This window comes from Leptonychotes weddellii, chromosome 2, assembly GCF_054177405.1.
Source record: "Leptonychotes weddellii isolate Sample4059 chromosome 2, ASM5417740v2, whole genome shotgun sequence".
Taxonomy (NCBI): Eukaryota; Metazoa; Chordata; class Mammalia; order Carnivora; family Phocidae; genus Leptonychotes; species Leptonychotes weddellii.
In genome coordinates, this window is record NC_138370.1 from 36326946 (window position 1) to 36392169 (window position 65224).

The 65224-nt window shown below is 58.4% G+C and overlaps 8 protein-coding genes across 11 annotated transcripts in view; 3 read left to right on the forward strand and 5 right to left on the reverse strand.

Annotated features, from left to right (window-relative positions):
- FHIP2B (FHF complex subunit HOOK interacting protein 2B) overlaps window positions 1-5751 on the forward strand; it is a 7315-nt gene extending 1564 nt beyond the window's left edge. The window contains exons 4-15 of the mRNA XM_031040612.2: window positions 1-138; window positions 246-442; window positions 691-799; window positions 1019-1095; window positions 1460-1649; window positions 2127-2272; window positions 2372-2500; window positions 2671-2761; window positions 2967-3110; window positions 3447-3587; window positions 3779-3879; window positions 4110-5751. The exon at window positions 1-138 is cut by the window's left edge and continues 93 nt beyond it. Of these exons, the coding sequence (XP_030896472.1) occupies window positions 1-138; window positions 246-442; window positions 691-799; window positions 1019-1095; window positions 1460-1649; window positions 2127-2272; window positions 2372-2500; window positions 2671-2761; window positions 2967-3110; window positions 3447-3587; window positions 3779-3879; window positions 4110-4248 (1602 nt within the window). The 3' untranslated portion in view covers window positions 4249-5751. The remainder of the gene's footprint in view (window positions 139-245; window positions 443-690; window positions 800-1018; window positions 1096-1459; window positions 1650-2126; window positions 2273-2371; window positions 2501-2670; window positions 2762-2966; window positions 3111-3446; window positions 3588-3778; window positions 3880-4109) is intronic.
- Window positions 5752-7221: 1470 nt separating this feature from the next.
- On the reverse strand, window positions 7222-9936 carry NUDT18 (nudix hydrolase 18). Its single transcript, XM_006744686.3, has 3 exons — window positions 9650-9936; window positions 8544-8757; window positions 7222-8263 (listed from the first exon to the last, which is right to left on the reverse strand). Exons 1-3 carry the CDS (start codon window positions 9809-9811, stop codon window positions 7668-7670), a joined length of 972 nt encoding a protein of 323 aa, XP_006744749.1. The 5' UTR covers window positions 9812-9936; the 3' UTR covers window positions 7222-7667.
- Window positions 9937-14536: 4600 nt separating this feature from the next.
- On the reverse strand, window positions 14537-30018 carry HR (HR lysine demethylase and nuclear receptor corepressor). The gene is made up of 19 exons (XM_031040609.2): window positions 29901-30018; window positions 27970-28620; window positions 26446-27226; window positions 24868-25018; window positions 24601-24788; window positions 23001-23165; window positions 22147-22236; window positions 21872-21987; window positions 20991-21072; window positions 20432-20595; window positions 20077-20313; window positions 19695-19860; window positions 19432-19501; window positions 19142-19272; window positions 18899-19018; window positions 18680-18795; window positions 16555-16719; window positions 16002-16130; window positions 14537-15847 (listed from the first exon to the last, which is right to left on the reverse strand). The coding sequence occupies exons 2-19, from the start codon at window positions 28579-28581 to the stop codon at window positions 15785-15787; spliced, it is 3546 nt and encodes a 1181-aa protein (XP_030896469.1). The 5' UTR covers window positions 28582-28620; window positions 29901-30018; the 3' UTR covers window positions 14537-15784.
- A 48-nt stretch (window positions 30019-30066) lies between these two features.
- Window positions 30067-32933, reverse strand: HRURF (HR upstream open reading frame). The gene is made up of 2 exons (XM_081809969.1): window positions 32766-32933; window positions 30067-30528 (listed from the first exon to the last, which is right to left on the reverse strand). Exon 2 carries the CDS (start codon window positions 30177-30179, stop codon window positions 30075-30077), a length of 105 nt encoding a protein of 34 aa, XP_081666095.1. The 5' UTR covers window positions 30180-30528; window positions 32766-32933; the 3' UTR covers window positions 30067-30074.
- Window positions 32934-37293: 4360 nt separating this feature from the next.
- On the reverse strand, window positions 37294-41342 carry REEP4 (receptor accessory protein 4). Of its 2 annotated transcripts, none has more exons than XM_081810004.1 (8): window positions 40806-41342; window positions 39924-39996; window positions 39467-39543; window positions 39261-39381; window positions 38740-38858; window positions 38219-38378; window positions 37904-38058; window positions 37294-37815 (listed from the first exon to the last, which is right to left on the reverse strand). In XM_081810004.1, exons 1-8 carry the CDS (start codon window positions 40835-40837, stop codon window positions 37794-37796), a joined length of 759 nt encoding a protein of 252 aa, XP_081666130.1. In that variant the 5' UTR covers window positions 40838-41342; the 3' UTR covers window positions 37294-37793. The 2 variants fall into 2 exon arrangements, with proteins under 2 accessions (XP_081666130.1, XP_006744747.1); XM_006744684.3 differs by having other exon boundaries at window positions 38219-38354; window positions 38745-38858; window positions 40806-41339.
- A 2571-nt stretch (window positions 41343-43913) lies between these two features.
- On the reverse strand, window positions 43914-52745 carry LGI3 (leucine rich repeat LGI family member 3). The gene is made up of 8 exons (XM_006744682.3): window positions 52422-52745; window positions 51472-51543; window positions 50570-50641; window positions 50160-50231; window positions 49962-50033; window positions 49190-49359; window positions 48880-49044; window positions 43914-46783 (listed from the first exon to the last, which is right to left on the reverse strand). Exons 1-8 carry the CDS (start codon window positions 52625-52627, stop codon window positions 45966-45968), a joined length of 1647 nt encoding a protein of 548 aa, XP_006744745.1. The 5' UTR covers window positions 52628-52745; the 3' UTR covers window positions 43914-45965.
- Window positions 52746-58566: 5821 nt separating this feature from the next.
- On the forward strand, window positions 58567-61198 carry SFTPC (surfactant protein C). Its single transcript, XM_006744681.3, has 6 exons — window positions 58567-58667; window positions 59371-59532; window positions 59786-59908; window positions 60164-60274; window positions 60643-60790; window positions 60989-61198. Exons 1-5 carry the CDS (start codon window positions 58599-58601, stop codon window positions 60778-60780), a joined length of 603 nt encoding a protein of 200 aa, XP_006744744.1. The 5' UTR covers window positions 58567-58598; the 3' UTR covers window positions 60781-60790; window positions 60989-61198.
- A 794-nt stretch (window positions 61199-61992) lies between these two features.
- Window positions 61993-65224, forward strand: part of BMP1 (bone morphogenetic protein 1) — a 43295-nt gene continuing 40063 nt past the window's right edge. For 2 of the 3 annotated variants that reach the window (XM_081810021.1, XM_081810023.1), the window contains exon 1: window positions 61995-62370. In XM_081810021.1, coding sequence (XP_081666147.1) covers window positions 62217-62370 — 154 coding nt within the window. In that variant the 5' untranslated portion in view covers window positions 61995-62216. Of the gene's footprint in view, window positions 62371-65224 lie in introns of all 3 variants that reach the window. The other variant, XM_081810017.1, reaches the window with a different exon arrangement.

Genomic DNA, 65224 nt, shown 5'->3' on the forward strand with positions numbered 1-65224 from the left:
AGCAAGGCTCCTGACATGAGTCCCTGCGGGGCCCGGGCCTTGAGCGCGCAGCCGCCTGCCGAGGCAGAGGAGGAGCCGGATGGAGCGGCTGGAGAGAGCAACCTCATCACCTCCCTGGTCGGGTTGTGCAAGAGCAAGGTGCTAGCTGCCGAGACAGAGTGGGCGGGGACGAGGAGGGCGAATTTGCTGGGAGGGGATCTGGGCATTCAGGTGTATGGCCCTGAAGTCGTACCCCTATCCCCTAGAAAGGCCGGGTGGCTCTGAAGGCCCAGGAGAACCTGCTGCTCCTGGTCAGCGTGGCTTCGCCGGCAGCCGCCACCTACCTGGTGCAGAGCAGTCCTTGTTGCGCCGCCGTGGTCGAGCACCTCTGCCAGCTCTACCAGTCGGTGCCCCCCTTCCTGGACCCGGCGGACATTGCCGCGCTAGAGGGCGTCAGCTGGAGGTAGGCGCTGGGCCCGGAGAAGCTGGCCTACGGCTTCAGTGGCAAGAAGCCCTCCCTGTCCTCTGGTTTTCTAGGAGGGATGGGGACCCCTGCTGGCCACCCTCTTGCTGAGGGCACAGCCTGTCCTCAAGGGCTTTCCCTCTCGCTCCCCTGCCCTGCACCAGCAACAGAGGTTGCAGGGAGAAGGGGCCCAGATTCTGGAACGTCCCTGAGGCGGGCCTCACAGCTCCTCCCTTGCTCCCCCTCAGGTTGCCCAGTGCCCCATCTGATGAAGCTTCCTTCCCTGGCAAGGACGCCTTGGCTGCCTTTTTGGGCTGGTTTGATTACTGTGACCACCTCATCACAGAGGCACACATGGTGAGCCGGGGCCCCAACAGGTCCCTCTGTGGGGGTGCCCCGTGGTTGACCCCACTCCCTTCCCTGTGTCCACCTTGAGGACCAAGTGGGTCTCTCAGGAGCTAGGCAGGGCCCCCGGGCTGCCTATTGTGTTAAACGCTGTGCAAGGACACGGTTGTTTCTCAATGGAAAACTGTCATGGAGGTAAAACGTGCTTAAGACATGTTCTTTGGCACCTAGGTGGTTGCAGACGCCTTGGCAAAGGCTGTGGCTGAGAAGTTATTCGTGGAGATTCTGCAGCCCCACCTCCTGCATGTGTAAGTCTATGTCGTGTTCCCTTGGGCATGGCCGTGGTTGGGCCCAGTTGCTCACCCCACCAGGTCCCTTCCTGTCCCTAAGGCCAGGGATCTCCTCGGCCAGAGTCACATGGGTCTGCGGGCTCCATGGTTAATGTTTGCCGGGCCTGGCCCCCTGACAGCCATGTGGCTCAGAGCCACACGGGCTGACTCCAGGACCTCAGGAGGACTAGGGAGCAAGCAGAGAAATACCAGGGAAGGCATAAGGAAACCAGGAAAGGGTTCTGTCACCCCCACATGCGTTCACTCCTGGCTCCCTCTCTGCTCTCCCCTCTCCCGCCTGGCTCTCAGCCCCCAGGCCTGGCTCAGTGCTCTCTCCCTGTAGTTCTGAGCAGAGCGTCCTGACCTCCACCGCCTTGCTCACGGCCATGCTGCGTCAGCTCCGCTCTCCTGCCCTGCTGCGAGAGGCTGTGGCTTTCCTCCTGGGCACAGACCCACAGCCTGCAGCCCCCGACGATGGCCCCCGTACTCTGTGCGCTCACCTCATCGGGCACTGCGACCACCTCTCTGACGAGGTAAGGGGGAGGGCGTCGTCCGACCCCTGCCCAAGGGACCCCCCGAGTGCTTCTCCCTGCTTGCATTAGCTTACCAGCTGGCGCTTCCTTTGAGGCATTGAAACGTATGCCCCCCAAAAACAGTGACTGCTTTTGTCACACGGTGATGTTCTGTGATCAGATGCTTGCCTTGTGACTTTATGTTTTCCAAACCTATTTCATATTCACTTGGCTTGTTTGAGGCTTACAGCTACTCTGAGCTAGGTGAGGCCGCTATTCCGTTTCTCAGCCATGGAAACTGAGACACAGAAGAGCCAGTTGGCTCGCTTGATAACATAGATCAAATCGGTAACAGAACCAGAACCGGGCAGACTTTCGGCTCCCAGACCAGCACCCACCCACTCCCCCCAAAACCTGCCACCTGCTCTTTTCTTATCTGAGTGAGCAATTCCCAGGGACCCCTAGAAGCCGGGGTCCTGCTGACCCTTTCTTACCCAGATCAGCATCACCACCCTGCGGCTATTCGAGGAGCTGCTCCAGAAGCCACACGAGCAGGTCATCCGCAGCCTGGTCCTGTGCAACCTGGAGGGCCGCCATTATGTGGCCAGGGGCTCACCCGAGCCCGAGAGCTACGAGGACACCCTGTAAGTGAAACCCTGCGCCTCTGGGAGGCCTCAGGCTGCTAGGACCCACCACGGCCCCCCGTACCCCCGCACTTGCTCATTCATTCATTGGTGCCACAGAGATCTGGAGGAAGACCCTTACTTCACAGACGGCTTCCTCAACTCCAGCTTTCAACCCTCAGCAAAGCCTCCCCCAGCCCCTGCCACCAACTCAGATGGCAAAACAGCAGTGACTGAGATCGTCAACAGGTAGGGAGCCGTCTGGAAATCTAAGCCACTTGAGGTTTGTTCCGTCTTTGGCCATAGCCCTGAGAGAGGCACAGCCCAGGAGGGAGTGTTCCCTCGGGGCTGGAGATGGAGTGGGGAGGAACAGGGCAGCCCGGACCGTGCCCCTCCACACCTAGGGTCTTGTCTCTCAGTTTCCTCTGCCTGGTTCCTGAGGAAGCCAAGACCTCGGCTTTCCTAGAGGAGACGGGATATGACACGTACGTCCACGATGCTTACGGACTGGTGAGTGTTGAGGCCTCTGCCAATGCCCACTTGTCCCTCAAAGCCAGGGCGTTGCTAAACTCCACCTTCTCCCTCTGTGATCTGCCCAAGGTGCTCCCTGCTCCAGCCAAGAGCCTCGAGTCCGTCCTTCCTCTGTGGTTCCCGCGGTCTGCGGGGTGCCTCCTGACCACTGGGCCCACCTCCTCAACTCTCACTCCTGTTTCAGTTCCAGGAGTGCAGCTCCCGAGTTGCCCCTTGGGGCTGGCCCCTGGGCCCCACACCCCTGGACCCCCATGAGCCCGAACAGCCTTTCTTTGAGGGTCACTTCCTCCGAATGCTGTTTGACCGCATGTCCCGGATTTTGGAACAGGTAGCCAACAGGACTGGGCCCTGGCTACGGGGTGAGGGCCCATGGGAGAACTCCAGGCAGGTGCCCTGGGGGGGTTTGAGTCCTCTTTGGTTCTTCAGCTCCATATCCCCCTCCCCCACCCCTCCCACTTCTCCAGGCGGGAAGCCCCATCTTGCCTCTGCTCCACACGCCCTAACATGTTCTGGCCCTCAGCCCCAGGGAATCCGTGACACACACACATCACGTGAGACTCCCACCCCCACACATGTTCACACTGGCCAGGCTCCTTGCTGGGGGAGTGCAAAACTGCTCACCGCCCCCTGCCAACCCTCGGCTTGTCCACTGTGCTCCCTGCAGCCATACAGCCTGAACCTGCAAGTGACCTCAGTCCTGTCCCGGCTTGCCCTCTTCCCCCACCCCCTTATCCACGAGTACCTCCTGGATCCCTACATCAACCTGGCCCCTGGCTGCAGGAGTCTGTTCTCTGTGCTCGTCAGGGTAAGGATGCCGGAGCCCAGGGGTGTGTGCCCGTGGGGTGGCAGGAAGAGAGGGGATCAGGAGGGGGGTGGGGGCCGCAGGAGTGGGCACTCTGGACAGCTCCACCCCTCCTCCACTGCTACAGCAGAGCTAGGGGACCCTGCATGAGTGTCACCGGCCCCCACCTCAGCCGTGTCTCATTCCCGCTCTAGGTGATCGGGGACTTGATGCAGAGAATTCAGAGGGTACCCCAGTTCCCGGGAAAACTGCTCCTGGTGCGCAAGCAGCTGATGGGTCAGGTCCCTGGGGAGCAGTAAGTAACCGAGGGAAATGGGTGCCCAAGCACGGACCCTAGGGTGGGAAGGCAGACTGCCCAAGGATAGTGGGAGGGGCATAGGCTGGGGAGGAAGAGGGCCTGTTGCTGAGCTCGGTCTTCACTCAGAGGTGTCTGCCACTGGAATGTACCTCATGGACACTGGGATGTCATCCTGGGCACACTCCCGCCGCCTCCCAGCCATGACCACCCCATGCTGTCTCCCTCAGGCTGGACCACCAGACTCTCCTCCAGGGAGTGGTGGTTCTTGAGGAATTCTGCAAGGAGCTGGCTGCCATCGCTTTCGTCAAGTTCCCCCCACATGGTCCTCACCTGCACCTCTCCCCTCCCCGAGAAGGGCACGTCTGAGCCAGGAGCAGGACAGGAGGGGAGACTTCTGTCCACTCCTCTGCCCAAGAGCTGCCTCGTACCTGGCACTGCCTCCACCTCCTGCCTCCCAGGTTGGGGGCTTGGTTCCATCTCTTCCTCCCAGGCACCTCTGCCTCTGAGGACGCCTGGGCTTCCACTCCCAGGTTAACTCAAGAAGATCCTGGCCTGTCAGCCACACGAGACTGGGTTCAGGGAGTGGGTCTCCAAGGAGCAAAAGAGATGGCCTCCCAGACAGCATGGTGTCCTCGGGGCCTTCTCGGGGGAGCTGGGTAATTGCCAGGTGATCACCCAGACCCAAACCCTCACGTGTCCTGTGCCTATCACCTGAGTCGACGGGCCATTCGTGGCCAGGGCCAAGACCTGTGGCTCAGTTCCAGGGGCACAGAGGGGAGTGAGTGATGGTTCTGAGGCTGGTCAGGACCGCAGGCCAGAGAGACGGGGGCGCAGGAGCCCCGTCTCTGTCAACGCTAGGTACCACAGACACTGCTGAGACTTGACATTTTTTCTCCTGCCTTCTTGGCTTAATCCGTGGCGAAGGGGCAGTGGATAGCCGGGGAAGCCCACTCTTCCTACCCAGCCCTCCTGGAGACTGTTGCAAAATTCCCAACCGCCTCCTGGCAAATATCCAAAGCATGCTCCGCGCCCAGGCGGGGGCAGCTGCTAATGAGAGCCTTGGTATAACTGCAGCCGGGGCGGGAGAGGCCTTGGGAAGTGGGGGGCTGGGTGCCAGGCTCCGGCTCCAGCTGCTTTCTCTCTGGCACCTCTGAACCCATCCCGGCTGGTCCTCAACACCTGGGTAGAGGGGCTCAGAGACCGGGGGGAGGCCGAGCCTGGCCCTCAGCTTTCCACCCAGCCTGCAGTGCTCTTGATGGAATACTCTTCGGGGGAGCCAGGGAGCTCGGGAGAGACGAGGCCGGGATGCCCACCTGACCCCAGGCCCCCAGGGCCCGGCGGGGAGGCGCTGGGGCGCAGGGAGCCGGTTGTAGCGTTGTTCTCCCTGCATGCCCTTCACGGCCGGGGCTGCCACCCCACCCGGCCTGAATCTGCCTCAACCTGCAGGAACACACAGGCGGCGCCAGGCATTACCTCACGGCAGGACTGCAGTGCTGGCTGCGCTCCTGGGCAAGGAGGAGCGGGCCAGAGCCCCTTTCGCTTCCTTTTCCTGCCTGTGCCGCTTCTAGAAGCCGGCCGCAGGTTGCCAGGAGGTGACATGGAAGAGGAGGAACTCAGTGACCTCTCCCTCTCCTGCGTTCCTCCAAGCCGCTGCTCTGAAGGACACCGTGCATGGGCATGCATGCGTGTGTGCGCACATGGGTGTTGGCGTGGGACCGGAGAGCTGAGCTCACAGGGCAGATTGAACTCTTCAAGTCAGAAAAACGTTTGAGCGTCCGGGAGTCACAGAGACTCCCCTCCTCCATCCCCTTCAGCATTCACACTGCGTCCCCCCAGACAACACGGCAATAAATGGTTTGGTTGCGTGGACACAGCGGCCCTGTTCGCCACTCTTCGTGTCCTCCTGCGCAGGACTCCACTGCTCATTGAGGCCCATCTTCCTCCCCAAGAAAGACACATTCCTTTTCCAGCACTGGAGTGGAGGGAGGTGGTGTCCTGGGCAGGGGGGGTGGCGACGGTGGTGGTAAGTAGAGACAGGCTCCAGCAGCGCACATCTGATGTTCCTCAGCCCCTGCCAGGAACCAGGCTCCTTCTTGGCCAAGCAACGCTTTCTGCCCAGCTTACCTACAGCTGAGAGCCAGCTAGCCTTGGGAGACGCTGGGAGAGAACGGGCCATCTGGAGCATCTGTGTGCAAGTCTCATTTTGGGGTGTTTATGTTGTGAGTTGTGTGAATGCTTTAGCGGACCTATTTTAAAAACCTGTCCCTGGATGTATGTGTGTGGGGATGCTCTCAGGAAAGTAGCTGGGCGAACTCCAAGACAGAGCAAGCTGAAAACTCGGACAGGGCTGATGAGTGGCTCTTACCTCTTACCATGTCACAATCACTGGGTTTGCTTTTTACAATACCTGTGGAATCGGTGTCTCTGGGGGTGGGCCCAGAGTTGTTTTTAAAGCTCTCCAGCTGATTCTAATGGGCAGGGTCAAAAACTACTATAGGCTAAATAAAGTGGGAGCAAAGATTACCCTTTGACGGGGATATGGACTGGTGGGTCCCTCAGATAATGAGAGAAGTGAACCAAAGTGAAAGGGTTCGATTCCATCATGTGGGAGATGTTTGTCCTCAGACGGCACAAGAGGATTCCTACCACAGCCTAAGACAGAAAGATAAGACGGCAGCCAAGAGAGGATGGGAAAGGGGGCCATCAGTGTCAGAGTGGAGTTACCTCAGAAGGGAAGCCTAGTCAAGCGTTCCCTTGCTCAGAACCAGAGAACTGTATTACATGCAGTGGGCAGCACACGATATATTTTCTTTGTTCACTTCCTGTGGTTTTCCCTTAAGTTTTAGTAAAGTTCTTTTTTTAAAAAATGATTTTTATCATGATTCTGCTGGGCTGAGGGGAAAGGAATAAAGGGTTTTGGTCTGGCTTGGGCTGGAGTTGTAGAAAGGCAGAGGCAGGAGCCTGGAGGCCAGCAGAGCGATGCCGGGAGGGAACAGGGAAGCTCAAGGAGATGAAACTCTGCCGAGAGGCAGGACCAGCTTCTACTTTACAGCTCCTTGCCCACCTGAAGCTTCCGGTGTTCTCACTGCTCAAACCCCAGAGGGGATGTGGACACATCCTGCCCTGGCAGGCAAGAGGAAGAGAGCCCCAGTGGACCACAGAGGCTCTGGTGGACGGCAGGAAGCCTGCCCACCCCAGTCACCCACAGTCTGGGACACGAGCTTGCTGTCTGGGAAGACCTGGGTGGCTGTGGTGGGACAAGGGGAGGAGCTTCTTTCTTGATACAGTCCCCCCTTCCTGCTCACTTCCTCCCCCCACAGAGACATTTAGGCAGGAAGGCAAAGCAAGTGCCACCTATTTACTCAGCAAGGGGCCCACTCCCTTGGAATGACCTCCCCCGGCAACCCAAGTCCGTATTCTAAGTGCCTGAGAATCTGGATGTAGGCCTTTACTGAGGCAAGCATGGAAAATGATGAGTAGGTGCCCTCTCAGGTTCAGAAAGTTCTCACATCCCCTTAGGGAGTAGTGCCCTCATCGTGCCCACAGGGCAATTAGATCCTTGAGCTCTGAACTCCTTGTTTGGTTAAAGGCACTGTCCTTCTGGTGCAATGCGGGGACCTGTTCCACAGAGAAGGAAATTACCCTGAGAACTAGGAGAATCACCTGCTCCTAATGCAACAAGACCCCTGACTGCCAACCTCCTGCCTCCCTCAGAGGAAGGCAGAGCCGTGGTGGGGGAGGGGAGGGCCCAGGAGCCTGGCTCCTTGCACAACGATGGCACCTTCCTATCTGTTGACTGGGACAACAGATGATTCCTGAAGTCTCTGTAAGAGCTGGCTTTGTAGGTCTTCCTCCATCACCTTCCACCAAAAAAAGTTCTCACCCCGAACCTTTGGGGGCTCACTCTGCATAGCTGGGTTCCGAAAAGCCACAGTCACCAGCACATTCAGGCAGATGCCATCTGCATGCTCTTTGCCCAGATGCTGCAATCCAAGCAACCCCTTGGTCTCCACTGCCAAGTGGGGCAGGGCCAGACACCCCTGTAGCAGCCGCAGGACGGCCATCTTGATGCCACCCCTCTGCTCCACGGGAGTGAGGCCGCAGGCGGTGATGGGTAAGTGAGGCATCCCCACCGTGCCCACCAGCACCCACACCGTCTGGACGCTGGTAAAGGTGGCCACGAGCCGCTGGCAGACCAGACTGCAGGGAAGCTCCTGGGGCAGAGTAAGAGGGTGCCTGGCTTGCTGGCGATACTGGGCGGCTAGCTCTACCAGGTGCAGAATGTCCTGGGCTCGCAGCGGAGTGGGCAGGGAGGTTCGTGGGTACCAGCCAGCCTGCAGGGACTCTGCATCCGCCTCCTTGGAAGTCTTGAGAATTCCACCTGGAGGGGATGTCGAGGATGGGGTGGGGGAAAGGGTGTCTGTTGAGAGAAGTGCTGGGTCCGGCAGATTAAACGGCCACCCAGGCATTCTAGCCCTGACCTACACCAGGGTTGGGGTTGGTAGGGGTTGGTAGGGGTTGGTAGGGGCTGGGAGTCAAATCCACAGGCTGGAGATGCCAGGCTTGTACCAGACAGACTAGGGGCTCATCTCACCAGAGGACAAGCTGGGGGAAAGGTGTCAGCTGCCCCCTGCCAAACACTGCCACCAGGTGGGCCATACCTGTGGCTCGAGCGAGGAACACAAAGCGGATCCAGGAGGGACCCCGCTCCTCCACAGACAGCAATGTCAGAGGCTCACAGTGCAGCCCGGCCTCCTCCTTCACCTCCCGCTGCAGTGCCTCCACGATGGTCTCCCCAGGCTCCATTCTCCCCGCGGGTAGGTACCAAGACCCACGGCACTCTTTCTTGGCCTCCTGGATCAGTAGCACCTCATCCTGAGGGGAGAGAGAGGAGCCTCGCTGGGAACCTTCCCTTGCCCTGGGGTTAGATCCTATCTCAAACACAGTCACCCAACACCCCCTTACTGGTGCACACCTCAAACTGATGAGCTCTCCAGGGAGCTGGCCCTTGTGTGCCTGGGGGCCGCAGCTGTCTCGTTCTGCAATTTATCCCTCTGCATTCAGACTTCCATTTCAGAAAGGGGCTGAGATTCCCGGGAGCTGTTTCAGGGGCTAGGGATTAGGCCCCACAGTGAGGTTTGCCATGTGTCCTGCACTGACTCCTGTCTATATGCCACATGTGTCTATGTGTACCTCTCACCTCCCCTGGTGATTTACAAACCGCTTGTGGCAGGGCCTCACACTGGGGCCTAGGCTTTACAACACCCCCCAGCCCCATACAACTCCTACCTATGGCCCTGGCCCCTTCTAGCTGGCGTTGCAGCAACTTGCACCAGGATCAGCACGAAAAGAGCACCACACAGTGGGACAGAAGGTCTGATATAAGCGCAAGTCGTGCCATTACTGTCCAAGGGGCTCAGAGGAGGTCTCTGAGGCACTGGGCAGATCTTTGAGCCCACTAGCGGCAGGCACTGTGCTAGATTCTGGGGAAAGGGGAATAGGACAGGCCTCTTCTCAAGACACTGAGGCCTAGCGGGAGGAAATAAGCAGGCTCCCGGGCCTCAGATTCCTCTTCAGTATAGGGGGACAATCTCAGGGCTGGGCCGCACAAGGCTCAGATGTTAAGTGTGAGTGAGAGTGCTTTGCAAAACTGGGAGGCACCACGCACCAAGAAGTGGTGGCTGCTGCCGGCAGGTCCTCTGTCCCCACCGGGGCTGGCTGCGCGCTGCGGAGGGCCGGGCGCCGGGCCCAGCCGGCGGACGCTCACCTGCTCGTTGAGGAACACGGCCAGCACCACGTAGCAGACGTTCTTCCGCAGCCGCACGGGCGCCAGGGGCTCCCCGGCCGGCTCCGAGTCGCAGCTGTGCACACTCAGCCCCTGGCCCCCCAACACCGCCGCCAGCGCCCCCGCCAGGCCCTCCGATGCCATCGGGTCCCCTGGGAGGCGGCAGACGGGCCCCCGCAGACCGACCGCGCCGGGCAGGGTGGGACACGGGTGAGACAGCGGTCCGCCGCCGTCGCCCCCTCCCCCTGCCGACTCGGGCCAGGCGCGCTCGCGAACGCGGAAGCGCCGGCGAGCCCTGTCCGCTGATAGGCTACGCGTCACCGCGGCCTGCCCGGATTGGCTGGCTCGCGTCGGTCATGGCGGGGGCGGGCGCAGTCCGTGAACTGGCTAGGAGCCGGGCCTGGGAGGTGGGCGCCGCGGACCGGCCTCTGCTTCTCTCTCAGTTATCCGAACCCCCCCCCACCCCGCTCCGGACATTTCTAGCCACCAACCTCGCTAATTCCTCCAGCAGGCACTTGTAGGCGCGGGCTCCGACGATGACGTCATCCTGCCTGTGGGCTGCGGAGCGCCACTGTGGCCAGCGACGGTGACGTCACAACAAGCCAGATGACATCACGGAGGCCCCGGGGCCGTGGCTGGGACCTACTGTTCAACTTTGGGCATACACCTACCGTGGCATTGCCCAAATCGATCACTTCCCAAATAACTTTTCTTCACTAAAAATGTGCTGCATGTCACCATGGCAGGGGGAACGTTAGCTCCTGCCTTGGAGGAGAGTCTGACCTCGAGGAGGTGGACATAGACATATAATAAAACGTCAACTGAGGGTTATAAGCCAAGTGCTAAATGAATGGCTTGGGCAAGAGGTGTGACAGGTGCTCAGAAGAGAGAGGGAGCAGGGCTGGGATGGTCAAGGTGTGGCTGGCCATGGGAGGAGGGGATTTGGGGCAGAAAGAGCCTCCATCGGTGTCCTGGCCCCTTGCCCACTGCATTTCCCAAGCAGTTTGGGGGCCCTCTCCACTGAAGACTGAGAGCCCTGCTAGGGCAGGGACCAGGTCCTGCTCCTTCATCTTTGTTCCCCCCCCACAACCAGCTCACAGGACCTGGTGGCCTGGCGCTTTGAGAGCAGGGTGTGGGTTGTTTTGGCGAGTTCCTACTTCTCTCCCAGACTGACCTTTCCTCCTCAGAGCTTCCTTTAACCTACTCTCAGGACAGGAAGGCAGAGCCAGCTGGAGTGAAACTGTGAAGCCAGCCAAGTCTGGGCTCCCCATTCCCAGTTGAGTTTCCCCTTTCCCTCCTGCCAGCTTTGTGCACCTTCCTTTTAAGAAGGTGTAGACAAGGGGCGCCTGGTTGGCTCAGTCGTTAGGCGTCTGTCTAGTCCCCTGCATAGGCCTCCCAGTTTTGCCTCCTGGGATGGAGCCCCTTGTCAGGCTCCCTGCTCAGTGGGGAGTCTTCTTCTCCCTCTCCCACTGCCACATCTACCCTCTAGGCCATCTGTAAGGTGCAGACATAAGGTGGATCCTGAAACAGAAAAGGGACATGAGTGGGAAACTGGTGAAATCCCAGGGTCGTGATCTCAGGGTCCTGGGATTGAGCCCCATATCGGGCTCCCTGTTCTGCGGGGAGCCTGCTTCTCCCTCTCCCACTCCCCCTGCTTGTGTTCCCTCTCTCGCTGTGTCTCTCTCTGTCAAATAAATAAAAATAAAAATCTTAAAAAAAAAAAAAAAAAGGTGTAGACAAAGCCCTGGACTTGGAACCAGATGCCCAGCCACAGCTCACTGGCTGGCTCTGTGCCCCTGGATGAGTTGTGGGCCTCAGTTTCCTCATCTGTAGACTAGGTTCATAATAGCCCTTCTTCCATAGAGTTGTTGGGGAGGTGAGACATCACAGGAGGAGCTCTGTCGACTGTCCAGTGCGGGTCACCGTGACCAGGCAGCCCAGCCCTGGCGGGGGGGGGGGGGCGGGGGGCGAGCCCTCCTGGCCACAGCACTTGGTGCGGCCTTGCAAAGGCCCACTGTCATGACAAATGCCTACAGGACTGCCACACAACTATACTCTCAGGAATTCCAGCCACACCAGCCTGGCCTCCTCAGGCCCCTCTCGCATCAGGAATTGACTGCAAGTTCCCTGGGGGCAGGGCCCTGTGTTACGTGGTGGGGCATCCCTGTCGGGCCCACAAGCTTTTGAGGCACTTGCTAAACACTGCTGACCCAACCCCATCCAAGACCCCTCTCCTCCCGAACGCTGGGACTCACGGGCCGAGAGTCGGGCCCCAGGGACTGCAAAGCAACTTGTCAACGTATTTGCTGTGGTGTGTGTGTGTCCGCACGTTGGTTTTCACATCTGTGAAGTGGGGACAGCGTTGGTCCCAGACTCCTTTCTGCCTCCCAGGGATGATTTGAGGGAGAATGAGGTCATGTCTGGCAGGGCTGTGAGAGCCTCAGAGGCAGCCTAAGATAAACACCAGACTGCCTGGAAGAGCAGACTGCAGCAAACCACCGCCCCACTCCCCCATTATCACTGGGAAAAGCTCTCCTCCCTTGTTAAGTGGACCTAATCACCCTTGTGGTGAGGAGCACACGAGGCAACAGGAAAGCCCCTTGTAAACTGAGAAGGGCTGCACAGGCAGAGGGCCCTCGAGACAGTGTACCCGGCCCTTCCGGGAGTGCCGAGGGAAACAAGAGAAAGTAGACTTTCTCAAGGCATTGGGTGGAAGACAGCACACACCACACTGAGACAGCAGAGCCCTAAGACCCACAGGAAAAGCTGAGGGAGGAAAGGGGGCTGAGGGAGAAGCCTCCAGAACCAGAAACAAAGAAAGTTCTCTGTTAAAGTTTGCTCTGCATCCCCCATTCCCAGAGAGGGTGGAGCACCAGCGGGTGCGGGCGGCTGCGCAGCATGGTGGACAAGAGTGGCCAAACTGGTAGACGTCCTAGTACAGTACTCCCAGCACCCACGGGAGCAAAGCCGGAGGCAGCCATTTCCGAGCACGTGGACACACATGCGCGGGAAGGCAACGTAGGCAGCCTTGGAAACAGGGCCAGGGATGGGCAGGCAGGGTGGAGCAAGGGCGTCTGTGACTCCAGAGGCCTCTACGGAATAAGGAACGCCGTCCCCTTGCAAAGCAGGGCGGTGCGGAGGGCAGTAGCCCAAGGTACAGGGAGGGGGAGGTTTGGCTGAGCCCGTGCCCTGCCACTAGCTTGCTGAATGACCTCGGGGGAGCCACATCTACCCTCTAGGCCATCTGTAAGGTGCAGACATAAGGTGGATCCTGAGACAGAAAAGGGACATGAGTGGGAAACTGGTGAAATCCCAGTAAACTCTGTTGTTTGGTTAATAGTGTATGGATAATGATTTCTTGTTTTGATTACTGTGTCATCTTTGTGTAAGATGTTAACATGAGAGGAAGTGGGAGGAAGGGTAATCAGGAACTTTACTATATTTGTGACATGACTGTAAATCTAAAATCATTTCAAAATCAAAAGTCTAAAAATGTACTTTATAAGAAAAGAGAGGGGCGCCTGGGTGGCTCAGTTGGTTAAGCATCTGCCTTCGGCTCAGGGTCCTGGGATGGAGCCCCTTGTCAGGCTCCCTGCTCAGTGGGGAGTCTGCTTCTCCCTCTCCCACTGCCCCTCCCCCACGACTGTGCGCGCGCACACTCTCTCTCTCAAATAAAAATAAAATCTTCAAAAAAAAAAAAAAAAGGAAAAAAGAAAAAGTTAGCACTGGTTGTCCACATGCTGGAGTCACTCCCAGCTCTGAGAGTTGCACTTTAGTGACATGTGGGCCAGTGAGAGGGGCGGGAACAGAAAGTGGACAGTGGGGATGCTGGGAGAAGCAGAGGCCCCAAGGGCCGCACCAGACTGGGGGTGAGCCAGCTGAGCTTCCAAGAGGAAGAGGGCCACCAGGTGCCCCCAGGCGTCTCAGGGTCAGTCCCCGCCTGGACTGGCTTCCTGCCCAGGGCCAGTCCGGGAACATTTGGTCCACCTGCTGTTTACAAGAGTCAGACCCAATATGCTCTTGAGGGTGCTGTGGCCTGTCATGAGATGGGAGGCAGGGCAGAGAGGCCTGTGGAGAAGAGAGAGGCCCGGTGACTGGGCCACCTCTGTCTTTCCACAGGAAGGACCCTGTGTTTGGGGTTCTAGGGTGACATTAGGACACAGCTATATAAGGGGAAATGTACGTAGGGAAGAGTCACTCGGTGCCACTTGGAACATGATCAGCTATAAAGTGTCCTCGTTGGAAGGAGGACAGAGAGGACAGCAAGCCCATCTGCAAAGTCCATTAAGGGCTGAGACTAATGTAAAGGAGGCTCCAGTCAGGAAGCTTGGTTCAAACCCCAATTCTGCCTCTAAACCTGCTGTGACCTTGGGTGACTCACTTCACCCCAGCCTGCCTCTCTCCTCTTCTGTAAAATATAAAAAAATATAAAAATGTCTACCTCAAAATCATGAAAAGGGGTTAAATAAGATGGGTTAAATGAAAACAGTTGCAGAATAAAGTGTAGGAGCTCCTTGATTTTCTTTTTTCTCTATCCCATGAGAATATGAAAATAACCTAGCTCTGCAAACAATGAAGAAACCGGATTTTTTTTTCTTTCAAATGAGGAATGGTTATATGAATCACAGCAAAGCCACAGAAGGGAACACAAACAGCCATTTAAAATGGAAGTTAGGTAGCAACACAGAAAATGACCACAATACAGTGTTAAAAGGAGGAAACCGAGTACAAAACACACCAACTCAGTCATGTATAAAACAGCTCCTTGGAGAAAATACGAGGAAATACACCAAAATGCTAATAGTGGTTGGGTTGGGGGTGAGTGGAGGTGAGCTTACAGGTGACTTTTTCCTATTTTCTGAAAGTATATTAGATTTATAATAAAAAAATTTTTATTTCATAAAAAAAATACTCCCCAAACCATTGCAGGAACAGTTAGGTATCCCAAGAGTCGGAGCATGCTGGCGCTACGATGTACAAGGGCAGGCGGGCAGGCAGAGCCACACAGAGGGCCCTGGGGGTGGGGAGCAGCGAGCCAGTCCCGGGGCAGTGGGCCTGGGGCCGGCCGCGGGCCCTGAGGGCAGATGGCTAGGCAAGAGCTCTTCTGGGCCGCACTCCCAGAGCTCCAGGTCGGGTCAGACAGGAGAGCTGGGGTAGCCTGCAGTTCCGGGCAGCCTGGGGCTCCCAGATCTCTGTAGCCCCAGTGTGCACAGGAAGGCTGCTGTGCCGCTGAACCCTGGGGCTCTGCCTTGTCTGCTGTCTGCTGTTGGGAGCATCTTCAGGGCCCAGCCCCTGGAAGATTCCATCTGCTCCTCAGTGGGAAGGAAGGACCCAGGCCCCAGGAAGAGGAGCAGGCCCGGGTGTTTGAGGTCCCTGTCATGGCGCCCCCCAACCCCACTCCACTTCCTTGTCTCCCCTCCCTCCCCAGTCCCTGTGGCCCTGCCACTCCAGTAGCATTCACAAAACAACAGCCTTTAATGGAAACCATGAAGGAGGGAGGTGAGAAGGGGGAGCAGGGACAGGGCATCACCCATATCATTCCCTCCAGCCAAGCCTGGGCAGTCTCCTGATGTCGCCCCCCCACCCCCACGCTTCACTGTTGTCTGGCAAAAGGGCAGGATTTCGGCGGCCCCTTGTCCAGCATGCCTGCAGCGCGAAGAGCCACCCTGGAGCCCAGTGAAGATGTGGGTGGCGTAAGCAGAGCTCGGGCAACAGGTGGGACAGTAGGGGATGAGGCAGCAGAAGAAGGTGTTGCTTAAGCCAGAACGATTCCCGAGGTCCCCCAAGGAAGGGCTGTTTGTCTCTTGGGTTCAGGGGGCAGGGGTCGGAGGGAGTCATTCACCCCCACTGTGGGCCTGGTACCGTGGAGAGGGATACAGGGACGGAGCAGGTGCCAGCCTGTGAAGGGCAGTTGTGAGCTTCGATGGCACTGTGGTTGTTGGCTTTAGGGCCCAGGTTGGGGTGGGGAACAGGGTGCCCTGCCTGTGCCCAGAGTGGAGCTTGAGGGATTGATCAAAAGTTCCCAAGTCCCCCAGCGTCATTCTCTGCTGAAGCTGTGCCGGGACTGAGCACCTGATCTACCTGCCCCCCAACCTACCCCAGACACTCAGGATCCCCCTATTTAGCCTCCTGTAACGTTCCCACAGACACCTTCACTGCTTGGAACACAGCCCAGTCCATCTAGAAGAAAGAGAAAGCACAAGGTGTTTACAATCACATTCTGGGGCTCTTCCCACCCAGAATGCCCCTCCTGGGCCCAGGCTGGCCACTTGCTCGGCACAGAGTGGATTTGCTGTGCCATCCCAGCCACCCTCCTGGCCAGCGTCACACTCACCTGGGCATAAAGCAGGCGGCGGTCAGGGGACAGGCTGGGTCCCTGGTGGCAGAGCTGAGCAGAGAGGGCAGAGGTCTCCGGGGACAGGAAGTGCTGAGTGACACTCACAGTGCTTACCAGGCCCTGCACCTGTGCCAGAGGGGAGGTGGACAGAGGGTCAGTGGAGACTCGGGCTCACGCATCCTCCCCCTGCCCCTCTTGTCCCCGAGGTCTACATCCCATAACCACCCCCACCCAGCTCTCAGAGAGCCGAGGCCCTGGATCCAGCACCAGGCACCTCAAAGGGCGTGGCCAAAACTAGGCCCACGGGAGGCCAGAGAGGGCACAGGCAGGGTGAGCATCCGAGGACACGGAGCCCAGCAGGGCTAGGTGACTTCCGGACCACTCAGCCTCTCCTCCCCTTACAGTGGGGTGGGACTTGCTGCCCTGCCCAGCGCTCAGGGCACTGGGAGGGGCGAGGCCAGGGGGGTCCGCCGGAGCACTGTGGTGTCTGCTCTGGCCGCTTCGCATGGTCTGAGCGCTCTGCAGAGCCCTTGGCCTGCTGGGGAAGCACCTGGTGGGGAGCCCCGGCAGGCACCAGCACGGCCTCTCCAGGGGCCTGCAGCAGGGTCCAGCAGTTTACGCCCCACTCCTCCCGCAGGCGCCGCCGCAGCCCTGCATCCAGGTAGCAGTAGCCCGGGGTGCCAGGCTCCAGGTTGCCTGCTCCGGCCGGGCACACCTCAAGGAAGAGAAGGGGGAATGAGCAAGGGGGGGAAACGAGGAAAGGGCTGCAGGATGGGGCACAGACTTCCCAAAGGCCAGAGGCGCAAAGGCCAAGAGCTGAAGTGGTCAAATCTTGAGGGCAGGTGGGGGCGGTCATAGGGGCGGGAGAAAGGGCTAGGTGGTGAGGGGCTGGGGCTGCTCAGGTCGGAGATTTGGCTGGAAAGATGTAGAGGACAGAATTAGGGGCTCCAAGGCTGGGGGTCTAAAGCCCCACTTTTCTTGGGGCTAGATGCCTTAAATAGCCTCTGTGTCCCTGGCCGTGGACCCCTTTCTCCAAAAACCCAGAAAGATATCCTGCATGATCCCAACTCATAAACTGTCTATACCAGGAGCTCTTAACCTGGAGTCCTGTGAATGTCCTGCATTGTGTGCTAAATTGTAGGCCACTAGATAGCTCTATGTCCCTGGGGAGACCATCTAAAGCATCAGTCAGATTAATCTAAGAACCCAGATCCAGCAAAAGCCACACAGAAGCTCTGATGCACCGTGGATGTACACGCTTGCCTGCCAGGCTGAGGTCTCCAAAGCAAGCGTGGCTATGGGGGAGGGGGGACCTTCATCAGCCCAACCAGAGTGGGGAGCTCCTTGGGCAGACAGGGATTCATGGGAGCCAGAGAAGGAGATGCCCAGGGAGTACCTGCAGAGGTGAATGCTAGCGTCATGCTCCACCTGGCCGCCAGCCAAATCCACCCCTTCAGTAGGACCTCAGCAATTGTCCCTGGGCTTAGGACTCAGGGTTCCAAGACCGGGCCATGGGGAAAGGGGAGGCTGGTGAGCCAGCCTGGACCCTAGGGTGGCCCCAGGCAGGTGCCAAGGCTCTTTTGCCCTCAGAATCCATCCTGGAGCTAGATCAGTGTTTCCCAGGCCACCCAGTGAGAATATGCCCCTCCAACCTTCTCCGTGAATCATCAGGTTTGGCCATATGAGACTGCCTAGAGCCACCACACCCAGACTAGATGAGGCCATCTGTGTATGAAGGTATGCTTCTGTCTGCTTCCTTCGGCGTGTTCCAGCATCTGTGTGTACATTTACAGATCTCTGTGTGTTTGTCAATGTGTCTGTAGATATGCATGCCTGTGGGCAGGATGGTGGTGGTGGACACCCAATACCTACATGTCTGTCTGTGTGTGTGTTGGTGTGTGTCTTTAGCAGGGGTGACACTTGGAGGATGGCTTTTTCCCAGGACAATCAGGTTTCAGCTGGACTTTAGAACCCCTGGGCCTGCCCTAACCTTAACACTGGCCTTCCACCTCCCCGGCCCCCTGGAGCTTCCTGCCTCCTACTTATCCCCTCATCTTCTCCTTCCCTGCCCCTTGTCTTGGTCCATTCTTTCCCACCTACCATGCTGCCTCCCTCAGCCCTCACTTGCTAGCACCCCAAAGAGCACCTCCTCATTAGATGTAGATCACGGGGAGGGGTAGCTGCAGGAGGGCATCTCAGATGGGCTTCCCTTTGCCCTCTGCCACCTGGAGCCCTTGCAGGGGAGTCTGTCTGCCCCCAGGAGAAAGAGGGCTATGACCTGGTCTCAGGTTTCAGCTCTACCACTCAGCCTCAGTTTACTCATCTGCAAAATGGGAAAGCAGCAGTGCCTGCCACACAGGTGGTTGTGACAATTAACCGAGATCATGTACCCAAAGCCCTTACACAATGCCTAGCCTGCAAAAGGTCCTGCTCTCATTTCATCTCTCAGTCCCTGCTCACTCCCTGCTCTTTCTGTGTTCCCCACCACGCAACTCATAAGGTCCCAATCTGCCTTCTCTGAGTGAGTCAAGGTCGTCCAGCTCACCTGGGGCGTGGGGAGAGTGAGCACATGGGGCACACACAATGGGGAGAGCTTCGGGGGGCTGGGAGCCCCTACTTCTAGGGAGCACGAGGGCAGCGCAGGGGAAGGGGAGGGCTCCCAGCTCCTTCCTCACCATCTGGAGAAAGCGGCGGATGCGCTGAGCGTCCTGTGCCCGGAACACGTGCCAGACAGTGCTGACCTGGCTGCCTGGAGACCAGAGCCCCTCCCCGTCCAGGCCTGAGAGGAAGTCTGTGGAAGAAAAACAGCTCAGGGGGGGCCCGGGGGTTGGGGGGAGAAACAGCATGTCAAAATCTACGGACTGTCCAACCCCTGCCTCTGGCCCAGGACCCACCTTTCTGTGCCCGGTGCCAGGTAGGCGGTGGGGTCTCAGCGCGTACCAGGACGCTGACCAGGTCGGTCACCTCCACACAGAGGTTCTTGGTCCCCAGGTGCCCACGGTGTGGGCTCACACCTGCACGGAAGCAGAGAAGAGACCAGCAGGTCACGGGCCCCAGGATTTCGGCACAGACACGCCTGTGCCCAGAGGTAATAGGCATGGGATCAGGGGCTGGGCAGGAGTGGAGTGGGCACTCACCATAGGCGGCCCACAGCTGGGGCTCCAGTGGACGCAGGGCGGGGCCAGGTGGGAGGTAGGAAGCCAAGTTGAGTTTCCCATGGTGGGCACAGTACTCAGGGAGGGGCAGGCTGGCAGCCAGGTTCTCCATCCTGGAGGGGGCGGGGTCATGCCCAGCAGACTCAACCCAGGCACCCGAGATCCCCTCAAAGCCCACCACTACTGGGGTCACTCCCAGAGGCAAGAGGGTCACGGGGTGGGGGGCCAGGGGCTGGTCAGAGTCTAGGCAGGTACTATGCTACTATACACACCTGCTGGTGTCCTCGTCCCCCAGAGCTCTGTGCAGCAGGAGGACGGAGCCCTCGTCTGACTTTGGGCGAACTAGGGGAGGAGACATGCCATTGGCCCGGGGGAAGAACCTCCTTGCCCAGAGGACCCGGGCCCTGTGGCAGCAAGAGGGTCTAGCTTCTGCCCTGGGCTCTGCTTCCAGCTCCCCGCCTAGGGTCACCATGGGACTTTGCTGCCACTCGGCTCAGCCTCCCAGCTCCCCCTGCCCCACATCAGGGACACTTACTTTCAGGCTGGGAGAATCCCTCCCAGAACGTTGCACTGTGGAGGCTTGTGGGCTGGGGAGGCCCAAGGGGGGCCAGTGCCTGCACCTGGCCTCCAAGTGCCCCAAGAGCTTCGGTCCCCCACAGGTTGCCTCGCAATGTCCTCTGAATCCCTGACACCAACACGGGCTGTAGTGAGGAAAGGCAGAGGGATGCAGGGAGAACGACTGGATGGGCAGCCCCCTTGGCCAGGCCGGGGCATGTTGTAGGCGACACGAGACCCACGTGGGGACCAACCCTGCTGCCCACTCCAGGTGACGGGCCAGGTCTGCCTAGGCCTCGGATGAAGGCTCTGAGGGTAAGCGAGGCCGGGAGAACTGGGAGTCAAGAGGCAAGGAGCCTCACCTGGCCCTGCCTCCAGTGCTCCTGGAAGACATGGAAGCCTCTCTGAGGCCTGGGCTCCTGCAGCCACAGCAGAGCTCCGGGAGGAGGCAGCCGGGGCCGCACTGGCGAGAGGGGCAGGCCCAGGCCTTTGCGCAGTCCTGGCCCGGCCCGCAGCCCCGGCCCCAGGGCTTTCTCCTGGATCTTCCTTTCCACCACCTGCGCGATGATGCTGTCCAGGATGTTGGTGATGCGGTCGTCCTGTGTGGGCGGAAGGCCGGAGGGGCAGGAGGACTCAGGACCTGCCTTACCCCACAGGGAGGGCCAGCCCAGCCTGTGTCCCCAGGGCCCCCAGGCCTCCCTCTGTGCCCTTGCTCACGCTGGGCAGGGCAGGAGTGACCGGGGCAAAGGCCATGTGTATCCGCTCGTGCCCCAAGCAGAGTTTGACAGCAGTGGAGGCCAGCAGTTCACAGAGAGAGGGACAAGGTAGGGGCCTTCGGCCGGCACGGTCCTCTGCCGGGGTCTCAGTGGAGTCCGGGGTCTCTGGCAGGGAGGAAAATGGTGAGGGGCTTCCCCTTTCTCTCGAGGCTCCACTGCCCACAGGCTCTGCCCTCGTGTCCTGGCCAAGTCTCTCTCCTCACTGGCCCTGCCCGGCTCAGCTCTGCTCTGGAGGCGCTCACCTCCCGCTGCCTGCCGGCAGCTTCCCAGACCTCTCTGGAGGAGGAGGAGGGGCTCACGATGGGGGTCTGACTGGAGAGGGGTGAGGGGACTTGTCCTAGATTTTATTTAGATTTATTTCCTCGGGAATGACTTGAGAAGAGTGATGGAGACTATGGGGGCACAGGATGGCTAAAGCCATTCCAGTCTGTCCTGGGGACGCCAACCCCGCGGCCCAACCTCCCTGCACAGTCTGAGCAAGGGCCAGGGGAGCTACTCACCCTCTTTGATGTGCTTGGTCCTGTTGGTGTCCCCATTGCAAGAAGACTGTGGAACTGGGGGAGTTTTCTCTGTCGACTCCTTCTGTTAAACCCACCCACCACCCCCCAACCCAACCAGAGATTTAAAAGCGGCAAACATAGCTCAATCCAATTCAACCCACAAGTATTAACAACAGACTAGAAAATTGTGTTTAGAGGGAGCAGAATGTTATGTGATATAACATTAGGTTGGAAAAAGTTGCTCATGGAATTCCATACACAGTATTGATCTAAAATGACAAAAATAGGCTGAACAAATATATAGACAAGTGACTGGAAAGACATATGTCAAAATGATAACAGTGGCATGATAGCCTATTGTTGTATTCTTCCTTATACTTGTTTGTATTTTTCATAATGGGTATGTACCAGTGTCTGGCACACAAAATGCATTCAATAAACTATTTCTTGAATGAATCATTTTTATAATAAAAGCATGAACTTTATAAAAACTTTGTAAAATGCATACTGAGTGCCTGCCATATGTTAAGAGCAGGACATAGGGAGAAGGTGGGCCCATACTCCGCCCGCAGGAGCCCGTGCCTGGGGAGTGGAGAGACAGGGCCTGCCAGCGAGCAGCTCCGGCATGATGGGGCAAGTGCTAAGCTGCAACACACACGGAGTGGCAGGAGCTCTGAGCAAACAGAAAGGGAGGTGGGGCCGATGCTAGAGCTCGATCCATGGATCCTGATCCCCAGAGGAGTGTGAGAAATAGCTTGATTTTAGCCAGCGTCCATGTCCTTCATCCCCAACAAAAGACAAGGGCCAAACCCACCCAGTAATTTCCAGACACACTGCCCAATCTTGGGGCCCTCACCGGCTAGTGCTGCCCAGCTTCTTACCTGCTGGCCCCCATCCCCAGAGGCCCACACTCGGGCATCAGCTTGGCAGGGGCAGTGCCCCCGGATGTCAAACTTGACCCAAACCTCGTGCATGGCGGTGCTCAATTCTGCCAAGGCTGTGAGTGGGGAGGGAAGATGGAGTTTGGTAGTGAGCGTGGACAGAAGGCCATCCCTGTGCTGCTTGGCCTCACCAAGCAGGAGGGCATGGGATTGGGCTGAGCCACATCCATATAGGACCCGCCCTCTGCACACCGCACCCCTCCAAGATGGCTCACCCTGGCTAGAAACGAATTGGGTGAGCATCAGGGAACTGGCAGTATGCCCGGCCTCTTGGGGACACTCCTCCGTGGACTCCTCCCGAGGGCCTGTGGGGTGGGAAGAAAGAAGCTGCAGGTCAGGAAACCAAGGTAACCACAGCTTAAGGTCAGAGAAGAAGGACAAGGGCATGATATCTAAATCAAGGGACTCGACAATCCATAAAACATGGGCTTCTGGGACGCTTGGGTTTAAGAATAACACAGGATCCTTTGCTTGCAGAACGCAGAGCCTTTAAAATGCTGACATACATTGCCAGACTCCAAGATGATCTTGTAGAATACAGTGTTCTCAAACATTTCTGACCCTGGAACTCTTTTTGGCTACCTCTACTGGAACCCTGGGAAATTTTAAGCCCTCAGGTAACTGAGAAGGGAGAAGCTGAGAACCATGAAAAGAGTAAGCCTTGGGATCACAAGGTCTGAGTCTAAATCCTGGCCCCAACACTTACTAGCTGTGTGACCTTGAACAAATCACTTAACCTCTCTGAGTTTTTCTTAACTGGAAAATGGAGGCAATATACCCACCTCACAGTGTTGTAAGGTTTTAAAAGGTGCAAGCTGACAAAGTGGGAGGCATAGAGTAGGCACTCGACTTCTTTTAAGGGTGGGCAAGGACACAGGCGTGGCCCTCTGATCTGGGGAGAGGGAAAAGTCTGCTCTAAGGGGCATTGAGCCGTGGTGGCTGAGGCTGGAGCTGGGGGCGGAGGGTTTCTGGGGGAAAGGCAGCCCAGAAATGGCCACAAACCTTAGAGCCGCCCTTTCGAGGCCCCCGTCCCTACCCTCCCGCCCTCAGCCCCCAGCTCCTTTCCTACCTGCTTTGTCCCTGGCCCTCCTAGCACCCGCCATGCGACCACAGGCCACACACAGCCGGTGGCTACAGTGGGGGCATTTCCAGTGGGTGTTGAAGAGTCCACGGTGGCAGCGGCTGCAGCAGCGTGGAACGCCTTGGTTGTCCTCTGTCCTGGCGGGTCCCTGGCCTGTTGACCACGGGAGAGAACAGGGTCAGAGGAGGCTCAAGCCACAGGTCCCTTCTGAGGACCTCCAGGCAGGGATGGAGCAGAGCAGGAGCGGTTTCTGCTGTGGGGCCACCCTGGAAGGGAGCCAGGCCCCTGACAAACAGGCTCTGTAAAGAACCTCCCCATAGCACTGTCTTCAGAACACCCTCCCTGGGACAGTGCCGGCCTCACCTCCCCAGTTCCTGCCCCAGGGATTTCCGCATCGGCCCTGAATTACCAATCCACACCATTTCCAACACAGTCCTCCACCCACCTCCCTCCATCCCGAGGTGCTGTCCCTTCAGGGGACTCTGTATACCAGAAGAGGGAACCTTAGGAGGCCACTCCTTCCCTCACCCACAGTTTCTGACCAAGCCCTCCTCGGTCAGTGGGAGGACGCCAGGGAGCATGCGTTCATTTACTCATGCTACAAACACCTTGCCCCGTGTGGGGCTGAGTGCTGGGGACGCAGAGCTGGTCAGGGCTCAGAGCTGCCCTCCCAGTGCTCACATTCCAAGAGGGGAGATGGGCCCATAAACACGGCAGTGATCATGACACCACAGGGTGGGTGCTGGAGTAGGAGAATGGGATAGAAGGACAAGGGTGGGGATAGTGGGGGCAGCAATACAAATGGGCCCCAAGTGATGAGTAAGTGTTCATTCATCGGGGAGAAAGGGAGGAGAAGGGCATTCCAGACAGAAGGAACAGAGAGTGCCAAGGCCCAAGGGGATGGACAAGCTGGGGTGAGCTGGGGAGGACGGGCCACCGGGTGATGTGGAGTGCTGGGAATCCAGGCTGAGGGAGTGGCAGGCTAGACCGGCTGAGGAGAGGGGGAGGGGGCTGGACTCTCTGGGACAAGAGGGAGCCACCAATGGGCCCCTACCCAGGTTGTAACCCTACTGCAGGGGTGTGCACACATTTTCAAATGCACACTTGGGGTTGTGGGAGGGCATAGGAGGGAGAGCCTGAAGCCAGAGGGACCCGCTGAATGCCTGGCACCCCACCAATCTTTTTGCATCGGCCCAGACCCTACTAGCCTCCTAGGGCCATGAGCCTTGAACCGCAGGGAGGGCCCCCACCTTCCAATGCCCTTAAAGACACTTGGCACCTTGTCTTGTTTCCCCAGCAAACCCAGAAACTCTTAGGCAGCTGGACTGGACCAGGTTTCACACCCTCCCAACATCCCTCACCCCGGCAAGACTTCAGAACTCGTGTCGACTAGGAGCCTAAGCTAGGAACAAGGGCAAAGCAGGCAGGAGCTCTCCTGAGTTAGTATCAGGATGGACAGTGCTAATGGGAGGGACGGCCCCGGGAGGGAGGGGCCCACACCCTGCAGACCCCATGCTCCGTGTCAAAACACAGTGACCACAGGATCCAGCCTTCCCCGGCTCCTGCCAGCGCCGTGGGTCCTGCTCACCTTCCCGCTGCGCCCAGGCCAGGGCTTCGCGCTCCCTCCGCAGCAGGCGGCACAGTCGGTCCCCCAAACCACTTAGCAGATGCTTGGCAAGGCCCTTGCTGAGCCGGGCCTCGGGGCCAGACCCTCCTCCCTCCTCCAAGCTGGCTGCTGAGTCTTCCTCCTGTGGCTGCTCCCCTCCCGGAGGCAATCTGGAGACAGGGCACAGGAAGGTAAGGAGGGAGCCCCGACTGGGAGGGCGCCGGGGGCACCCAGGGGCAACGGGCTCACCTCGGCACTTGCTGGGAGTGGCGGGCCAGCCCTCCCGCCTCTCCAGCTGCATGGGTACAGCTTTGGCATGGAGCCATGCCTGCCAGGGGAGCCGAACAAGATGTACCCTGAAGCCCTGGGTCCTGGAGGCTGGCCCTGCCATCTTGGGGTCCTGAGGAGACAATGAAGCTGGTCAGGAGTCCGGGCTTCCTGCGCTTACGTGAACCCCAGGCCCTACCTTTAGCTCCCAGCCCACGCACATGCAGAGCCTGCTAGTCCCTAGGCCCCGGTCTACGAAGCCTGATTTGGAGCTAGTGAAAGTGACCCAGACAGCCAGAGACTTCACAAAATGGGCTGGGCGGAGAGCCGGAGAGTGCCCTGACAAGGCCTGATGGCCGAGAGGAGAGGTCTGCTGTGCATGGCTGGAGCAGCTGGGACGATCATCCTGCCCCACGTGCAAGATCCAGTCAGTGTAGACGTCATTTTATCTTTTTTTTTTTTAAGTAAGCTCTATGCCCCAACATGGGGCTTGAACTCACAACCCTGAGACCAAGAGTTGCATGCTCCACTGACTGAGGCAGCCAGGCGCCCCTCAGTCAGTGCAGACTTTGGATAGTTCCACAGTGGGCTTGGTGATCCCGTTGGCCTCCTGTCTGCGTGAGGACACAATCTGGCATGGGATGGAGGGTGCCGGAAGGTGAGAAGGCCGGAGAGTTTCAACACAGGCCACAGGTGCAGTAACCCAAGAAGGGAGAGGGGCCAACAGCTTCCCAGCCCCGGCAGAGGCCTGCGAGAGCACAGACAGACTGACGCCACGTGCGGGGGTGCCTGGGTGAGGCCACTGAGAGCTTCGATCCAGGCCCAGTGGTCCAGGAGGCTAAGAAACTGAAGTGACACTGAAGAGCTGAGACTGGGGCCGGCAGTGCTGGAATCACAGCGTGACAGAGGGTCCAGGATGCACCCAAAGTCCTACTACTGGCCAAGTCCAAACTGAGTTTCCGTGACCCGGCTGGCTGAGGGAGGAGTTGTTCGTTCCTGGGGCAGGACAAGGGGTCCTTCAGGAGCGGCGGTCCCCCAGACGGGGCTATGTGGCACGATCACAAAGATGAATGTTTACTGAGTGTTTACTCAATACAGTGCCACGTATTCTTCAAAGCCCTTTCTGTGAATTATGCCATTTCATCTTGCGGCAGTCTTTACGAGGTGGATGCCATCTTTATCCCCATTTTATAGATGAAGAAACTGAGGCCCAGAGAGGTGAAGTAACTAGCCCAAGGTCACAAAGCCCCAGGCAGCAATGTCCGGACCCAGGCACTCCGACTCCAGAGCCCATGCTCTGAACCGTGTTGTGACATTGCCGCCGACACATCATGGCTTGGGACAAGGGCTGACCTTGTCAGGGGAGGCAGATGGAAGTAAGAAGCCGCTTGCTGGCAGGCTCTGGCCTGTAGATGCTAAGGAACTCCCAGAGAACCATCACACCCGGTGGGAAACCAGACCACTTGTGTGATCCCCTCCTAAAGGGCCTAACGACCCCACCTCCCCACAGAGCCCCAGTCCTGGCTGCCCCCTCCCAGGTAGGGCCCCCTGCACCCTTACCTCTGTGGTCATCATGCTGCACGGCCTCCGCCTTGTTCCCAAATGATGAGTCCAGCATCTCCTGCCGGCCTCTGGCCCGCTGTCCCGCACTGCCTGGGAAAGGGTCGGGCGGGCGCTTGGCAGCTGGGCTTCCACCCGCTCCCTGGACCTCAGGGCTGCTTGCCCTCTTGAGGGCCTGCAGCTGGGCAGAAGGGCTCTCCTCGTCCCCAGGGCAGCCACCGGGACACCCAAACTGCTCAGAGTGTCGTGTGAGCCATGTCTTCTTTAGCTTGGTGTGATGGCTGGGTGGGCAGGCCCTGGGACCAGAGGCCTTGTTCACTTCCTCGTTGGATTCACTGGGCCCGATGGTGCCCCCCTCCTGGCACTTCCCACAGGGGCCAAGACCTCCATCTCTAGCAGGTGGGTGAGATGAGCAACAGCCTCCCTGGGTGGTAGGAGGCCCAGGAGAGGGGCACCTTGATGTGGCTGATGGCCCCAGATGGTACCCAAGGCTCCCACCCCCCGGTACAGCCCAGACGTTGCCAAGAGTATGAACCAGGCCCGGGGGGCACGGGGACCAGGGGGTCCGGGGAGCAGAGTCCGGATGCCCCAGGAGGAATGGGCAAAGGTTCTGATGCCTGCCGACTCCTGCCTCTCCATCTCTCTGGTGGAATGAAGGTCGCTCCACTTCCCCAGTTCTCTGGAGATGCCCACCAGAGGCTAAGCCTAACAACCCAGGTTCTGCGGTTGCCAGTGGTTCCTTTGCCAGCCTGAGGATGCTTGGATCCTTGTGGTAAAAGCCCTAAAGAGAGGAGAAGGGGTAGAGCTCGTGCTGACTTTGATCCCCAGTGCTTCAAAGGACGAGCAGAACTGCCGACCAGCAGGTGTGCACCTGCGTGGCCTTAAGGGTCAGGAAAACACTGAAGAACTCAATCCTGGTTTGCAGACCCTGCTCCCTAAGTGCCTCCCCACTGCCCTGCTTACCCCCCTCCCCCGTCCCTCCCTGGGATTTCTCAGACCTCCGCACAAATCCAGCAACTAAAGGGTTAGTGCTTGTCACCACCAAAGGGCCTCTGAGGATCCATTTAGATTGTTTGATGAGGAGTATCATACTGGTCTTAAAATAGTTTAAATCTTATTCCTGGGCGTGGGGGTGGGGACAGGTGCCATAGACACAGGCCATGGGGACACCTGCACATCCCACTCCCAGATAGAGGGCCTTATCTGCCCCCTGAGCCCCGACCCCAGGACGAGACCAGTGTTCAGAGGCCACAGTTCCCAGGGCCTTGTTCTGGGTGGACAATGAGTGAGCCAGTCCCTGAAATGGCCCAAAGGCAGGGAAGGCTCAGTGAGATGGAGCCGCTCAGAGGAGGAATTGCTTGGGGCTGACTCTGTCTGAGCTGACAGGCTCCTCTACTAGGGTGCTGTCTTATGTTTTTGTCAGAACGGAAGAGCGGAGTGCTGTGGCCAGGCAGGGCTGCTTGGGAACACTGAGCTACCTTGCGCAGCCTAAGCCCCAGGTACCCTCTCTGCTCCAACACTCACCTTGCTGCCTAAGCCGAAGGCAGAGGGCTCTTTGGGCTGCCCCCCTGAGTACACCCAGGGGTGTGGGGCCAGGGGCCAGTCACATGGACGCTCTGGGGGCAGGCTGGACACTAGGTAGGGTGGCAAGCAGGTGGGCACCCAGAAGGGAGCTTGCTCGAGGATCTTGGTCTCCAGAAGGAAGGGGCAGTGCAAGGGCCGGAAGGCCACAGGGTCACTCTTGGGATGGCCACCATTATGCTCAGGAATCAGGGGGCCATAGCGAGGCGGGTACGCTGAGCCACAAAGTGCCAGTGGGTGGGTAAGCATTGCCTCCTTCCAGCGCAGCCCCTCCTTGCTACCCAGCCAGTTGGCCTTCCTCTCCCCATTGCGGGGGCCTTCTCCCTCCACCAGTGGGAGCGTGTCCTTGGGGCTCTGGGGAATGCCAGGGGGATACCAGGAGTCTGGGGTGCTTAGGACACCACTCCAGAAGGGAGCAGGCTCTCCCAGGCACAGTGCACCCCGGCGCAGACCATCTCGAGGCAGGGTATCCGGCTCCTGTCCCAGGATGCCCTTCTCAGGGGCTGTCTTCTCCCAGGCTGCGGTGTCCTTCAGGAAGCTGGGCGTACTCTCCATCACTCTCCTGCCCTCATGGGGCTCTCCCAGAGGGGGTCCCTGGAGCATAACCAACAAAGCATGAGCTTCTTAGGCACATGCCCCAAGCACCGTACCGCCTGGGGCAGAGCTGGGCACCGCCCTGGCAACACCAAGGCGGCTCAAACCAGTAAGGCAAGTGCCAGCCTACAGCTAGGCTCCACGCTGCCTGCCCACATGCAACTCGAAGGACCTGCCTGGGTGGGATACTCACGTGTGGGGAGGTCAGCCCTTGCCCCAAATGCCCAAGCCCACCTGGGCCAGAGCCCCTCAGCAGAGACCGCCATTTCTAGAATGATATGTCCTTGCATTTGCTGAGCCTGGATCCTGGGCACGAGCCACAGGGCAGGGCAAGGGGCGAGAACCCAAAAGATGAGGTCGGTGGAAGGTACTGCACTAGAGGACAAGAAGCCAGGGTCCTGGCTTTGACTCAGCACCTGCTATGTGACCTTGGGCAAGTCATATCACTCCTCTGGGCCTCAGTGTGCCCTTGTGTAAAATCGGGTTTGGAAACTAGCAGTCTCAGAGGCCTCTTTCCACATTGCAGTCTGTGGGACCGGGGGTGCTGCTTGCCTACCCCCATCCCTCAGCCCCACTCAAGCTTGTAGGGGTGCAGGCAGGGTGGGCTGGAGTCACTGGGGAGAGCCGCCAGGCAGGGCTGCTGGCTGGCATCTCTCCCTACACTTGGGCAGTCCCTGGTGTGTCTCTTCCCAGCTCTCTGTGGTTTCTTGGCTTCCGAAGCAGAGTCCCAGGACAACTGCTGGGGGCTGAGATCTCCACCGCAGCCCCCAAGGGAAGGAGTGAGCCAGCACAGGAGAGGGGGATTAAGAGGCCTCAGCTGGGACGGGTCAAGCTGCTCGAGTCCAGCAGGCAGTGCCAGGGCCGCCAGCGGCCGCTGGTAACTGCAGCCTGGCAGGGGGAGGGAAGGAGGCGGGGAAAGCGGGCTGGGCCCCAGAGAGAGGCAAAGGAGGGAAAATTGAACGTGCGTGCAAAGGACCAGGGTGACAGGTGGCACCGGAGCCGCAGCGCTCCCCCAGCGCGGCCCCCTCGGCGGGCTGGATGAAGCCCCAGAAGAGAAGGGAGGTAGCCCAGGGAGCCGTGACAGAGGTCGCTCGGGTTTTCTGGGGCCACGGCTCCGTAGTGGCCCAGCCCCGTCGGGCATCCTAACTTGCAGACCTGTGGCGCCGCCCGGAGAAGCACAGGGAACTCACTCGCTGCGGGCGGCCCGGGCTCGGCTCAGAAATGCCCCGCTACAAGTGTCCCCAGAAGGCCCTCCCCTGGCGCCCCCTCTCGGCGCTTACCTGGGCTTCGCGGGCCGGGCGCTGCGCGGGCGGCGGCGGTCGTCTTGGCCGGCGCCGGGCGCCCGCTCCCCATGGGCCGGCTCCGGGGCCTCCCGGCCGGCGAGCGAGTACGCGTTCTCCCGCTCTCTGCTCAGCGCGCTCGCGTTCTCTTTCCCCTGGGGCGGCGGGGGCGCTCTAGGGCCGCAGGTTGGAGGGGTCGGATTCCGGGATCTGCAGGATGCGGCACACGGCGCGGATCGGCCGCACCAGCTTCTGGGCCGAGGCCGTGGGTTGCGCCATGGGACGCCGAGACTCCGTGCTGCGCCGCGGGGAGGGCCGGGCCGGGGCTAGGGAGCGGGTGCCCCCGGAAGGAGAGTGGGAGCCGGGCCGGGGGGAACGTGCGCCCCGGGTCGGAGATGGCCGAGTAGGGGTGGGGGGAAAGGCCGAGAGGCCGGGGGAGGGGATCGTGCCTGGAAGTGGGGGCCGATCCCGGGTCCCAGGAGAGAGGCACCGGCGAGGGCGCAGCACGGCGCAGCGCGGCTAATGGAGGGAGAGCGCGGCGGACAGCGCAGCAGGACCTCTCATCGCCATCGCCAGACGCGCAACTGAGAGTGGGGAAGCTGCTCCGCCGGTTTCCTCCTCCAGCACCCTGCGGGAAACAGGAGCCCGTGATTCGGCGGCCCCGCCTGGGCCTGCCCCCTCCCGGGCCCCGGGGGCTTCCGCCAACGCCCCGGCGATGCCACCGGCTGCGCACGGGGAGAATGAGCCCTTTGTTCCCCCCTCCCCCCGCGGCACCCGGGCGCCTGCCGAGAGAGGCTCCCCCAGGGCAGCGTGCCAGCTTCCCAGCCGCCCCACCCTCCCGTGGGCCCGGCCCCGGAGCCTGGCAGGCGGGCAGCACCCCCACTATAGGTGCCAAGCCCGGGAACTGGAGCAAAGGGCGGGAGGGGCCGGACCAGGCCACGGTGGGGCGGGGTGCCCCCCGGGGTGCTAGGGCGGGGCGGCTGGGGGGGAGCAGTGCCAGAGCTGGCAGGGGCAGTCGGGTTTTCACGGGTCAGTGATGGGCGCCTGACCCACGCCAGCCGACCCTGTGGCTCCCGGAACACTTGCTCGTGGTCCTTCAGCTCTGGCACATGGCACACCCCGCTGGCCCATGTCTGCCCTGCCTCATCCTGACCTGGCCAAGCTGCTCTTCACCTTCTTGACTCAAGCCCCCTTCCAGGGCCCAACAGTAGGCACCAGGTCCTGCCTTAGCAGTTCTGGGGAGACCTAGGCTCTAGTCTGTCCCTACTCTAAGGGCCTAGGTTTCAGCAAGTGTCCAGAGAGGAGGTGGGCTCAGATGAGGCCGGACACCTGCTCCAGCCTGGCGTTCTGGGGGTCTGCCCCATCCCAATTCCTAGTGCTTCCAGGCCCAGCACTGGAGAGGAGCCCATGGGAGTGGCTCCTGGGAGGGAGCAGAGAGGAGGAGAGGAAATGGGAAAGCAGGGCACCCTCCACCCGAGGAAGCATTCCGGCTCTTCTGCGGGGGTGGTTCCAGAGCACAGACACAAACAGACAGATTCAAACACACACAGACAGATTCAGACACACATAGAAACCCACACGCCCAACGGAGCTTCCCTTCCCTGCAGGCCCCCACCTCCCACCCCACAACTCCCTTTCCCCCTTATGGAAGCCATCCTTGGCATGCTTTCACCCAGCCTGGGACAGAGGCAGTACCATCCCACCCACCACCATCCCATCGGAGGAATGAGTTCTCTGATGCCTCCAGCCTGGTCCCAAGTCATCACCCCTCTACCATCCCTGGAGAGGGGAGCCAGGAAGAGCTGGGAGGGAGCCTTCTCCCAAGAGACTGAAAGAGAGGCAGGAATCCTTTTACCAGCTGAGGAGAAGAGGAGGGGGCTCAAGAAAAGGAGGCCCAAAGGGGCGCCGGGCAGGACTTGGGTCATGTTGGCACCGACTCACTCAGCCTCTCCGCCTCCCCCCAGAGGCCGCTTCTGTGGCAGGGCAGGCTGGTAGGGGTTGTTTACATGACTGAGTTATTAACACTGCCTTCCTCCCCCAGCTCCCCTGAGGGGTGGCCTGGACCTCAGTGTGCCAGGGGAAATGATCGTGGAGGGTCTAATGTAGACTGCGATGCCAGAGTCCCAGGCCCCAGACCCCTCCCAACAAGGCTGGCACCAGGTGCAGATAGGGAGCTGGGGCGTGCCTGTGGTCCCCCGTCTGTGTCCTCTGGCAGCTGAAGCTTGTGCGAGAGTCTGGGGGGAGATTCCTTCAGCTTAAGGCCTAGAAGAGGCTGGCTAGGGCAGGTTGGGAGCCTGGGTTGTCCTGGGTGCTGAGGGCCTGTCACTGTCATCCTCAAGGAGATGGGTACTGTCCCAGGGAAGGAGGACAGACATCTCCCCACACCTCACCCCCAGTTGCCATGTCTGCTTTGTCAGGTTACAGTCTCTGGACAGGAACAGGACTGTCAGGACAGGCTCCTGAAATGCCCAGGGGGCCACGGGGGTTGGGGGAGAAGGCGCTTTCCACCCTCACCGGCTCCCCATCCTGCTCCACAGCCTATGCCACGGGCCCACAGAGCCCTTGTAGCTGGCTGTTCTGTGCCTGAGGACGCAGCAGATCGAAGGAGACGCAAGAGATACACAGAAGGAAAGCCACGCACGGGTGGACACAATGCTGGATTCATGGACAAAGGCAAGCTGACCAGCACCCCCAGAAGCACCTGGGCCCACCCTGGGCTCACACCGACCCCTCACCCGCGCGTGTGCGCGCGCGCACACACACACACACACTGATACACACACACACTGATACCCACATTCATGCTGACAAGCACGGCAGCACTCCCGAGCCGGCTGCCCTCACGCTGTCCCCAGAGCCCCTTACCTGGGCAAGCACAGTGCCCCTCGGGTGGAACAGCCCCCTGCCCAGGGGAGGGCAGCAGGCGGGGGCGGGGGAAGGAGCCCCGGAGAGTCAGGCCAAGCTGCCACTAATCCGGGCGGGGAGGGGGGGGGCACCCACGTCAGAGCGGGGACTGCCGGGTGGAGGGCATCTGAGGACATCCCCTCCCACACACGCGGCCGTCTGGGCACCTAGCCCTACTTCCCCAGCCCCTCCATCCTTCAGACAGCTGAGGCTGGCCTCCCCCCACCCCGCCCCCCACCCTTGTGGCAACGCCTGGAGGGGCGGGGGGGGGGCATGGGGGGGCGGGGGGGAGGGGGAATACCGGGGAGAATTCTCCCAGGACCTGGGGTAAGGGGGAGAGGAAGGAAAGTGTTGGAGATGCTTTTGGAGCCAGGAGGAAGCTCTGGAGCAGATGCCCCCCTCCCCTCGTGCCCACCCACCCACATCCCTGACTAATTCCTCTTCTCAGTCCGCACCTCCCCTATGCCCCTCCTCCCTTCCCCCACCTCCTCTCCCCTGCAGTCTAACCACCCCGGTAGAGAAAGCTACCTCATTCTGCCCCAGGCTTAGGACCTTCTGCCTAGCAACCCAGCTCTGGCCCCAGGATTTCCTGAGCAGCAGGCATCATCCTCCTGCTGGGGTTTCTGCCCCCTACCCAGCTCTCGGGCGTCCTGGCCAGTCCCTGATGTTTATCGGGGACAAGAGGTGAGAGCCTGGGGTGCTCTTGTCGACCCCCTCATGGGCGGGGCAGTGCCAGCCCAGACTCTCCAGTGTTGGAACAAGAGGCTCACTACCTGCAGCCTCAAAGTGGCAGCTATGACTACTGCAGGGGCCAAGAGCATCCGGAGGCCAGAGGCAGGAAGGGGCACCCGGATGGACACGGAAGGGCCACAGGCTGAAAGCGGCTGAAGAGGCAGGGCGAGGGAGGAGCTACCCAAGGTCGAAAAGCAGGTGGGGCGGTGTGGAGGCAGGAAAGGGGAGGCCAGGAATTCAGGCCCCCACACACCCGGCAACTGGGAGGCAACGGAGGACCTCCTCACCCTCTCCTCACCCCCTCACACAGGCCAGGTGGATTGGGAAGCTGAAGAGTCAGCCCGGGGCACAAAGCGAGTGGGGCTAGTACCTGGGCCAAGCTGAGGCCTGTTCTTCCCAGGGGCCTGGCCGAGGCGCTTCATCTCCTACTCAGTGCCCAGCGCGGAGCCCAACACGTCTGTGCTCCAGGCCGGTTGGAACGGAGGCCCAGCCTTGATCTGCCTGGGCATCTTGGTGGATAAAGGAAGGCTGAGGGCCAGGGCAAGCCAGAGCCTAGGGGGTCCTAGGGCCAGGAGCCCCATGCAGAGGAAGGCAGCGCCGGTGGCAGATGTCTCTGTCATTCTCAGAGGGACATGGCAGGCCCCGAGGGAAGCCCAGCCCATAGCCAGTGTTCCCGTCTCAGGATCACGTGTGTGCTTGGCCAGAAATGCCCCAGAACTTGGAATTCTCCTTGCCCCTTCCCCTCTGGCCTCAGAATGTCTTAGAACCTGTATAACTGCAGCAGCCATTTGGGAAATGTGTGTTCTAGAGACCCTGGCGTTTTCGAGGCTCTGTGATGGGCCCCAAGGAGCTACAGTGCACGAAGATGAATGCGCAAGGCCATCTCTGCCCTCGAGGAGCTTAAATAGTCACTCAGGGCATTTGTTCTTGTACCTGCAAACAGTCTCTGGGGCCTCTGACGTGTCAGGCTCTGCACGGGCCACCATGGAGTGACTACTGGAGGCCACACGTTCACCAATGAGTATGAGGGGCTTCTAGTCCCACCCTGGGAAAGTGGGGGGAGCTTCCCAGCGGAGGGGACGCTCGCGCTCACAGGTCAGAGAATAAGTGGGCCTTTCCACTGAGCCACACGTGTATGACCATATTTCACTTTGACTAAACCACCATTTGTTCCAGCCTGGGATACAAAAGTGAGTAGGATGCAAGTCTGTTCTTTATGGAGTCACAATGAATGGGGGAGAAAATCTGATGTGCTCAAGCAAAAACAGAAGTCCGTGTAAGAATAGATACGTTGCAGTCCGGATGAGCAATCAACTCCAAGGGGGGCAGGGGGTGTACTCACCCAGGGCTTCCTGGGACAGGTGGTGTCCGAGTGGGAATCACAGGGCACATAGGAGTAGGACAGAGCGTTAGGTAGAAGCAGCAAATCAGGTCAGGGGAACAGCATGGAGCTATGAGACAGTCTGGGCTGACGAGGTGGCAAATACAAAGCAAGTGAGGTCTAGGGGAGGCCAGCTGGGAGGGGAGGGAAGAGCGATAGGCATACCAGCACAGCCCATGGTGTGCCCAGGTCCAGGGAGCAGGCCAGAGATCGGAAGCCTTGGGAGCTTGGGGAGGGGTTGGCGAGTCAGAGAAGGCTTCTTGGAGAAAGCAGGTCTGTAAGGAAGGCTATGGGGGCTGTTCAGAGGGCGGGAGATTCATACAGCCAGAGCAAAGGCCCAGGGGCCGACGTGGATGAACAAGTGAACAAGAGCGCTCAGGAGTCAGAAAAGGCAGCAGCTGTGGGGCAGCCAGGCTAGCGAGGAGATGGGGGGCAGGGGGAGGTGAAGATCTTGTGCCTGAGAAAAGTGTCACCATTTCTGCCCAGGGGCCCAAGGGACCCTGCAGCCCATTCTAAAGCCCATTCTAGGAATCAGGGCAGGTGAAGCTCCAGCTCCCTCAACACCCCATGGCTTCAGGCCTCCCCCAGTGCCCCCTTCCTCTGAGCTCATGTCTCATTTGCCCATTCATCACACACTCCTCTGTTGTGCACCCCCAGCTCAGGGGTGTGGGTCCTGCCATTCCACGTCTGCCACAGCAACTTCTGGGCCAGCTTGCCTCGTAAGACAGGGCCCCCATGCACAGGCAGCACGACGGGGACAAGTTGCTTCACCTCTCCAAGTCTCCGTTTTTCCATCTGTGAAATGGGTCTAAGCCCTACCTGCAGGCTCGTCAGGAGGAGTCAAGGAGACCATCTCTGCCCAGCGCAAGGCCAGGTGCATGACCGATATTCGATCCGGGTCCGTCTCCTCCTTGCCTCATCTCGTCCTGCACAGCGGTCAAGCACACTGACTCTGGAGCCACACTGCCCGGTTCAAAGACGAGTTCTGCCATTTATTGGCGTGAGCTGTGTAACCTCGGACAGATCACCTGTCCTCTCAGTGCCCATCTTCCCATTTGTAAAGGGGTGTTATAATAATAGTACCTGCCTCAGGAGGTTGTTGTGAAGATTCAGTGACTGTATGTTAGGGGCTTAGAGCAGCACCTGCTGGGTAGTCACGTCCTAGGTGCTAGCCATTCCTAGACTCTGCATCCTGAGTATCTCGAAACATGCCTGGCACCTGGGAGATACTCAACAGAGATTTTTTGAGTGAATAAATGAAGAGATGAGGCAACATCATGATGCAAGAGAAGGCCTAGATAGGAAGTCACTCAACACCAATAAGTGAGGAGCTAAACCACCCCAGACGATTAAGTGCCTTCCCCAAATAAAACCCAGATAATCCCCACACCAAGAGTTAATCCATACTCCTCAGGTCACTCAGGGTTACCGCCATATTTCCCCTCTTCCCATCCACCTCTTTGCTTAATCAAAAGTGGGAAGGAAGCGCAGGCACGGGGTGGCTGAGGGGAGCAGCCCTGGGACACTGTGGTGAGACCAGCACCCAGGGGCCGGAGGGGGCAAAGCCAGCAAGGGCTGCCCCAGGGAGTAGAGTAGGGAGAGCCTGGGTCTCAGAACAGGGGAGGCTCCGTGGATGGGGCAGCAGGACCACTGACCACAAACAACAGGAAGGAGCAGCAGAGAGGGCCACTGGAGGCCAGGCCAGAATTCTGCATGTGTCTCCAGCCAGCCAGCCAGCCAGCCAGCCAGCCAGCCAGCCAGCGGTCAGGCCCCTCTCAGGCAGGGCTCTGGCCAGCCTCCCAACCCCGCCCTCCTTGACCTGGAAGCTAGGGGCAGCCCAGACCCTGGCAGCTGCTGCCCTCTCGCGGCCGCTCTGAAGAGGTGCAATGCTCCCAACGCCAACCTGGGTGTTGACAGGCACTCGACCCCTAGAGCTGGTCAAGGACCCCCCCTAGAGACCCCCACGGGCCCATGGAGGAAGTTGGCCTCCCCAGGCCTAATCTGTTTACAGCTCCAGCTAATCCCCATGAGATTACTGTGCTGCCTGAGTTCCCTCCACACCTCTGCTCCCACTGGCTTCTACTTCCCATCAAGGTCCAACCCCATCTCCTCCTGACTATAGTCTTAGACTCTGACCCCATGCAGGGGTGCCCCCCCCCAGTCTCCCATCTGTGTTCTCAGAAGTCTCCAAGAGCTTCCTGTGACAGTACTTGCCACATCACAACTATATGTCAATGGCTACCTCCCCCAGAAGACTGGGTCCTTCTGGCAGTCTGTCTGTCCTTTTAGCCCCCATCCTAGGCCCGGACTGACCTACAGCAGGCTGTTTAATAATGTGTGCTGTGAGCACCAGGAATACAAACCAGGACAAAGAGAACACTTTTATGTGTTTATTTACCAAAACATGCATAAACCTGACCTCATTCACCAACACAAAACATACAACCAGGACACACACCTACACACACACACAAGGCCTTGGAGGAGGCTGTCAAGTACTTTGAAGGACAGGAAGAATGAACACAGCTGGGTGGACTTTTGGACTCACTTGCAAAGGTTTGGAAAGGACTCTGGTCCCACACACCCGGGAGGGTAGAAGGATGAGAAAGACAATAAATAGAATCCTGGGCCCAGCCTGCTTTGGTACGTTACAGGTATAGCCCTGTGCATGGCCCCAGCAGCACCTGGCCCTTAACGACACCAGGAGCCAGGAGGACAGAGCCTGAGCAGCTGGTGTAGGCAGGTCAGACGTGCAGCCAGAGGTCCCCTCCGAACAGCCCCCAGCGCCCCATAAGGCAAGAGGTCAGATTAGACCAGGCTCTGCAGACCCTAGCTGTTCATGTCTGAAGAAATGGTCTTTTTCCTTGTCCGAACCTTCAGGGAGCGCGAGGTGATGCCCTGGGGGGAGAGAGCAGGTACCACCTGAGGAGGTCTAGGCCCGAGCACCTGGACAGCCCACCTCCCTCACGCCTTCCTTGCCACTGACCTCCCGCACCGGCGGCTTCCTCTTGACCACACGCAGGCTCTGGCTGCGGCCGAGAGGCTTCTCTCGGGGCCGGCTGGGTGGCTGGGGAACTGCCTCTGTGTCTGACCAACACGCATCGTCGGTGTCGCTGTCCTGCAGGCCCCCTGCCCGGTACCCTGTATAGAGGAGGGGGAGGCCAGGGAGGCAAAGCTGGGTATTTCCATAGTCTGAAGGCCTCGAGCCAAGCCAGGCCTTCTAACCGCTGGGGAAGCCACAGCTTGCATGGAAGCAGCATCCGCCTTGGAACAAACAGCTCCGGATCTCTCTCCCACTCACCGATGGGCGGCCTGTGGCGAGGTACTTGGTCCTCCAGGTAGAGGGGATCTTGGTAGGCGGGGGCAGGGGCATCAGGGATGGAGCGCAGGTCCTGCATGGAGAAGCTTCGCAACCTTCCGGCCAGTGCGCCTTGACTCTGCAAGGGCCGGGGAGCCACCGCGTTACCTGGAGGGATGGGGCAGGGGGTCCTAGCAGGAAGCGGGCTGAGCCAGGGCAGCTGCTCAGGGAAATGAAGGGGCCCAGGCCTCAGGACTGAAAGCAGCTCAGTTACCTTCTAGCCCGATGCCTTTGTGGCACCAACAGGAAATGAAGGCCCAGAGAGCAGGACCAACAGCTCATGACCACTGTCCCAGCCAGGGAAGTCTGAACTTCCAGCTCCATCCTCCTGCCAACACCCCACCCGTCACCCCTCACCCTGTTCCCCGGCATGCTCAGGTGCTCTCTCTCGGCCGCCTGACAGAGAGCTGGATGCCCCCAAAAGGCACTGGGAGTGGGAGGACTGCTGGGGGGCTGGGACCCAGGGCACCTTGGTGGCAGCCTGCACAGCGGCTGAAGCAGCAATGTTGAGGCCCCGTTTCCCAAAGCTGAGCACCGTCTCATAGCTGCGCTCCTTGGCCTGCACGATGCAGGCGTCAATCTCCTGCGGAGGACGGGGAAGGGGGGGGGCGGAGTTCAGCTGGACAGTTGAGTCACTCCTGTGCTGCGGACCACGCCTCCCTGCCCACCCCCACCTACAGGGCACTAGCAACCACGCGGAGCAGGGCTCCCCACCCACCCATTCCCACACCTCCATGAGTGACCACGCGCAGCCTCCTCCCACCATCCCCGAAACAACTTCCAGCTGGTGTTTCACACTCTCAAATGGTCATTCACATGTGCTCCCATCCGATCATCACGAGAGAGGAAGAAGGCTAGTTTCTGTCAAGGTCCCACAGCAAAACGGCAGCAGGACTCAGATTATCACCCAGCGTCCTGAGCCCGAGTCCAGGGCCCCTTCCTTCACACCCACCCCTGTTTCCCTCCCTGACTCCCCCCAGAGTACCTTCTCATGACGGGACAAGGATGGGTGGACAAACTTGCGGTAAAGCAGGCTGGCCCCTTTGGTGTAAGGTGATAGCAACCACAGCACAAAGGCCATTTTGATCTCGTAGTAGAAAGGGAACCTGTCAGAGCACAGGGCGGCAAGGTCAGCCAGGCTGAGAGTGGGCCGTCACCTGCCCACCGCCCGCAGACCCCCTGCATGCATACCAGGAAATAAAGATGTCTGTGAAGGTCTCCACGGCCATGAACAGTGCAAAGACTATCCAGTACATCATCCACCGGACCTGGGGGGTAGGGGGGTCAGAGGCCAACAGCTGAGCCTGCAGAGCCAACTCCCCTGTCCCAGGCTGACCCGGAGATTCCAGAGAGCCTGTCCTGCTGCATTCTCCCAGCACCTGGCTGGCCCTAGAGACTTGCCTCTGAGAAACTGCCACTCATCTCTGTACCCACCCCCAAGAAGCTTCACCCACACGATTCTGCACAGGCACCCCAATAGCCTGCCTTCCAACCGCACCCACTCTGCTTAGGATATGCCACCTGCTTACCCCCCGGAGGAAGGGGAGGCCAGTTCAGACCCTCCCCACCTCGCCAAGTCCTACCATACTCCCAAGGTTGTCATCCCACCCAATCTAAACCAAGCCCTCCTGCCCACAGTCACACTCACATATTCACGAATGTTCTTGGTCTTCACAGCCTTGTAGGAAGCATAAGCTGGGTACAGCATCCCAAACACCAACCTAGAAGAGCCCATAAAACAGAAGGGGAGTATGAGGGGCATCATGTCCTCCTGCCCCCCACCAGGTGGCCACCTCCCTCCCAGGGGTGAAGTGACAAGGGTCTATCCTGTTCTTCCCGCTTGGCTTGCACAACCTGTGCCTGAGTCAGTGCCCTGGAGGCCACCTCCCCACCCTGCTGTTTACAAACACCCCAAGCCTGCCCAGGCCTGCACCAGTGGCCTATGGGTGCATGATTGAGCAGGAGCACACACAGCCACACACAGGCGGGTGGGAGGCAGGCTTCGGAGCTGGTGAGAGCACCAGGCGGTCCCCTCCCATGGACATGCAATCAGGCTAGGGCCACCAGACCTGCCACTGCCAGGTTGCAGACAGGAATATTGGAGCCAGCTTTGGAATACTAGATGGTGAGAGGAGGACAGAGTGGGGAGGCTCAGGCCAGGGTGGTGAGTCATGTGACTGCTCAGATGGGAAGTAGGCACCTGGAATCTCCGCCCACAACGTGCCACACCACCTTGTGTTTGCTAAGGGGCTGCAGGCTGGCGTGAGGGCCTCTGTCCCACACGCCTGTCTGCAGTGTGTGTGACTGCGGGAGGGGTCGCCATGAGCCAAGGAGGCTTTGCGGGTGGAGAACAAGCAAGGGTGCCCGATGGCACGTGCAGGCCCGCAGGTCCGTTAACCCTTGTGGTGAGTGTTGAGGGAGCTGTGACAAAGCACAGAAAGCCCCTTTTCCCACCAGACGTTCCCATCTTCCACCTCAGGTGCGGTCTGGTTCCTGGCGGTAGACGGTGTATGAAAGCAGCCATACTCACACCACCAGGCGACAGATCATCCAGGACACCATCCTGCAGCCTCGGGACGAAGGGGGAACCCCCACAGAAGAAGACCAGGGGGACGCTCACGCGGGGCTGGGATGGGATAATCAGTGGAAGTGCGGGAACCAGAGGGGCGCTCGGGCTGCCCCTTGGCAGAGGCGGAGCCCGCCGCCCCCTAACTCCGCAGTGCGCAGAGCCTGAAGAGTGGGGAGACCCGTGGGCTGAGGCGAGGAGGCCGGGGCTCGCAGGAACCGACTTGGGAGCCGGTAACGGCGGGCACGTTCTTCCGCCCCGCCGCGCTCCGGGGCAGTTACGGCTCAGCCCCGCACTTCCTTCTGCGGGAACCAGGTGTTCGGCTCTCGCCTTGGCGCTGCTGCGGGTCCCGGGCCGCGGGTGGCGGTCACGGCCTTCGCTCGTTCGGGTCCCCGCGGTCTCAGAGTGCCCGGCCACCGGTACCGGCCTCGGGGCGGAGTTTGCAACTCACTTGAAAGTTGCACGGAACTAAGCTCTGCCCAACCCCTGGTCGCCGGCGCTTGGCGCAAGCGCAGTACGGCCGCGGAGGGGGCGGGGCGAGGTCAAGGAAGCCAGGGGCCTGCCTCTTAAAAGGGCGATGCGCCTCCTACCCGTGGATGGGGCCCATTAGGTTGAGTAGCCGCCCTAATTGGAAAGATTAGGGGGTGGCAAACAGCAACAAAAAAGGTGGGTAGGAGGAAACGAAGGAAACTCGGAGTCCAGAGTTTTCGCGGCTCTAACCTGGCTTCTCCCTTTACCTCGTCTTTCCCTTAGGTAAAATGGGAAAAAGCATGGGATGGGTGCAGGACCCCGGTTCCAGGCTCACGCCCAAGTGGAAGGAGGCTTGGCTGAGCGCCAACAGATCCAGGTCTTGCAGCACTGGGTCAGGAGATGCGTAAGCGCCTCAAGGACGCTGAGTTGACCTAGAATGAGAGCGGGAAGAAGTAGGAGAGGGAACCTGAGGGACTCATCACTCCCATGAGTCTCACCTTGAAGAGTGGGTTTCAGGAGTTGACTTCTCTCTGGGATACCTCTCTAGACCCCGCATATCTGGTGGGCTGACCGTGATGATTTGAGAGATTCTGGGCAGAGCCCCCAGCCACCCCCCTTTCTTCTTCACCAGAAGTTTGAAGTTCCACCTTTTCCTGTGAGTCAAGAGCACAAACATCCCTGAGAGCTGAATCCTATCGACAAGTGCCACTTTGTAGCTAATTTTTGTATGCAAGGTCTTGACCTTTACAAAGATCCTCCCTCCCCCACCTTTTTTTTTTTTTTACCATTTAGGAAATATATTCCCTGGGCCACACTGGTTGCTGGCTGATGGGTGGGTGATGGGTGAATGCTTGGCTTGATCAGTCTTCTGAGCAAGGCCCAGGAAGGGGAGAGGGAACAGAGAAGCTCCTCTAGGGGCAGGTGTATAGGGGGAAGAAGGTGGGAGGCTTGAAGGAGAAGGCAAGCTTTGTTGCTTCTAGAACTTTGCATGTAGGACTGCATTCTTTGTATCTCTTCTGCATAGTGCCTCATTCCTCCCTCTGACAATGGGGACCATGCCTCTGCACCCTGCGCAGCCTCCCCTCTGCTTCACAGGGCTGAGGTGAAGGAGACATCAGAGTTACCCAGAGCCATGGGGATGGGAAACTTGGACAGTTACTACTTTTTATTAGAGCCATAGTTAACACCCATCACCTACTGAAAGGATGGAATAGGTAATGATGGGGGCCAGGGAAAGGAGGCTTCCTGGGAATAAATAAACAGGAGGTAATTAGGTAGTCTTAATTACTATTATCATCCATTTTATTGGTGTTGTTGAGTGTGAGAGCTAGCAGTGAAACTGACCCACAGGAGAAACTCCCCTGAGGCCTCCCTCTTCCCATCTAACCACTCCCTCACACTGGGCCTCACTCCTACCCTATGTTGGAAGAACAAGAGACTCCAAGGGCTAGAGTCCCACCACCCATCTCTAGGCACGACATTGTGATAGAGGTGAAAGTCAAGCTTAACTGAGGAGACACATCCTTGTCTCCTGGGAGCAGAAGGATGTGATTGACCCATGGGGGCGGGCTCAGGAGGAGCAGGGGGCTGCAGAAGAGGGAAGGAACACCCGTTCCTCAGGAGGTAAGAGTGCCTGGGCTCACTATGTGCATGTGCACCTTGGGTCCTTTGGTACCTGCTGCAGAATCACCTCCTCCCTGGCTGCCTTCCAGAGTCACCTGACCTGACATAAGCATCTACCCCCACTTGCTAGCGAAGAGCTCTCCTGTGCCCACTTTAAGACCATCCCCATGGGGAAGGTCTCTCACATGGAGACTCCTGGTCCTGATGACTGCACTTAGAGACTCTAAGGGACATCAGAGGTCTGCTCCCGAGAGCAGGACTCAGCGTGGAGGGGCATGTGCTGGGAGCTGAGGGGTGCAGAGTGAGAGGACTCTGTCTTTCATGGCCTTTGGCCGTGAGATGTTGACACAGTCACCCAGCTACACTGGGTTGCTAAGCAACTCTCTGGACACACAGATGACCCCCAGAGCAAGTGACCAGGCAGGCGTACAGCAGGCTTCATTCCCCATGGGCAGAAAGCTGGGCATTCAAGGGGAGAAGTGTCTCCCACCGCTGGGAGTCCCAGGGAGAGTGACAGAATGTTTATCTTTCCACCAAGCAACAGAGTACCAACGTGTCTGGGACACTCAATCCACTTCCCCCAGCAACTTCTCCCTGGCACAGCCTGAGGGCCCATTCCCCATTTGAAAAAGCAGGACAGTGTGGCTGGGGGTCCTGAGGGGCATCTGCTAAGCCAAGAGCACACGAATGTGGTTGGAAGAGGTGCAACTCCACACATCACACCCGTGAGATTCCCCATCGTGAGGGGGTGGTCAGGGGCAGGCTTGCGGGGGGCAGCTGCCGCTACAGGAGAGACAGAGGGCCCAGGGGCTCTGAGACTGGAGGGTGAGGAACCCTAGTCCACAGACCGCAGTTCTCCCCAAAGACCAACCTCCTCCTTTCCCACCAAGCACCCTTCTCTGAGCCACCTCAGCACCTCACAGAGTCCTAAAGACTGATACGAGTCACAATGCTGTGTCAGACACACTATTCCACAGCTTTCCATATGTGAATGTATCATATAATTCATACATTTAAATCTCACACTAACTCTGTCAGCTAGGTATCTTGATTATCCACATTTTACAGATGAGAAAAATGGAGATACAAATGGGCTAAGTATCATGGTTGAGGCCGCCCCTGCCGCAAAGTGGCAGGATCAAGAATTGACAGAGTAAGTTTTAGTGTCTACTTTACAGAAGGAGAAACTGAGGTCTAGGGAAATCAGTGGACTTGCTCGAAATCTCACACCTAGGGCAAGGGCTAGCTGCAATGGAACGGAGGGGAGAGGAGTGGAGGGACTGCTGAGCTTGTCTTTGGCCATGTTGGTGGGAGTTGACCTGACGGAGGGACAGAGCCCAGTCTCAGTGGGCCCCAAGACTGTGATCTCCAGGAAGGAACAATTGGGCTATGAGTCAGCCCCAGGTGGTAGAGACTAGTCACACTTGCTCCGCACCCGAGTGTCATCATCGTGAACTCCTGACCCCAGCACCAGCTGACCGTGGGGTACCCACTTGCTCTCCCGAAAGAGAGCAAGGAAGAAGGAGGTCTGAAGGCTAATGCTGGCTGCCTGGGAACAGCAGGGACAGAGAGCACAGCCTTGGCTCTGTTCTGAATGAAACGGCGGCCTGTGACCGCAGCCGTTGGACACCTGAGAGCCAGCAATGGGGTGGGAAATTTTTATTTGCAGCAGTGAGTCATAACACTGCCCCCAAGTGCCCCTGGGCATTCTGCCCCAGTAGGCCCTCCACAGTCTGGGCACAGGGAAGTTTGCCCACCTCACCCCACGCCTTCTCCGCTGGCCTTGCCGCTCCGAGCCATCGCCAGCACACAGCAGAGGGCAGCAGGAGCTTGGCTCCCACTTGCTGCTTCTCCCGGACCCTCACCCCCTCCACCACTCAGCTTGCACTAGGAGGCAATGCTCCTGGGCCCTGCCTCTGTGGATTGGAGAGGTACCGGGATCCCCAAGATGCTCTCTAGCCCTCCTCCACTCTTGGCACCCGCCCAGTTGGCTCGGGTGCTTGCCGGGGCCCTGGCTCGGCCAGCACTTGGACCCACCTCACAGAGCCTACACTGCTCAAGGTCCACATCCCAAAGGCGGGGCTGAACCAGGGGATGGTCTGAAGCTGGGGCGGTCACAGTAAAGAAAAGCTGAAAGGCTTTTATCTGGGTGGTCTCCCGTCCACAGGTGAGCTGGATTCAAAGTCAGAGCAGGAAACTCCAGTGAGAACAGAGAGGGCCCTAAGAAGAACTCAGGGTCTGCTTTGTTATTGCTTTGGGCAGAGGGGCTTTGCCCCCAGGAGATCAAGCTTGTGCCCAGAGGCTCGCACCACCATTCCCATCCTTATGAGCTACAGGGTGGGCACACCAGGGATGAGCCTAGGAGGGCAGGTACCATGTGCCTTCTCTAAGAAGAGAGTCAAGGTGATGAAGGAGAGCCTCTTTAGGCCGCACTGAATCTGCATGTGTGCACACAGAAATGGGAGAGTCAACGGGTGTGTGTGTGTAACTGAGGGTGTCCATCAGCGTCCATGTGTGCATGCAGAAGGAGCATAGCGCGGGTGAGTGAGCCCAGCAGCGTGAAGGATGTGGCCGCGGGCTGCCGTGCTGAGCATGAGCAGGTAAACAGACACCTGGAGCACCAACAGGAGAGACCAGAGAGTAGGAAAGCTAAGCTGAAAAACGGGAGGGGGTGGTTCTGCACCCCCATACTCCTCCCCTGGGGCCAGAGTCCGGGGAAAGCAGCAGATCAAGGAGGGGGGTGGTCTTCGGGTAGAGTGTGGGGTTGGCAGATGTCCACGTATGAGAGGGCACAGGGCCGCTGGGTTGCCTGGCACATCTACAAGTCTCCATGCTGATGACAACTACGGTATGAGTGTCTCCCCTGGGCCTGCCCACAGTGTGTGCCCATGCTCATGGGAGGGGGGCGAGGGGGGTGTCTGTGAGGCCATGTATGCAGGTTGGTTACGTGTCTTCACACGGGCACACATGCTGCTCACAGAGACTTCAGCCTCCAGGGGCCGCCCGGGCACCCAGAGGCTCGGCACCCCTCTAGGCACTGAGATCCACCACAATGTGTCGGTACACGAGCGTCTGTCCCTTGAAGCTGGGGGCCAGGAGCAGGTGGGCGTCCCCAGCAGGCATGTAGCAGAAGGCCCGAGGGGCCTGCACAGCCAGCTCCTGGAACCGCACGAACTTTTGGCGCCCCTCGTCCCACTGGTAGATCTGCGTGAAGGAGAAGTCACTCCCCAGCGCCAGGTAGCGGCGGCCGCCCACGAGGAAGGGCTGCATGGCCAGGGAGCCCCTGGAGGGCAGAGCCTGCACTTCAGAGAAGCGGCTGCCCTCCCAGCGCAGGATCTTAGAGTCGCCGATGTAGCGGCTGAGACACAGGTAGCTGTCGCGACCAGCACGGAAGTGTTTCACGGCCTGCGCATCAGGCACCTGGGGCACCTCGCCCTGGGCCACAAACTGCTTCTGGGTGCGACTCCACTGATAGATGACAGGCGCCTGGGAGCTGCTAGACACAATCAACCGTGGCTTGCCCTCGCCATCCACAAACTCCAGGTCAGTGTCACGGTGCCAGGCGTGCAGGGCCTGGTGGGAGTAGAAGCCATTCTGGTGCCAGCGGTAGAGGCTGGTGGCACCCGCCTTGGAGCTGTCAGCCACGGCAAAGTACCAGTCGCCGTCGATGCGGAAAGCCTCGAGGTCGTTGGGCTTGCGCACGCGCTGTGGGTCGATGTCCTGCAGCTTGGTGAAGCGTGTGGTGTTGGGGTCCCAGTGGTAAATATAAGAGCCCCCGAACAGCTGGGCCACAACCACGTACAGCTGGCTGTCCACCACCATGGGCTTGCAGTGCACGGCAGAGGGGGCTGCCGGGATGGAGAGAAGCAGCATCAGGCAGGGTCAGGCAACCGCGGGCCCACCGCATGCCACGCCCCTGGAAAAGGGGGCCACTCCCCTCCAAGCGCTGGCCCAGAACTAAGGCTCTCTGCTACAGTATCCCTCTCACTGAACTTCATCCGCTTTTCCCAGCTAATAATCTGTCTCAGCATCACTCTCCCTCCACCCTTGCCCCCAGGGTTTCAATATCAGCTGACACTGAGCACAAAATAGGTGTCCCTAGATATTGACCAGTTGTTTATCCATAATGTCGATTACTGAATTTTTGTTCTGTGAAGTCCCTGTGCTAAGTGTGAACAGATTGCCTCAATTAATCACTCTGAAATGAATCCTATTATTTTGCCCATTTCACATGGAAATAAGTAGGCTCAGAGTCTAAGGGACTTGCCCAAAGCTACCTGGCTGGCCAGATGCCAGGCAGCAGAAGAAGGAAGAGTCTGAGCCCATCCACAGCCAGGTGACAGAGCCAAGGTACATACAATGACAATTTGATGTTTGTATAGTTGTGTATGAAAACACATTATCCTAAGAATTCCCACTTTTGAAGGGGCTTTTATGTACAAGATGTCCGCACGAATGTACTTTTGCTCAACAACCAGATTGATCTTACCCTTTCTCAGGCACCCGAAGCACACGGGGCCACACTCTTCACCCGTCCTGGTGTCCCTAATTATTACCTCTCCTCTCCTCCTTCCCAGCACTGCTTTGCCCACCCTCCTCCTCTCCACCTCTCCCCCCAAGAAAGCCCATGCTGAACCCCAGGGCTCTGGCAGTCACCCCAAAGCCCTTCCACAGCCTTGTTCCACCTGCCCAGATACTCATGATCCCCAGCTCCCAAGCTGCAGCTGCAGACCCTCCATGCCCACACCCCCAAGAGCGCCTCAAACTCCATCTGGCCATGACTGGGCACATATCTGCCCTCAAACCTACTCCTCCTCCTCCTCTGTGTTCTCAATTTCTGTTTGTGGCTCCACCCAGGAGCCCCATCCAGAAACCTGGAGCCATCCCCAACACCTCCCTGTCCCTCACTCACCCACAGCTGATCAGTCCCAAGTCCTGTCAACCCTCCCTTCTGCTTTCTAATACAGTTTGTGTAGGATTGCTATTATTTCTTCCGTAAATGTTTTCTAGAATTTACCAGGGAGACCATCTGGCCCTGGAGTCTTCTTTTGTGGGAAGGGTTTCTTTTTTATAAAGACTTCAAATTATTTCAGAGATGCAGGGTAATTTAAATTTTGTTTCCTCTTGTGTCAGTTCACTCCTCCTTTCTAAATCTCTCTCTCCATCCCCACCTCTGTTGCCCCAGTCCATGCTCCAGCACATCCCCCTAACAGTGTGCCCACATGTCTTGTCCCATGCCAAGCCACTCACCACACTCTATACAGAGAGAGTGTGCTAAAATACTGGTTGGTTTGTTTAACACACTCTGCTCAAAGCCTGCCTGTGACCTGGTCCTCATGTCTCTTGGGTCTCATCTGCCTCTTTCCACCTTGAACCTTATGCCGTAGTCATATGACCTGCTTGTGGTTTACGCATGCACGCACTCATGCACTAAGCTGTTGCATACGTTCTTGAATTTGCTCATACTGTTCTCGCTGTCAGAATACCCATCCCACATTTTTTCTCTGAGCTAAGTCTCCCTCAGCCTTCTAGACTCAGCTCAAATTCAGTGGATCCCAAATTGAGCTCACTAGCCACTCTTATCTCCTTCTTGGCTCACTGGCACCACCCAGTACTTAAGCCAGGCACTTAGGCATCACCTCTGACTCTCCCCCACCCTTCAAGACTCAGCTCAGGCATCCCCTCCACCAGGAAGACTTCCTTGATTGCCCAGGGTAGGCCTCTCCTTTGGGGTCCCAGAGCATCATATTCATATCTCCCTCCTCATACCCACCTATTATATGGATGTTCTCTGTGTATGTATTGGCCTCTCCCCAAAGACTGGCAAGTTATTATGGGCAGAGACCATGTCTCATCTCTGCCTCTACCCCTAGGAACTCAATGGGGAGGAACAATGGAGGCCGCGCATTGTGGGGGCCACCACAGCCAGGCCGGGGGTAGGTACCTGGGATTCTATCATAATCTCGAAGCTGCCGTTCCACATAGTCCCACTTGAGGACGGTGCAAGCACTGGCACCTGGCTGGGCCAGAGCCAAATAGAGGTCGCTGGAGTAGAGGAAGGGCTCGGCTGACACTGCTGGGAAGGACAGGGTCTGGTACAGCACGAAATCTGCAGGGACGAGAGGTTGAGGGGTGGGAAGAAGAAGGGTAAGAGCTTGTCGGGGGGTAAGGGCTGCTGGACTGGCAAGGCGGAGGCTGGGGGTGCTTCCAGGAGCTGCCCTGGGGAGGCCTGCGGTGGGGGGGGCACCTCCTACCCGTGGTGATGCAGTCAAACTCCCGCAGCGGCAAGTCCTGCACCTTGTGCTCTTGGAAGCGGGGTGGGCTGGCGCAGTAGATGGGGGCCACCGTGGTGTTGGTGTGCGCCAGCCACTCCACCAGCCACTTCACCTTGCAGTCGCAGTTGAGCGAGTTGCCCCGCAGGTCCCTGGATCGTGAGGGGGATGGAGGGAACCCAGAGATGAATAGGGTCCCAGCGGCTCTACCCCCCGCCCCCCCGGCCCCGGGCTCTCTAGGCTTTTGGAAGTGGGTATAATCAAGGCTGCTCCTCGCTGCTCACATGGCATCTTTGCACAGATCAGAGAAAAGTTCCCCTCGGGCTAGATGCACCCCCACGGACATGTGCTTGGCCAGCAGAGTAGGGGCCGAGTTTCAGTCCCTACTGGCCTCCTGGGTCAGGTGCCTTTTGCAGGGTATAACCTGTACAACTATGTTGCATCTCAGTTCCTTCAAACCTTCCACAATCCTGGGTTCTTGTTGTTGTTTTTTTTCTTGTGTAAATACTGATTAATGATTGTGGCTATGCTATAGGACTTTAACGTACATTCAAATCAAACATACATTTAAAAAGCACATGTTTAAGAAACATATACATATACATTGTGTAACTCCTTCTAGGAGGCGTCCCCAAACCCAAGCCTTCCCAGCTTCTGAAGACCTTAGGATCTTCCCAATTCTAGCTCCCACACCACCCTCTCCTGAGATGCACCCCTCTGTGGCATTGTCGAGAGAGGTAGGGCTCGGCCTTACAAGTCACTCAGGATGTCCAGGGGCCGAAAGATGTCTCTAGGCAGTGTCTGCAGGTTATTGTTGGCCAGTGATCTGCAAGAGAGACCCCTGGGTCACCTGAAGATCCCACAAGAGACCCCTGGGTCACCTGACTGAGGCCAAAGGCCACAGGAGATGCGGGGTTTGGGTCCCATGTGTGTGTATCCATCGTGTACTCACAGGTGTGTCAAAGACTTGAGTCCTCTGAAGGTAAACTTGGATAGTGCCCAGATGTCATTGTTCTCAATGAAGCTGGAGACAATGAGAATTTGTCTTAGATGCCACTCAGTATCCCAGAGCTATTTCCCTCTGCCCCACCTAGATTCCTGCCCATGGTCCTGAGACAGGCTTCCATTCTCATTCTGGGGACATGAAGCCTGTGGTGACCGGGCATCCGGGCAGGATAGTTTAGGCAGAGGGATGGATGAAATGACCCTCTGCTTGGGTCCTGCAGTCAGAGGATTCAAGGGCTCTCCCTCCCCGTTCCCCCCCTTCCTCCAGCCTTCCTCATTCAACCTGCCCTCTCAGCCCACCCAGGCCAGGCTCCCTCCTCCCTTCTGGTTCCCATTTCCCCACTCCTTGCCACACACAGGTACTGCAGGTGCGACAGTCCCGTGAAGGCGTTGTCTCCAATCAGAGTAAACTTGTTGGAGTTGAGTAACCTGGAGAGATAGAGGGGGAATTAGAGCTTCCAAGGGTGTGCCCACTGTGCCAGCCCCCCAGTCTGCAGCCTCACCCTGGGGCTTCCTCACAGTCCCGGGGCCCTGCTGCCCCACCTCGGGACCCCAGAGCAGCGCGGCAGCAAGACCAGCCAGGAGCCTGTTCTGGGCCCAGAAGCTTTTTGCTTCAAGGGTAGACACAGTCAGGGGCAGATCTCTCCTGTCACCCCACTGTGTCTCTCTGTCTCTGTCTCCATCTCCACTGTCTGTCTCCCTCCCTCACCCCAGCTCACTCAGTCCCTCTCAGACTGCTGGTGAGTTTGAGGGTAACCCGTGGTGAAAAGGAGTTGGGGTAACTCAAAGGCACTCTCTCCTGCGACTGGGGCTTCAAACAGAAACAGCCACTGTTAAAATTCCACACCCCCCACTTCCCTCCCTTTCAACCCCCAGCTCTTTCTTCAAATCTTGGTCCCTGGGGTCAGCTGTCGCTAAGATGACCCCTCTCCCCTGCCGTGTCCACCTTCTGGCACCAGCCCAAGCTACTGCACCCAATTCCTTTGGGTCTCCATTCCTAATTGGGCCCCAAACACCCACTCTTGGCTTTTGCATGCAACCCCCTCCTTCCTTCTCCCCACTGCTGCTCCCTGCACCCTTCCTGACTCTATGCCGCTCCACCTTTTGTGGCTCTCCTGGCCTGCAAAAGTAAGGGACACCTGCATCTTCACCTGCGATGGCTATGGCTACGTGCATTTGCTCGCCTCTCCCCAGTCCAGGGTCTGTCCTCTTCTACTGCCCCACCCCCTACCTGCCCTACCCCAAGGCCCTGTCCTTACAGGAACTGTAGCAGTGGCAGGTGGGAAAATGCTCCATCCTGGATCTCCGAGAAGGCAGCATTCACCAGCGTCCTGCAGGGGACAGTGGAGTCAGTGCTGTGGGGACTACGCAGGGACTGGGGGTGGAAGGGCACACAAGGTGAACAGGGCAATGGTTCTACACACACTTAGCCTGGACACTCCCCATTTCACCAGCCCAGGCCCCCTATCTGGGGCTACCCTTCTCTTCTCTTTATGAAAAAATCATTGCCTTCCTTCATCACTCCCCCCCACCCCCCCCGCCGCGTCCCTGAGCACCAGGGGCCCCCGGCTGAGCTTCCCCTTCCGCCAAAAGAAGGTTCCAGTACCCACACCTTCAAGACCATCCCAACACCCACCGTGTGCTGGGTGCAGTTGAGGGATGGGGCACTGGGATGGGGGTGGGGGATTAGTATCCTGCTCTCAAGGACCGCAGAGCCCATCTAGTCCCTGAGGCCATTTACTGCAAGCGACAGGCTGGCTGGCCCAGTGCAGAGTGGATGGAAGACCAGTGGAAGGCGGCTGCCCAGTGCCAGGGCTCTGTGCGGGTGCCTGTCACTTCTACCCCTCCCCCCAACAAGAAGCCTTTCTGCCCTTGGTGTGACATCACAGGCAGGGGCCCACATGCTCTTGTAAACAACTCCTCCCCCCATGGCCGGAGCCCTGCACACAGTAGGTCTCACCGATGCTGATGGTGGTGATGATTCATTCTTGGCCATAAACTCCTGTTTTCCCCAGCCATGGCTGCTGAGCCTGCATGACTACAGAACTCCCTGCCCGGCTGATGCCTTGAATCTCCAATCCTGAGGACCCCTGGAGTCCTCCTGCCCCCCACACTTTGTAGAGGGGGAGCATGCATCCACTCGCAGAGGGCTCTTGCCTTGCTCCCTCTCTCCGCTCCCCCACCTCCCAAGCCAGGGCAGGACACTCACAGAGAGATGACCTCGGAGGGCAGGCTCCTGGGCACTGCCTTAGAGTCCACGCAGAAGGCGGTGTCCCTGGTGCAAGAGCAGCTGGGCGGGCAGGGGGGCGTCTTGGGGGGCCTCTTGGCACTGACTTGCAGCATCAGGCAGAAGCCGAGCGCGGACAGCGCCAGCAGCCGGAGCCCGGAGCCCCGCCTGGCCCGCAGCCCCGCCATGCTGCCTGCAAGCTCGCTCGCGGACCACCGGCCGCAGCCCCCGCCCCGCGGGCTCTCCGCCACCCAGCGCGGGCTGGCACCTCCCGGCCGCCGCCGCCGCCGGCTGCTGCCGCAGCTAGGGGCCCGGCCGCCCGCTGCGGAGAGCGGACTCCTCCAGCCCTCGGGCGCCGGCTCTGTCCCCTCCCCTGCTCGTTCTCGCGCGCCGGCTGGGAGAGCTGCGCGGGCCCGGAGCCGAGCGCGGGCTGACCGGCGGGGGCGGACGCGGACTGCGGCGGGGGCGCGCGCAGGGCGGAGGGCGGAGGGCGGAGGGCGCAGGGCGGGGACGGGGGGAGTCCCGGGCTGGGAGTAGCCCGAGAAAGGAGTGGTTGCGGCCCTGGCCGCTGTGCGTCCTAGCAGCGGTCTCGGGTCTCCGGGGGGCCGTCTGCTTGCATGTCCGGCACCCAGGGAGGCTGTCGTGAGTGCAGGTGTGCGAGGTGTGCATGTGCCTCCTCCGCGTCTGCACGGCCCCTTGCACTCAGGCCCCTATTGCCTGGTGGGGGCATTTCCGCATTGTGGGTCCACGTGCCTCTGTGTGCCTGTCCCTCTGTCGTGGCCCTCAGGGGGACACATCCTCTAAACAAGAGTTCATGGGTGTGTCATCAGCGACATGTGTGTGTAGCTGTGTTCACATGTGTGACCACGAGCCAGTGAACAGAATGTGCCTTTGTGTCTCTGTGAGCTGAAAAGGGAAATGTTTGTCACTGAGTTGGAGTGGGAGTGTGTGGAATTCTGGAACATCTCTCCCTACCCAACCACGGACTGTTGAAGCTGGGTAGAGCCCTGGACGTTTTCCAGTCCAGCTCTTTGTCACAAATGAGGAAACTGAGGCCCAAAATAAGAGGAAAGCAGCCCAGCTTGATGTCACATCTACTGTGTGTTGTGTATTCTATGTACTTAATCCTTCCAAACTTTTAAGGTGGATGATATGAATCCCTTTTTACAGATAAGAGAGGTGAGGCTGGTAGTACCCAAAGAAAGGGACAGAACAGGGATTTCAACCCACTCTGCCCAACTCCAAATTTCATAGTCGTACTTTTTTTTTTTTTTTAAGATTTTTTTTTTTTTAATTTATTTGAGAGAGAGAGCACAGGCAGGGAGAATGGCAGGCAGAGGGAGAAGCAGGCTCCCCACTGAGCAGGGAGCCCAACATCTTACCCGATCCCAGGAACCTGGGATCATGACCTGAGCCAAAGGCAGACGCTTAACCGACTGAGCCACCCAGGCGCCCCCACAGTCATACTTCTATACCAGGTGTTTCCAAAGTGTGGTCCAGGGAGTCCAGGAGAACCTTCCAGGGAGTCACTGAGGTCAAAACAATTGTCCTAAGAATGTTAAAACTTAATTTTACTTTTTCACTTTCACACTCTCACGAAAATACCCTGGAATTGTCCAGAGGCTACATGATGTATCTTCTTACTAAGCCAGAAATTAAAGAGATTTGCAAGGGGTACCTGGATGGCTCAGTTGGTTAAGTTGATTTTGGCTCAGGTCATGATGTCAGGGTCCTGGGATCAAGCCCTGTGTGGGGCTCAGGGCTCAGCAGGGGGTCTGCTTGAGGATTCTCTCCTTCTCCCTCTGTCATGCTCTCTCTCTCTAAATAAATAAATATTTAAAAAAATAAAGAGATTTGCAAAAATGTAAACAATGACACTCTTGTCTAATTTTTTGCTTTGTAAAATAATTTTTTTAAATTTGTGTTATTTATCTTAAAACATAGAATGGGTTTATTATTGCAATTTCATTAATTAATTAATTAACCCTTTTCAATTTCTCAGTAAATATCCATATGGTAAATATCAATAGCTATAACCCACATAAACAAAAGCTCTTTGGAGTCCTCCATATTTTTTAAGAATGTTAAGGGGTCCTGAAACCAAAATGTTTGAGAACTGCTGCTCTCCGCTGTGTTACCTCCCTGGGGGGGGGGCGGGTCTGTGTGCGGGATTGACTGTGCCAAAAGTTTGGGGGTACAGGACCAGGGGAGCCTGGAAGTCAGGTGAATGGGCTCCCAGTCTAGTGTTCTTTCCATATCAGGCCAGGAAACTGAAATCACTGGGTTTAAGATGTGTCCCCAGCTGTCCCCAGCCTCTGCCAGCAGGGGCTTCTCTGATTGGAGCTTACGTCTGTCCATGTTCTCTCAAGCAGGGATGCCCCGTCCCTCTGATGCTCACTTGCCACTGCCCATCCAGCTGCTCGTGCAGCTCTCTGTATGCCAGCGTGAGGGAAGACAAGCAATGGGGGTGGGGAGGGCGGCCGGGGCAGCTGGGTACCATCCCCACCCGTCCCTGGCACGGCTCTGCCCAGCGCACAAAGGGCAGAGTGAATCTTGTCCCAGCCCCTGCAGCTGAGGAGCTGGAAGGGGGAAAAGAAGAGGCTCACATAGAAGGGGTGGCTCTGCATCACCTACAGTTCTCCCAGAGGGATTTAGCCCAGAGACAGACAGAAAGGGGGAGTCTGGGCCCTATTCTCAGCTAGCGAGAAGAGGTGTTTTGGGGGATGAAGTAGATGATGATAATCATGATGATTGGATTGATGATGTCATTGGATCTTCACAACAGCTTGGAGAGGGGGACAGGATAGGCAGACTAGTCCCATTTCACAGTTGAACACACTCAAGCCTGGAAAGGCAGAAAGACAGATTCATTCAGGGTCCCAGAGCTGGCCAGTGAAGCAGCAAGACTTCCACACGCTGAAGAAATGAACTCTTGACCGCTCACCTGGAGCCCCTTCATGTTTGGTGACCATCCTATCCTTGAATATAATTACATGTTGGCTGTGTCGTGCTCCTTGCCCTGCAGCAGGTACAAAGAAACCTCAGGAAAGCATGGTCTCAGGGCCAGTCCCAGGGAAGATAGGGCAACGAAAACTCCCGCATAGCTGATGAGAACAGCAGTGCGTGCTAAATGGCAGGTGAAAGGGCAGCAGGAGGCCAGGAGATTTTGGAGGAGGGAGGGGGCACCGTAGCCTGGGCCAGTGAGGTGGTGGGGCAGCTGCCGTTGGCTCTTGCCTGGCCTTGTAGGGCTGATGGCACTCGGAGAGGTGGAGAGGCATCGAAGGTGGGATTTCCAGGAGGGAGAAACGGCCTAAGTAAAGGCCAAGACGTGAGAAGTCTGCAGCAGAGGGCTGGTGTGGGGTGTGGGGAGGGGGGCAGGGGGGGCGGGGGACAGCTATCCATGCCCAGCTAAAGGTCCCTCCTCGTTTCCTGAAAACGAAGATGAGGACCCCAAGACCTCTACTGGGTCAGTGCCAGAGGGGTTGGTGCTAGCATCTGAACTCCCCTTATGAAACTTGAGGGCAACCTTCTTTCCCCAACCTCCAAACAGGCAAAAACAAGTGGAAGAAAAAAGAAAAAGAAAAGAAAAACCACAAAGCTTGTGAGAATTACAGCCAAAGGGCAGCCTGCAGGGGAGACTGAGGACCTGAGAGAGCAGAGGCTTCTTTCCAAGAGAGACTCCTTTCTCAGCACCAGCTGATGATGGCAAGCCCTACACACAGCGCCCGTTCAGAACAAGCTCCACAGCTGGACCATGCGGCCCCCTGAGATGCCCGCAGGGACCCCGAGATGCTTGCAGTCCTCCCTGGCTCTCCTGCTGGCCCGCTGCCCACCTGGCTCAGGCCCAGTGCGTGTGAGTCAGCCAATCAATCGCAGCGTTGCCAGGACAACCCGGGGCGGGAGTGGGCGCGCTGGGGGCGGGCAGGGGTGGGCACCACAGGCAGCTGTCTCCTACATCTGGCTCCTGCATACCCCAGCGGAGGCTGCACACAGTTGAGAGGAGGAGGCCTCCCCCTCCTCCCCGGACCCCGCCCCCACCACTGCTCCTAGGACACTTGCTGCTAGAGGTTTCAGCAAATATTTAAAGGGGCAGTTGGGGGTGGTGGTGAGGAGGGTGGTGGGAGCAAACACTCCCTCCCCTCCCCTCTCTCCTTCCCTGAGCTTCTCAGGCACTCTCAGCTCAGATGCCATGCTGTTGTGCAACCTGGAGGCTGAAGGCTCTCCTGCTGAAGAGGAGGTCCTCGTGGGGACAGGGCAACCCTCCAGGGCTGGAGAGCTGGGGGCCAGCTCATGATTGAAGGGCAGGGCCAAGGTGTAAGGGAGCCCCCAGGCCAGGGACAGGAACTGGGGTGAAGTGTTGGAGCTTAAGTATCAGGAGGCTAAGGGAGTTAGGCCCAGAGGAGTGAGGGTGGGGCTCTGACTTCGACACTTAGAAAGTTCCAAGGGAAAGGCACCGTAGAGACCACCTGGCCCAGCAAGTGGAGGAAAGCTCAAGAGAGGATGCAGCCATTGGTCGATTTAGTTTAGTACAACCAAGCAACAGAAGTGGCTTTGAGGAAGGAGGTAAAAGAGATGGAAGGGAGAAGGAGAAGGTCCAGAAAGTGCATCACATTGGGGTGAGGAGCATTCTCAGGGCAAATTTAGGATCCGAGGGTATAAACAGAGGAGCCTAGAGGGATAGGGTCATAGGCAGCACCAAGCAGGTGAGATTCCAGAATGAGGAGATGGGGATCCCATCAGTCACCGCAGCCAGCCCTGTGCAAAGCTGTCTGGGCACAAGAAACGAGTGTCAGGTGTGGAATCTGCTATCAAAAGCCTTCCGCTTGATCTCTGAAAATGGTTCCCTGTTTACTTGATGCAGAGAACCCGACAAAATCATTCCCATCAAGAGGTTCAAATCTTCACATTCATTTTAAGAGCACTCATGAAACTGCCCAGATCATCAAGGGCAGGTATATCCCCAAAGCCACCAAGTATCTGGAGTCACTTTACAGAAACAATGTGGGCCATTCCATCATTATAATGGTGGAGCTGATAGGTGTGCCCGGGGCCCAATAGTGGGGCTGGACACAGGGCCAGCGGCCTGAAAAGAGTGCTGAACTGTTGCTGCGCATGCTTACAAATGCAGAGAGTAATGCTGAACTTAAGGGTTTAGATGTAGATTCTCTGGTCATTGAGCACATCCAGGTGAACAGAGCCCCCAAATGAGCCATTAAGTTTACAGAGCTCCTGGTCGGATTAACCCCTGCATGAGCTCTCCTTGCCACATTGAGATGATCCTTCCTGAAACAGAGCAGATTGTTCCCAGCCCAGAAGAGGAGGTGGCACAGATGAGAAAGATAGCCCACAAGAAACTGGAGAAACAACCACGTATGGCCTGGGAATAAATTCAGCATAAAATAAATGTGAATAAAAGTAAAAGCAGGGGGGAAAAGCCTTTAGCTTCCAAACATGCCCATAGCAAAGGATGAAAAACCATACATTAGTAGGCAAAAATTTATAGCCAGAGGGGACAGTTTTCAGAATTAGGAAAAGAATGACTAGCGGCAAGTTTGAGGTTAGGTACCAGATGTGTGGGTGGAGGCCAGGCAGGTGGCATACTTGAAGTGAAAATGTGAGGCTCTCTGAGAAATGGCCACATATGAACCCCCACACTGATGCCAAAGCATCCATCTGCCTTAACAGGGCCTCCTGGGTCCACAGGCACTGCCTTCTCATTCCCCTTCCTGGAGCTCATCCCTCTGCACGGGGGGATTTCTGTTGGGAAGTGTGGTGGACTCCCCATTGGGTCAGACCCCTGGCTGCCTGAGAGGTTCAACCTGGCAGAGGAACAGGAAAAGCCACAAGACTGCAGGGGCAGGTGCCAGCAAGAAAGGCGGCCAATGCCAGGAAGACACCTACAGTGGGAGGTGCAGATTGCCCAAGGGCAAGTTTGCTCAGCACACCCAGCTTTGCTCTGGCCAGGGCCAAGAGGACTCATGGGCCAGGGCCAAGGGCCCTCAGGCGCTCTTGCAGCTGGCTTATCGGGACCTCAGTTCTGGAGGGCCAGGAACAAACAGGCTTCAAAGCCAAGGGCTTGGCTGGCAGAAGGAGGCCGGATCCTTCACCTCTGTCCCCTCTCCCTACCGGCACATATAAGACCCTAGTCACACTTGGGAGATGAGAGGGGAAGGCGCCTACAGCAAGATGGATGTGGGCAGCAAGGAGGTCCTGATTGAGAGCCCACCAGTGAGTATGACCGTGTGTGTACATGTGTGTGAGCTGGGCCCTGCCTCATCCAAGCTTTCTGAGCCGGTGTCTTCATCCACCTTCATTCACTTCATTAACCTAGGACCGTGCTAAGTTAGGGCAGGGACACCAACCACTAAGGCAGAGTCCTTCGGGGAGATGGACATGGCAACTGATCATTCCAACGTGAGGGGCCGAGAGCCACCACAGTGGTCAGTGGAAAGGGCTGCAGAGAGCACCGCGTAAGCAGACACTAAGCGGGGAGTCACAGGAAGCTTCACAGAGAAAAGGACATTTGAGCTGGCTCCAGAAGAATAGGTAGGAGCTCACTAGGTGGAGAAGGCAAGCATTGCAGGAAGAAGGGGTAGAATGTGTAAAGGCAGGGAGGTGTGAGAGAGCATGGATTATTTGGGGGAACAGAGAGGGATGGGGATGGCTGGGGTGCCAGGGGTCTGGAGGAAACAGCAGGAGATGAGACTGGCGAAGCAGGCTCCCTTGGGTCTCTCCACGCTAGACTTCATGTTTAAGCCTTTCTGTTGGAATCCAGACCACCTCCTCCAAGAAGCCTTCTCTGATCTCAGCCCTCCTCTGCAAACCCATAGCATTGGTGTCCGGCTCTGGGAGGGTGTCTAGCTTGTGCAGAGAGAAGAAGGGCCCTGCTCATGACCTCATACCTGTCTCCCTGCCTGTCCCACTACGTCAGGACTACTCGGCAGCCAACCAGGGCCGTTTTGGCATCATCCCCTGCTGCCCTGTGAGCCTCAAACGCCTTCTCATTGTGGTCGTGGTGATAGTCCTTGTGGTCGTGGTGATTGTAGGGGCCCTGCTAATGGGTCTTCACATGAGCCAGAAGCACACTGAGATGGTGAGCAGGCCCAGAATGGGGTGGGCAGTGGGTAGAGGACACGCCAAACGGAGGGGCTGAGCGGGCTGGGCAGAGAGTGAACTGTCGGGGGTTGGGGGAATGGAGGGGAGGAGGCAAGGGGTGCCTCAAGAAAGGACAGAAGCAGGAACAGGGTGGCAACTCCGGCTTAGGCTTTAGAGCTGAGGGTGGACATGGGGACTGAAGGGATGAGTGGGGAAAGAGAAATACCAGGCCACCCTGTGCCCTCCCCCAGGTTCTGGAGATGAGCATTGGGGGACCGGAAGCCCAGCAGCGCCTGGCCCTGCAGGAGCGTGTGGGCACCACTGCCACCTTCTCCATTGGCTCCAGTGGTATTGTAGTGTATGACTACCAGCGGGTGGGTATACCGGACTTCCTGATCCTGGGGCTGGGGCTGGGGGCCGATGACAAGACTGCTAGGCCACCCAGCTGTGCCACTTCATGCACATCCATCTCTCCCCAGCCCCTAGCCCTTTTGCCTCCCCAGGCTGAGCCCCAGATTCCAATAGGACTCCCTCAGGTGCCTAACCTGGAGGGAGATGGCCCAGGATCAGGGTTAGGGAGTGAGCAAGGCAGGGCCTTCTTGAATGAACTCTGGGCTTCCTGTGCTCAGCTCCTGATTGCCTATAAGCCAGCCCCAGGAACCTGTTGCTATGTCATGAAGATGGCTCCGGAGAACATCCCAAGTCTTGAGGCTCTCACTAGAAAGTTCCAGAACTTCCAGGTAGGTGTGTGGGTGAGGAGGAGTGGGTTGTCCCCTTCCCAGGGCTGCTGGGAGGAGCATTTGAGATGACAGCTATTTGCCACCTGTAAAGCGTGGGGGCTGCCAGGTAGGTGCCCGTCTCTAAACTCACCTGTACCACATCTTCCCTACCAATTCCCCAGTCCTTCCCTGATGCCAAACTGCTGGCCTCAGCTGAACCTCACTCCCCGGGGGCTTCTGACTCCAGCACAGCCCCCTCTTCACTGGTGAGGAAAGCAGGGCTTTTCGGAGGCTCGGAGAGATGGCCTGACACGCCTGAGGTCCCACAATAATGCCATAGGTGAGACAGAAACTCAGTTCCCAGGCTCCAAATTAGGTGCTCTTTCCAGGTCAAGCCTGCAGTGTCTACCTCTAAGCTGGGCCAGGAGGAGGGCCATGATGCTGGCTCAGCATCCCCTGGGGACCTGGACTTCCTGGGCACCACAGTGAGCACCCTGTGTGGCGAGGTGCCCCTCTACTACATCTAGGACCCCTCAGGTGAGCAGGTGTGACTGCTAGGGCACCGAGCAGCAGTGGCCCAGGAAGGCTTGCGCCACCTTGCCATGTCAGCTGACCAGGAACTGGGGAATCCACTGAGCTGGGCCATCTAGGGAGCTCAGGGGAGGGAAAGTTCATAGACCGCCCCCTCCCAGTCCCTCTCCCTCACATAATAAACAGTGTTTCTTTGCTTCTCAGGGCCTGTGGAAGCCCCAAGTGAAGAGGAAAGATCCATGCGCTAAAGGTCTTTTGCAGAGAGATAGCAAGCTGCTCCTACCCACACCACAGGGACTGGAGCTGGAGAAATGGGAGCTGTGGGGAGAGGTGGGAGCGGGCAGAAGAGATACGGCTCCTAGGGCCAAGGGGCTCCTACCACGAAAGAATAAAGCAGCCTGATTGAAAAACAAAGGGTGCACCTCTTGCATCTTCCCACACGCCCTCAGTCCTGCTCCTGGTGGGGCCAGTTAGGGGCAGGGTAGGGCCCTGGGGGAGCGACGGGGCTTTCCCCTCCCCCCCCCACCCCGGTCAGGGCGTGATGGGGGACGGGGCAGTGGCGAGGGGACTGAGCAATCCACGGGCTTTAGGCGCCCTCCAGTGGTGTCTCCCGAGGGAGGACGAGAGACAGAGACAGCCAGAGACCGACAGAACTAGAGAGACAGGGACCGCGATGGGAGAGGGCGAGGGTCCGAGAAAGGCTGAGACCGAGCGACCGAGAGACGCAGGCAGAGAAACGCAGAGACCGAGGGGGCGGAGGTGGGCAGAAGCAGCGGAGCGACCTGACAGCGTGTCCCGCTGCCCGGGACCGGGCTCGGGCCCCGCGCCCGCGTGACGAGCCGCCGCTAGAGGGCACCTCGCGGGAGCGGCCGTCGGCCGGGCACCTCGGGGCCCGGCGCCCCCTCCTCGGCCCCGCCGGCCCGCGCCCCGGGCCGCCCGAGCCCCCTCCCGGGGCGGGCCTGCTCCCGCGGTCCCCGCCCCCGGCTGGCGCGCCGCCCGGCCCGGCCGTGCGCTGTCCCGGACCCGAGGGGGGCCGAGCTCCGGGCGAAAACCCGCCTTCCAGCGAGCTCATTTCCCTAAAAGGGGGGGGGGGAGAGGGAGGGAGGAGAGAAGGAAAGAGGAAAAGAAGGGAAGGGAGCGGAGAAGGCTGGAGGCGCAGGGAGAGGGCCGAGGAGCCGGGCCGGAGAGGGGGCGGGAGACAGGAAGGAGGGGGGCGAGGACAGGGAAGGGGGAGAGGTAGGGACGCGCGAGGGGGGGCAGCGCGGGGAGGGAGCGCGCGGGCGAGCGGAGGGGAGCGCCCTCCCCTCGCCGCCAGTCCTCCGCTTCCCCTCTTGCCGGCTCCCGCGTCCGGGCGCGACCCGCCGCCGCCGCCCCCGCCGCCGCCGCCGCCGCCGCCGCCGCCACCGCTCCTGCCGCCGCCGCGCCCTCCAGCATGCCCGGCGTGGCCCGCCTGCCGCTGCCGCTCCTGCTCTGGCTGCTGCTGCTGCCGCGCCCGGGCCGGCCGCTGGACTTGGCCGACTACACCTATGACCTGGGGGAGGAGGACGACTCGGAGCCCGTCGGCTACAAAGACCCCTGCAAGGCGGGTAGGCGCCCCCCACCCCGCCGACCGGCCGGGGCGCCTGGGGCCGGGGCGCGGGCAGGCCCCGCGGGGAGGCGCGGGCTGCTGAGCGTTTGGGGTTGGGGGAGGACAGTCCAGTGTGGGAAGCCGGGAGCTGCCTGGTTGGCAATGCAGTGGGGAACAAAAGAAAGAGGGAGAGAGGGAGGGGGAAGTTTGGGGGACTTTTAGGACTGAAGTTGTGCTGCTATTTGTGGAAGCTGCTGCCGCTGCCCTCTCTTCCCAGAAGATTCCTGGGACAAGCTCTTTGGGTCCAGGGAGAAACCTGCGGCCAAGGAGGCTTTTCCTCCTGCAGGAAACTTTTCTGGCCAAACTCGCGCGCGTGTGTGTGTGTGTGTGTCCGTGTGTGCCTGTGTGTGTGTGCACTTTTCCCTTGTCCCCCATCTCGGGCTCCAGGACGTTGCTGTTTTCCAGCCTGTCTGGGCTGCCCCCAGGCTGCACATCTGTCTGCCCAGGGGGTGCGGGAGGCCTGCATCTCTGAGGAGCAAGTCTCCTGAGGCCCCCCACCCAGCCCAAGTGAAAGAAGAAAGTTTTTCAAGAGATCCTCTGATGTCATGCTCCGTGGGTGTCCCATGGTCCCCCCACCAGACACAGCGGCCTTCTGGGACAGAGGAGACAGCTGTCAAAGTTAGAGAAGCCAGCCAGGGAGGGGGATTACCTCTGCCCTTAGGTGCCAGAAGTACCTACCAAGGCCAAGTTGGGGTGGAAAGGGGAAAAACAGAGAACTCAAATACTGTGTATCCGCTCTCTTAGTCCACAGACACTGGAGGCTAATTAGCTGAGGTCAGGGCCCCAGAGTGTGTGTTTGTGTGTGTGTGTGTGTGTTCTTTGTCCATGTAGACCCCATGTAACCCCTTCACTCCTGCTGGGCCCACAGGGGTCTTGCCTCTGGAGTGACCAGATGGCCAGGCACTCAGGCCATTTGCCTAATCAGATGACCCTGAACAGGCTGCCTGGGACAAGAGAACACACAGGCCATAAGATATCATCAGAATCTTTCCTCAACTTCCTGCCTCTGATTTCAGCCTGTCTCCAAATAACCAGGGACAGGGGTAGTGGCCCAGTCCCTAGAGTTCTAGGAGTGCCTGTATGTGGTATAAGAGGTTGGGTCCCTCTAGTCCTGACCCTGGGCTCCCTACTTTGGGTGAATGCATCACACACAGCAAGCTACAGAAGAGGTAGAACCCTTCTTCCAGTGGGAGGAGAAGCCAAATCTCAGCCTTTCTCCACCCTTGCTGGGCTGTGGGTAAACCAGACATTAACCATCATCTTTCTCCCTGGGCTTGGAGTGGGCATGAGGCTAAGCGGACGGAGCTTGGGCTTTGGATGCAGGCAGACCTAAGCTGTCAATCCTGGACCTACAACTCATTAGCTCTACTGCCTGGGGAATGTTAATTATCATGTCTGAACTTTGCTTTTCTCACCTGTAAAATGGAACTGATAATATGTCTCTCTGTAGAATTGATGGCAAGGATTAAATATGAGAACATATATAAAACACTTATTAGAGATTAACACACAGTAAGCAATAAATGTTTGCTGCCTACTCCCCTGTTTTCTGTGCCTCACACTCTCACTTCATTTTTTTCTGAGGGAATGGGCTGGGTTTGCTGGAAGGGAGTGTCTCCCTGTCCCTGTCCTTGTGTCACTTATTCATTCAGCTGATCTACATGGACTGAATGCTTATAATATGTGCCAGGCCCTGGGCTTCATGTTGGGGGAGATACAGAAAAGTGTAAGACATGGCCCCTGCCCTCAAAGGGCTTCCAGTCTGGGAGGGGCATAAGACGCGTGGGGATGTAACCAACCGCACCAACCAAGAGGCGTTCTGTGCCACCTTGGGAGGAAAGGGCTTAAAGGCTCAAGGAGCCCCTTACCCCTCTGCAGGCCTGGCGGTGGCAGTGGCAGAGAACCAGGGCTCACAGCAGGCTGGGAAGGTTTGGGGGTTCGTCATGGAGGAGGGAAGGCCTTGAAGAATGGGTAGGAAGTCAATCTGATGTATTTCACTCCTGGAGGGATTTGGAGTGATTTTCGGAGGAGGCGGCAGGAGGCTGAGGCTCTATCCCCAGTCTCAGATTTCATGCTAGGGTGGGGCAGGCTGAGTTGGAACTTCAAACAAGGGCTCTGGAGAAGGCTCTGCCCCAGGGTGAAGTGAGGCTGATGGGGAGCTGGGCCAGGCCTGGGGGTGGCCGAGAGGGCCCGAGAGCCTGACAAGGCCAAGAGTCAGGGTCAGATCAGGCCTCCCTCCTGGGGGTGACTGCTGCAGCCTTGCCTACCTCCACCCTGACTCCCTAAGACCCCACGCCAACAGCCTCACACCTTGCGTCCCTAGGCTCTTCTCTCTGTTCATGTTGCTGTGTCCTCTTGATCCCTCTAAGCCCCGCCGTCCAGGTGCTAGACGTGATGATGGCAGGAGCACCAGGCTTTGCCTCCTTTGGATGCCCCTGATCTGCCTGCTTAGCTCTGCTCCCTTCACCCTTTCCAGCTCTCTCCTCTTCTCCTCCTTGCACACAGAGGACCAAGAATGAAAGTCCTGTTGAATCCCCTGGCTCACCTTTCAGGATAACCAGGCCCCTTCATTTGAGTTTACCTCCTGCACTTACTGTCAGAGGTAGGGCAAAATTGAGGGCAGTAAGGCAAAATTAAGACCCCTGATATCCTGGAGAGTTTCCTGGATCTTCTGGGCAACACTAGAACAATAGGCGGGAAGCAGAGTTGTTCTATGTGTGTGCTGAGAGCTGGTTCCACCAAGCTCATGCTCTGGTGTGCAGGCCCTCACGTGCACATATGAGCTCTCTCTGTCTCTCTCTCTCTCCTTCTCT

What these genes read in the sequence shown, in the direction of transcription:
- NUDT18 (XM_006744686.3), bottom strand. Translation starts at nt 9,811, where the DNA reads ATGGCATCGGAGGGCCTGGCGGGGGCGCTGGCGGCGGTGTTGGGGGGC. An exon ending in CCGTGTTCCTCAACGAGCAG is followed by an intron (nt 8,758 to 9,649) that starts GTGAGCGTCCGC and finishes CTCTCCCCTCAG; the next exon opens with GATGAGGTGCTACTGATCCA. An exon ending in GTTCCTCGCTCGAGCCACAG is followed by an intron (nt 8,264 to 8,543) that starts GTATGGCCCACC and finishes CATCCCCTCCAG; the next exon opens with GTGGAATTCTCAAGACTTCC.
- HR (XM_031040609.2), bottom strand. Translation starts at nt 28,581, where the DNA reads ATGGAGAGTACGCCCAGCTTCCTGAAGGACACCGCAGCCTGGGAGAAG. An exon ending in TCACTCCTGCCCTGCCCAGC is followed by an intron (nt 20,314 to 20,431) that starts GTGAGCAAGGGC and finishes CCGCCCACACAG; the next exon opens with GACGACCGCATCACCAACAT. An exon ending in GCCGCCTGCTTTATGCCCAG is followed by an intron (nt 15,848 to 16,001) that starts GTGAGTGTGACG and finishes TCTTTCTTCTAG; the next exon opens with ATGGACTGGGCTGTGTTCCA.
- HRURF (XM_081809969.1), bottom strand. Translation starts at nt 30,179, where the DNA reads ATGGCGCAACCCACGGCCTCGGCCCAGAAGCTGGTGCGGCCGATCCGC.
- REEP4 (XM_006744684.3), bottom strand. Translation starts at nt 40,837, where the DNA reads ATGGTGTCCTGGATGATCTGTCGCCTGGTGGT. An exon ending in CTGTGCAGGCTGCCACCAAG is followed by an intron (nt 38,355 to 38,744) that starts GTGCCCTGGGTC and finishes CGGCCCTTGCAG; the next exon opens with AGTCAAGGCGCACTGGCCGG. An exon ending in GGAAGCCGCCGGTGCGGGAG is followed by an intron (nt 37,816 to 37,903) that starts GTCAGTGGCAAG and finishes CTCTCCCCCCAG; the next exon opens with GGCATCACCTCGCGCTCCCT.
- LGI3 (XM_006744682.3), bottom strand. Translation starts at nt 52,627, where the DNA reads ATGGCGGGGCTGCGGGCCAGGCGGGGCTCCGGGCTCCGGCTGCTGGCG. An exon ending in CTCAAGTCTTTGACACACCT is followed by an intron (nt 50,034 to 50,159) that starts GTGAGTACACGA and finishes TCTCTCTTGCAG; the next exon opens with ATCACTGGCCAACAATAACC. An exon ending in AGATTATGATAGAATCCCAG is followed by an intron (nt 46,784 to 48,879) that starts GTACCTACCCCC and finishes CCATCCCGGCAG; the next exon opens with CCCCCTCTGCCGTGCACTGC.
- SFTPC (XM_006744681.3), top strand. Translation starts at nt 58,599, where the DNA reads ATGAGAGGGGAAGGCGCCTACAGCAAGATGGATGTGGGCAGCAAGGAG. An exon ending in TAGTGTATGACTACCAGCGG is followed by an intron (nt 59,909 to 60,163) that starts GTGGGTATACCG and finishes TCCTGTGCTCAG; the next exon opens with CTCCTGATTGCCTATAAGCC. An exon ending in GAAAGTTCCAGAACTTCCAG is followed by an intron (nt 60,275 to 60,642) that starts GTAGGTGTGTGG and finishes TGCTCTTTCCAG; the next exon opens with GTCAAGCCTGCAGTGTCTAC.